At 35.4% G+C, this 63,000-nt stretch overlaps 2 protein-coding genes across 2 annotated transcripts in view; one reads left to right on the top strand and one right to left on the bottom strand.

The window, feature by feature from the left end:
* Nucleotides 1-2,266: 2,266 nt before the first annotated feature.
* On the bottom strand, nucleotides 2,267-21,641 carry CCNC (cyclin C). Its single transcript, XM_012549236.3, has 12 exons — nucleotides 21,380-21,641; nucleotides 18,945-19,051; nucleotides 17,124-17,208; nucleotides 16,839-16,908; nucleotides 14,121-14,172; nucleotides 12,083-12,138; nucleotides 11,026-11,061; nucleotides 10,237-10,328; nucleotides 9,463-9,530; nucleotides 6,265-6,344; nucleotides 5,237-5,355; nucleotides 2,267-3,520 (listed from the first exon to the last, which is right to left on the bottom strand). Exons 1-12 carry the CDS (start codon nucleotides 21,409-21,411, stop codon nucleotides 3,466-3,468), a joined length of 852 nt encoding a protein of 283 aa, XP_012404690.1. The 5' UTR covers nucleotides 21,412-21,641; the 3' UTR covers nucleotides 2,267-3,465.
* Nucleotides 21,642-58,121: 36,480 nt separating this feature from the next.
* Nucleotides 58,122-63,000, top strand: part of PRDM13 (PR/SET domain 13) — a 7,974-nt gene continuing 3,095 nt past the window's right edge. The window contains exons 1-3 of the mRNA XM_031968791.1: nucleotides 58,122-58,262; nucleotides 60,258-60,389; nucleotides 60,550-60,670. Coding sequence (XP_031824651.1) covers nucleotides 58,122-58,262; nucleotides 60,258-60,389; nucleotides 60,550-60,670 — 394 coding nt within the window. The remainder of the gene's footprint in view (nucleotides 58,263-60,257; nucleotides 60,390-60,549; nucleotides 60,671-63,000) is intronic.

Raw genomic sequence — 63,000 nt, 5'->3', positions numbered from 1 at the left:
GAAATTATGAAAGGGATGGCTTCAGAGAAATCTGGGAAGACTCATAGTATTACTGCACAAGAAAATGGAGAAAATGAGAGAAAATGGAGAGTTGATCATTACACAATCTCAGGGTTACTGTGTACAATGTTCTAGTTCTGTTCACTTCACTCAGAATCAGTTCAAGTCTTTCCATGCTTTTCTAGAATCATTCTGCTCATCATTTTTTATAGAATAATATTCCATTACATCACATATCATAACTTATTCAGCTGTTCTCCACTTAATTTGAATTCTTTTAGTTTTTAATTTTTTTGGCACAACCAAAATATTACTACCTTAAATATTTTGCTTTGGTGTCTTTTTTCTCTTTGATCTCTTTAGACTACAGAATTATTAACAAAATTACTGAATTAAAGTATAAGTACAATTTAATCATGTCAGGCACAGTTCCAAATTTTTACAGAATAGGGGGACCAGTTCTACCAAAGAGGCTGAATTTCTAGCTCCTCCAGCAGTTTTTTCCTTTTCCCCGCCTAGCTCTGCCAGTCTGATGGGAAGTTAGGTAGGATACTGTGCTTATTTAATTTTGTGTATTATACATCTAATACATTTCAGTCTCTTATCCAATAAAAAACTGTTTTGATGATTATGACTTTGTAGCATAGAGATATGGTACTGCTAAGTCTTCCTTTTTTTGCATTCAATTTTCATTTATTCCCTTGATATGACCTTTTGTTCTTCCAGATGAATAAACTGTTTCAGTTCTATAAACTTTGGTAGTTTGGCATATCATTGAAAAAGGAAATCTAGGTAGTATTTTAAGATTGGCTTAACTTACCTATGAGCAATCAGTATCTCTCCAATGATTTAGGGGTGAATTTATAGTTTATATAGTTCATGTGTATGTGTGAGATCAGGTAGACTTCCAAGCATTTTATACTATTTACGGTTACTTTAAATGGAATTTTAGTCTTTGCTAGAGTTTATTATTAACATACAGCAATAAACTGATGATTTATATGAATTTTATATATGCATCCTTCCTTGTTTCAATTAATTTTCCAGGTGATTCTCTAGGGTGCCTTATATAAGTAAACTTTATCATCTGCAAAATGAATGCTTCCTTTATTATTCCCTCAATTTCTCTTATTACTACAACTAGCATTTCTAATATTATATTGAATAGGGATGGGATAATGTATAATCTTGCCATATCCTTTATCTTATTTATAAAGGAAAAGCCTCCAGTTTATCACCATCACAAATGATGCTCTTTACTTTTATCACCTTGATAAAAGATGTTTATTCCAGTGTTTTCTAATATTTTTAAACAAAATTTTTAAAAATTATTTTACCTTATCAAAAAAATTTTTTTCTTCTACTGATATAATCATGATCTTTGATTGTTTATGTTAATATGGTCAATTATGCTTATAGTTTTTCTAATGATGAATACACTGTGTTCCAATATAAATTCAACCTGATCATAGTTTAAACTTTGTTATGGTATTATAATATTTTTAACATTTTATTATAAATCTTTGTATCAATATTTAGTAGGGATACTGATTTATAATTTTTTCTCTCTTAGTTTAGGTTATCAAAACCATATTTGTGTAAAAGACGGAATTTGGTAGGGCTCCTTCATTTCCTATTTTTTTCTGACAGTTGAAGACTGGAATTATTCTATGAAGTTTGACGGAATTTACTTGTAAATCTTTCTTGTGGATCTTTTTTCTCCCTAGGAGTTTTTTTAAATGTTTTTTTCTTAGGTAGAGTTAAGTCCATTATTTCTTGTTCAGTTAATGTGAAACCATAACTTAATAATTATGAATAAAGCTTAAATACTTTAGCCACATAATGAGAAAATGAAACTTATTGGCGAAGACCTCAATGTTGGGAAAGACTTGAGGCAAAAGGAAAAAGCAACAGTAGAGGATAAGACTGATTTTTGAGGTCATGGAAATAACAAATAATCCTACCTCAGACACTTAACATTTACTTAGCTACATGACCTGGGCAAGTCACTTAACCCCAATTGCCTCAAAAAAACCAAAACTAAACTAAAACAAAAAACCCAAACATGAATTTGGGCAGACTTGGAGAGATAGTGGAGGATAGAAAGTTCTGACATTCTATGGTCCATGGTGTTAGAGTCGAGTCAGACATGACTAAACAACAATAAGAATAACTGAATAAGAAACATAAAGAAATACAAACAAAACATAAAAATAAAAAATAAATATAAACAAATCTACAAAGAATATAAAACAACACTCACAAAGCAGCTAAAGAACTTGTTTTTATTGTTGCAAATTTACACTAGGAAGTCAACATTTAATTTTATAATCCATTGACCATAAACTGTTTATAAAATGTTAAAATCCTTAAGTTGTACATTAATGTCTTATGTACCACCCTCCTTCAAGTCTGAAGAAAAATATTATTGAATTCCATAGTCAGCAGTCTCACTGACAATTCTTTCTCTAAAGTCTAATATTTAGCTTAGAATTAATAATGGCCAGTATCAAACTGGCTTGAAACCTGATTGTGTTCCTGGCTCAGGAAAACCTGTTCTAAGTAATTTAAATCCTTAGTGAAAAACAAAAAAACAAAGCCTAAAAGTAGATACCTTTTAGATAAAATGAATTCACCTCCCACATAAAGATAAAATGAACTTTTATATATTTTGTCCAGATTATGGTGGGTTTTATCAACTTCTATTTTATTTCCAAAATACCTGATTAAATTATTACTTGCAAGTAATTTACACATAGATTTTTTAAAAGTTTTCCCAACATTTAAAATGGTTAAGGAAATCACATAACATTGAAAATTGTGAAAGTACACTGTACATATTGCACCTTTCTGTAAAATTGGGCAACTATTTCCCATGGCAAGAAACTACTGAATATGTCTTATATGTATAGGTACTTAATTTCCCCTCCCCCGAAAATGTCAATGAAACTAGCAAAATCAGGATTTAATGGATTTCATTCTTTAAGAATTGTTTTTTTAATAATTTAAGAAGAAAATTCTCAGGTATTGAAGAGTTGATGCATATCAAAGATTAAAAAGATTCTTAAATTATGCACCATGTTTCCTGTTTAAGCTTTCCCTCCTTTAATCCCAAATTTAATAACTGTAATTTTAATCTAAATGCAAACAAAGATACCCTCTTCAAATAGCTATTCAATTTGAAGTATCTATTTGTAGCTACCCGTTTGTACTTTAATTTACAGAAATGTCTGCAATTAAAAGGGTCTTAATTTTTTCTAGAGTCAAAGTGAACAAAAAACTTAAAAGTTATTTAACTATTTCGCAAAAATAAAAACACTTCCCAGAATGCTTGACAGAAACAAGCTATCCATTCTCATTTGTGTTCCACTAAAGACATTACTGAAACCGGTTCATTTCTTTAGCACAGCAAAAACACCAATGTTTTTATTCCAAATAGTCCACTCTGAAGGTCTTCGGAATGCTTTAAGACTGGCTGTAGCTAGAATTTTGACTTCCATTTGGACCCTGTTCTCCTTCACTGTTCAAGTAAAAGGAAATAGGTTTTAAAAATTAAAAGTAAAACAATTTGATAAATCCTTTTTTAAAAAGATATTGTTACTATAACCCTACTTGACAATTTAATGCAGAATTATTAAAAAATTCAGGCAGCCAATTTTCAATCTCAGGTTTTTACCTACAGGACAAATTGTGGTCAGATCAAGAAATGAAAATTAATTTTTCATTTCATCATGTTAGGTTTCCATCAAATATAGCATAGATCTGTCCTGGAAAAGGTTTTCTTTAAACTTCATTTCCTTCTATCAAATCTTATTTCCAACAAACCATTACAAAAAACAAGACATGAGTTTCTATATATTGATCAAAGACATGATTAAATCACATTTAATAAGGTAAATTTTAAAATAAATTACCTGAAAACATACTGAAAACTCAAATCTCTCCCAATATTAAAAAATAAAAATATTGCAAATATCAGAAACTGTGGCAGAAGTGATGTTGCTCATCACTTAGGCCCTATTTGTTGAATATCAAAATTTTTTTGTAATAAATGAGCCTAATGGATGATAGTTTAATGACTGCTTTTCTGTACAGCAGCTTGTATGATTTAATTCTTCCTAAAACTTTTAATATTCATATTTGAGATCATTATTAGTAAGAACTTGGAAAATCATCATGTAATGTGACAAAATATCATTTAAATGGTTTCTGATTATGTGACACAAAGCAGGTGTAGTTTCTTTACTTTTTTTTCCTGCTGTTTGATCTTACCTAGCTATACTGGTTCCTAAATTTATTTAGTCCTTTTTTCCCCTGGGACTACACACCAGTTGGCTTGCAACACATTTTTTGCAAGGAGTACTCTTTTACTGAATTTTAATGATTTTACATGGGGGAAAGTTAGAAAGATTGTAAACACATTTAGCCAATTCATCTTGAAGATTCCATTTAATTGATCATGTATTTCATCATCATATAGATGTTGCATTATATCAAGAATCTCGAAGTGTAGGATCATTATCCCAGGCACTTTCTGGCATATCCATAGGTGGGAAAGAAGTTCATGCCTTCAAAGCAACACGTCTTGAACGTTGGCCAACTCCAACCCTCACAGTTTCAGAGAGATAGTCTGTTTCTCTAGTTGGATTTACTAGGATGGCAAGGAATATTGTTAAAGATGAACAGTGTTGTTGATAAAACTAATTTGGTCACATTATGTTTCAAAAGCAGAGGGGAAATCTTTGTATTCAACTGAAAGACTGAAATGGAATTCAATCAGGTAAAAGAGTTGCATTCAAGGAAAAGGAAAATGAACAGAAACATGATACTGGAAGGTATATGAAAAGAACTCCAATTTGGCTAGGATGTATAGGGACAAGATAGTATATAGATCCACTATATCATAAGACCACTAACAAATGTTTTAAACCTAAAATTTAGATAAATCACATTTAGTCCTGGTTTTTAAGTCCCAATTAAGTTCAAAATAATGTGTAACGGATAGCCATTTCTTGAAGGTTACCTACAATATCACTGTCACATCTATAGTGAAATTTCTTTAAAGATTAATGTATTTGCTAAATATAAATCAAGTAGTTTTTAAAAAGCAATTTTTTACTAGTTATTTGTATTGAGGAAACTTGAACTCAACTGCTCAATATAATCTATCATACTTATAATGTTGAATGCAATAGATTATAGAAAATGAAACCACCAATTAAATTCCACAGCCTACCTGTTTGGAGGTGGTTTTGGTTTAGGCATCTTACTAAGGATAGTTGCCATCTCTTTTCTTTCATCAAAATTCTTCCACTGCTCATACAATTTTAAAATAACCCTGATTATTTCCAAAATCTGAAAAAAAAAATTCCAAGATTGATAACTCAGTAGCTACAAACATATATTCAATTGTATGAAGAAAAAAAAAACAACAGCACAAAATCTGTACATTTGTCACAACACAGTAAGAAAAATGAAAAATGAGATGAAGGTCAGCAAACTCTAATACATTTGAAAGGGTTTTTTTTAATCACACTTTTGACAGGTTACTTACTACTCCTTTTCATGCAAAATATATTAGAGCATTTATTTCTTACCTACCTCCACCTACTTAAGTACTGAAACTACAAGAAAAAGCACTGTAGTTTTCTACCGTAGAGACTTCTAGTCCCAAACCATTTAAATGGAAAATAGAGAAAAAACTAAGTAGGATCTGACTTCATTTATTCAGCACTCTCAAAGTTCATCAATCTAAAGCTTCACATTGGTTGTCATTCTTGTCTGAATGACTTTAATCTTTAACATAGCATAATAAATTCCTTTGGTTTTGCTGCTTATTCAAGACTCTAATGGAATAGGCCTAAAAGGGGAGCAGCATGCATTTTAAGCATATGATCTATTTGGGAACTATTCAGTCAAACATAAATATAAACTATGCAAGTATATGTGTGTGTGTGTGTGTGTGTGTGTGTGTGTGTGTGTACACACATACATGTCACACCCAGACACACTAAAGACACAGTGCAAAATAATCTCCAACCAGAAGTACTACTATCCCACCATATTTAGCCCTAAGCCAAAAAAGGGAATTATCACATTATAGAATCAACAATGTTTTGGTGTGGGCTAAATTTCTGTTTTTTAAGTTTTTAGCTAGTAATCTATTTACCAAAGTAGTTTTAAAAATACCTCACTATACTAAGCAAATAAAATCTTAATTTAAAAAAGTTCAAGTTGACAGAGCAAGAGATCACTAAAGTATACCTTCTCCATATCAACAGAAAGCTCAGCAAACCACTGTCGAGCATCCTTCTGTTGTACAACACAGGCTACATGTAGGCAAGCTGGAAAAGAGGGGGGAAATGTTTGTATTTTGTTTTTTAAACTCCACATACAAAAATCGATGGTCTTACAAATCCAAATGAAGTTGTTTTAAATTATACTTTCTAACATAATAATACTTCTCAAAAATTAGTTGCATCTCCTTTTCTCAACAGACATTTACTATTCCATAAGTTTGACTTAATATAAACATCATTACACTATGGATTATTGAGCTGACCTAAGGGAACAGCAAAGATCAGTCTTGCTCCTCACCACTCTGTACTATCTGTAGAGTTTTTGTCACAAGAGGAAGATTGAAGAATGAAATAGAATATAAGGATACTTAACAATCCCAGGGCAATGTAGTATAGATGGCAGGCAGTTGCTATGGGACTCAGAGACTGACTTACTTACTGGTATGACCGTAAGTCTAGTAGGTAAAAAATTAAAATTGCAACCTGTCTGGGATGCATTAATCAGCAAAAATGTTCCCTTTAATTTCTTCTGAGTTATAAAAATCCTCCCAACTTTCTACATAAGCATCACATAATGAACACTAAACATACATGAGTAGAGCAAATAAAAATAAAAAAACCCCAACAAACCTCCCCCCCCCCCAAATCTCCAAGTATCTCATATTTGATTCTCATAACAACCTGGAGGAGGTAGACACTATTATTATTCCTCTTTTCAGATGAGCAAACTAAGGTAAAAAAGAGATTACATGATATGCCCAATGAGATACAACTAGTAAGTGACTTGAGGCTGGATCTGAACTTAGGTCTAGAAAGACTCAACTCCCAATGCACTATTCTTTGCATCTTCAGAGGCGATTCATCCATTGCTTTATACAAATAAACAAAGGAATAGTAAGAAGAACTGGAAGGGTTGGAATAGAAAGATATTTCTCAGGTAATTGAATGGTTAATTAAATGGGACAATGTAATCTTGAATCAAATTTGGTTTAAAGAGTTTGTCCCGTGAAGTGTATCAAGTTTGATCAAAAGTTTAAAACAGTGGTTCTCAAAGTATTGTCTAGCGAATCTTGGGGATTTTTGAAACCCTTTTAGATGGTCTACAAATTCAAAAATAGTTTTTATTTCCAATATGGTAAATGTCTATAAATATAATCCAGATAAACAAAAATGCTTTGGAGAGATCCTCAATAATTTTTAATAAGATAAAGATACTGAAAACAAAAGTTTGAGAACCACTGGTTTAAAATTTAATTAACATCCTCCCTCCCCTCAATAAAGACAATTGCTGGAAGGCAAATAGACAAACCAAGGCACCATTCTTGAGCTATGAAATAGCCCCACTACCCTAGAAAGCGATTTGCAATTATGCCTCAGAAAGTTATTGAATTGTGTATACACCCCTTCTGACCCAATGATACTACTACTAGGTTTATATTCTCCCAAAGAGATCAAAGATTTTTTGAAAGGACTATTATATACAAAAATACTTATAGCAGCTCTTTTTGTTATAGCGAGGAACTGAAAAATAATGACACATTTATAAACTGGAAAATGACTAAAATAAGCTATGGAATACAAATGTAATTGAATTTCAATTGCACTCCAAGAAATAAAGAAAAGGACAGCCGCAAAGAATTAGACTTGTATGAAGTGATACAAAGTGATCAGAATGAGGAGAAAAGTTTCTATAATTGCAACACTGTAAAGAAAAACTTAAGACTCAAAAATTCTGATAACACAATGACTAACCATGATTGCAGAGCACTGATGATGAAGCACTTTTGAAGACTTGATGAACTCAAGATGCAGAATGAAACTTACATATTTGAACAAAACCACTTTGTGAATTTGTTTTGTTCTAAATGTCATGTGTTTCCCCCCCCCCCCACCTTGCCCTCACTACCCATGGGGGGGGGGGAGGGAATTTGAGATGGATGAAAGAGAGGAGATAGTGATGGGGTTATTAAAAGGTCATTGAAAATTTTTTAAAAAATAATTCATCATAGAGATAATAAGTCAAGATAAAAAACTAAGAGGAAACAATACAGTCCAGCTCCCTCCACAACTACTTCAGTAACAATCTAGAATACCAAACTTATTTGCAATTAAAAATCAAAGGAGACATTCCAGTGGGTAATCTTTCTAGCCTAAGACCACTAACACAACCTTACAACAAGTGAATGGGCAGGAACTGATGAACAGATCATATACTCAGTATGCAGAGTTTTGAGCTGGACCTGCAATGTAGGATTGGCCACAGCTGATCTTAGCTTCAGCTTCAGGTCCAGGCAGGGAGTAAAAAGTCTCCCAGAAGAGCCAGATCCACACATTCAGTCCCCTGATCTCCTACTAAACCAGCAACATGGGGCTGACCCTAGTAGGTTAATGGGAAAAGATAAAGAAAATGACACCAGGGATGCCCCGAATTCAAACTCAGAAGAAAATAACTGAAACACTATTAAGTAAAGCCTCAGAGAAAAGAATATGTTGGCCATGAGAAAAAAACAAACAAACCATAATTTCTAGAAGGAAGGATGAAAAAGATTTTTAATTATTTCATGAAACAACAAGAAATAAGAAAATAAAAACTCATTCCCTTCCTTGTGAAGCCTAGACATCACGTTAAGAAATCATGAAAGAAAACTACCCAAATCTTAGAATCAGAGAGCAAACTGCAAACAAAACTTACTGACCACCTTCTGCAACAACCCTTAAAATAAAAACTGCCAGGAATGCTATGGTAAAAAAACAAAACAAAACAAAACAAAACAAAAAAAACAGTTTCTAGGTCTAAAAGGGCTTTTTACAAGGAGGCAGAAAACAGTTCACCACCAAGATCACATATGATTCAGTAGCTATTACTATAAAGAAGTGAAAAAGCACAATATTTCAAAAGGTAAAAAACTTGTATATGATCCCCTACTGCAGAAAAAATAGATCTTAAATGAAACTGAAATTTTTCAAGCATTCCTGACAAAAAATGATAAGACCACTGAGCAGAAAACTATGAATTGAAAACATGGGAATAAAGAAAAACATTAAAAAGCAAATATGAATGAGTAATTATAAAGAACTGAACAAGGATGAATGATTTATATTCTAGTATATGTAATATAAATGGTTCACCACAAAATAAATCAATAAACTTATGTTTACTTACCTAAAGCTATCATGAAAGGAGGATACAGCAGGCAAAGATCCGTTCTGTAGGTATCATTGACTATCCTCCTATACAAATATAAATCATAGTTATTACTGAAAAGAGAAACACAACATATGATTTGTACATTTATTTTTAGAGATGACTTATTTTCATCTCCCTATACACAACTAAGAACTTGTCTAAATGGGTGCTTTGGACATAAAATATGAACATTAAAGTTATAGAAATAAGTTAACAAATGCTATTTCAATTGTATTTTAGTGACTAAATTTAGGTCCAGGTAAAAGGTGTTTTTTTTTTCTTTCCCAAATTCCAAAAATTATAGAATCTTTTAAAATGCACTATATGTATGTGGGTGGGTATGGTTTTCAAAATTTCAAAAATAAAGAAATTAAATAGGGATATTTACAAAGAATTATGACAGTATACTTGAACATGTTTTAGATGTAATTAAAAATGTTTTTCTGATTATTATAGACAATTTTAGTTTTATAGTATTGAAAAGGTAGTTATTTAAACAGGAACAATTAACATATATTAACACACCAGAGATAATTAAAATTACTTCTCTTTTTAGCACATGTAGTTTTTAAATACTAGTGAAATTCAACTCAATATCTTTAATATATCATAATTAAACAATTAGGAATTTTATTCACATAAGAACATTTTGCTAGCTTTGTAAAAAACAAAACACAAAATCTCTACATAGATAGTTAGTCTTTCTAGCTAATAATATGTTACACTATTGATAACTTCTGTTCTAATTACCATGCAAGGGGAAGCAACATGTCTTCTTGGCCCATGTCCTGCACATACTGGAGCAAAGGTCTATAAGGATGATACACTATCAAGCAACAATCCTAGAAACAGTTTGAAAAATATGTGTATGTATAGTCAAATTTATTACAACATAGAAACACACTAAAACCCACTTGAATCCTAAATTTTAAAAAATAATTTGGGATTTCTCTAAGTCATGTTTGCTTCCCTTTTAATTTCAAAAATAAGAATATGTCAATCCTAACTTCTGCTTTAATAGTGAAGGTAGTACTCTCTCTGGAATATACCTTGGTAAATCGGTTGGCAGCCAGTCAGCATCCATTCCCTTAGAGACTCAAAGTGTCACATCTGCAACACACTAAAACCTCTTATTAGCCTATTAAACCATAATTCTCAACTGGAGGAACAGAATTCTGCCAAGACATAATCTATCTTTATATGATACCACACACATACTCAAAATTATGTAAATAATTTCAATGATTTAATGTCTTCACTGGTTTGCTTTTTCATTCTTTTACTGTCAATGATAATAAAAAAATTTTCCTAGCTCATCTAAGACATACAAATGAAGAATATTTTTCAGTCTCTAGAGATGATATGGACTACAGTGCTACCTGGCCACTTATAACTACTCTGCTACCACAAATCATTTGAAGATTTTAGAAAGGCACACCTACACGTATCACTCTCTTAAAGTTCAGGTTCTCTATCACTATGGTTTTAAAGCTTAACTTTTAATTATTCTGTTACTAGGAGGAAAATTTAGGCACTTACCATTAGTTCTAAAAGGTAGAATTCACATTCTAATATCTGTTTAAAAAAATAGGATTTTATCAAATTTTCACAAGATCATAAATTAGGTATTACATGTCTACTTCATCTTTAGTAATATCATATGGACATATTGTATTTTATTGCATGATACTGAAAGAAAATGAAAAGAAACAAAATATTATTTGGATGTGACTTTTTTGATTATACTTAGAAACTGTTCATGAAATGCTTTCTTAAGAAATATATCTGTCCTATAGGTATCTTTATTTTATACTTTATAGATTACATGCAGGACTTTAAAAATATTCCCAATAATCCATGCAATTCAAAGTATTCTGAAATACTATAATGCTTCTTAACTTATTATGAATCTATCAATGTTTCGTTACACTATAAAATTGTAAAAGGAAATACTAAAAATGAAAAGCAACCAGATAACTTAATCCCAAATACCCATGACTTCATCAGTACAGGTATTTCCTACCCTAATGTAAATTACAGCCCATTACAAATCCAGGCAAGACAGTCTCTGAGTAGCTGCAGCCAAAACCTCTCACAAAAACAAACAAAAAACCCCATTACCTGATGGATACTAATTTTCTGGTAATATCTTCATATTTAGCTAGGCTTGTTTTTGGCAACAAACACACATTCTATTGATATGTACTTAAAACTTTTCAAGTTCAGCAGAACCTCTTAGAGCTAATTAATTACATAGCTTTAAAGAACTTAGGGTTAGATACATGTGGCAGGTGAAATCTGTAGAGAATGGGAGAATTTTGCTCGAGGGCTAAAGAGATGGCAAGAAAGATTCATAATAATCCATTGTATCAAGACAATGAATATGGAAATAATTATAAAAGCATTCACAAGATTAACTATTGTCATGAAATTTTTTAATACAATAGAAATTCTACAACTTAAACTCAAGACTTCTATAGTCTTTTCTATAGTTTCACATTTTTAAAAACTGTTGTATGAGAAAGATAGTTATTCCAACACTAGAAGCTTTAATATGATTTGAATATGTGGTCTTATTTTTATATATCATACTTACATGGTTCATCCTATAAGGGAATTCCTTTGGAAAGGCATATGAAAATCTAGTTTTTACTGCAGAAAACAAACAAACACCAACTTAAACTGAGATAGTATTAAATGAAAGTTGAACCAAAAATTCTTTAATTTATTGGAATAGGGAGAGGCATTTCAGAGCAAAAAGAGCTAAGTGGTCCAGTCTACTTGTGACCGTGAGAATTATACTCAATTTTTATATCATGCAAATTTATGAATTTCACAAAATTTGTGAAATTCAAAGACTTGTGATCATTTCCTTTGATTCATGATATTCCCTTTTTGGCTCATAGCAAATTTTATAGAGCTTTCTTATGTAACATTCTACTTGAAATTCATAGTAAATTAAAAGTACTCCAATCTAATTATTATATGGACCTTAGGCATATGGCTTGACTCTTTGGTCACAGTTTTTCCATCTGTGAAACATCAGAATCAAACTAGATGATCTTTGATCTCTAAAATTCCAAAACTAAAATATCGACTGACATCAGAATGAATGAAAATATTCTGAATTTTTATATATTTATTTACCAATAACTATAATATTCCTACTGGTTATCAATCAATTACTAATCATTTACCAAATCAATCAATTGCTAAATATTTCTTATTTAGGCAAAATCATCCATCATTAGCGATTCAGGATCTTTTATATGGCTTTGGGAAGTGAAACTGGGAAACATACACTTCACTATTTTATCATTAAATTATAACAGTTGATAAAAATATTCAAAATAATTATGCAGTATTAATAAATTAGAAGCATTATTTCTCCTTATAAATATAATCTCATCATAAAACCTTCCAATCTTCTTTAATAATGTTACTCAAGAATTTTATAAAGTTCAGTTTTTGCTATTAGAAATACAAACATTACTCATTTCATATCCAAAGGGCTCTACACTAATATTTTAAAAATAGGATTTTTCCAGATCATTAAATACTTTGTTATCTTTGTTAACACATGAAGCAGAAGTTGAATAGCTGAATAGCTAATCCAAAACATCTCAAAATTCTGCAGCTAAACTAAGTAGTTAATCACATTCCCAGTCTTATAATCACATTCACTAGTTTTATAATTTCCATATACTGGTCCTAGTTCTGTCCTTCAGAGACAAGCAGAATAAACCTATTTTCTGATAACAATAATTTTTTGTGTATAAACATACCCACACACACACATACATAGATATATACACACACATTTTAAAATCTGCTAACATTTATGTAGCACCTACCATATACCCTCAGTTTCTTGAAATGATTCTCAGGTGACTTAGTAAATAGTCCCATAATTATTTTGGTTGCCTTCCTCAGAACAAACTCCATGTCACTAATTCTTTCTAAAATGTACCCAGGATACAACAACATATGTGGTCTGACCAATGATCCTAAACTATGGAAATTAGCCTGGCTAGTGGGTCTTTAAAAAAAAAAAAAAAAAAAAAAAAGCCAACTCTCTTTCTGTTTCTCCTTGTGGAGAGCAGAACAGGCAAGAATTCGGACTTCTGATCAAAGGGCCATTGCTAAGTAATTCATAAATTTGATTAACTTTAGTTGACTGACCAATAAGGTACATGGCAACATATGGAAAAATTATTAGTTCTCTAACAAAAAACGATACTATAGTATCTGAAAAAAAAAATGGTATACTATATTCTTAAAGAACAATGCATGATTAGATATAAGGAGGTAATAAAATGTATTTCAGTTAAATAAGATTTATGAAACATGTTTTCACATAAATTAAGTGCATAATTTCTTTGAATTTATTTGTTGGATTTAATGGGAATTCTAATTCTACTTAAAGTATTGTCATTGAGATAATACTAAAGATGGGCTAAGAAAAATTTACTGATGGGTTAAAAACAAAAACACTTCTTTGTAAATGCAGGAAACTTACAGTAACTCATTATCTCCAAACCTTAATGTGTGACAGTGCCCCATAAAATGAAGAATGATTAGATCCTCTAAATCTTTCTTGAGTAGCTTCCTGGTAGATTTTTTTTTGTACTTACATACAGAAGTAGCAGCAGAAATCAACCTTGTATTTGAAACTACTCCAAATTCCTTTAAGAGAAAAAAAATAAAAGAATTAATGAGACCCTTAGTCAAAGTGATCAGCATATGAATATTTCAGGTCTGATATAGACTACTTTCCAATTTTTTTTTTTGGCCAGATTTAGATATACTGTTCTTATTAACTTTTCCTATTTTAAGCTATGAAATGATTATCATGAACTACCATATGGCATTCATTGTTTGAATTTATATTGTTAAATATAATATAAACAAAAACTATACAATACTTAATATTGTCAAAAGACACAATAAAACCATAGTCTCTTACATATAATTGCAATGCTGTTTTAACAACCAGGCTAACAACTTTCTGTGAAAACAATAATTTTTATTTTTCCAAGCTAAAATAGCAATTCTATTTCCTACATCAGGGGTCCTCAAACTTTTTAAATAGGGGGCCAGTTCACTGTCCCTCAGACTGTTGGAGGGCAGGACTATAGTAAATACAAAAACTTTGTTTTGTGGGCCTTTAAATAAAGAAACTTCATAGCCCTGGGCGAGGGGGATAATTGTCCTCAGCTGATGCATCTGGCCCTCAGGCCATAGTTTGAGGACTCCTGTCCTACATAGTTGAAACTCGATCAAGTCATAAAGAATATTACTTTATATATTTAATCTCAAATTACTATCCTCTCTGAACAGATAAAACATGTATAAGTGTCTTTTCCAAGATAACCCAGTTCTATATCCAGAGCTGTCACTGGGCAAATTTTGCTTCCCATTTCTTTGATCTTATTTAAGCTTCATTCTATCTTAAAGAGTCATGTTCTTTAAATGATTTAAGAATAAAACTAAATAGGGGCAGCTAGGTGGCCCGGTGGATAGAGAACCACCCCTGAAGTCAGGAGGACCAGAGTTCAAATTTGACCTCACACTTCCTAGCTGTGGGACCCGGGGAAAGTCACTTAACACCAATTGCCTCAGCAAAAATAAAGTAAAATAAAATAGAATAAATATATAATCCAGATTCAACAAAAACTTAAATACTCCAAATGCTACTTCATCCATTTATTATACTATATATATCATCCAGCTTTTTTCTCAAATGAAAATTAGGAAACTCTAACATTCACTACCTATAATTACCACATTGTAAGTTTCAGAATTTACTAAATATAATGGACAATATACTTGACTCTTAAGATAGAAAGATTTGATCATTCTAATTTCTTTTCTTTTTTTTAATTTAATAGCCTTTTATTTACAGGTTATATGTATGGGTAACTTTACAGCATTAACAATTGCCAAACCTCTTGTTCCAATTTTTCACCTCTTACTCCCTACCCCCTCCCCCAGATGGCAGGATGACCAGTAGATGTTAAATATATTAAAATAGAAATTGGATACACAATAAGTACACATGACCAAACTGTTATTTTGCTGTACAAAAAGAATCAGACTCTGAAATACTGTACAATTAGCTTGTAAAGGAAATAAAAAATGCAGGTGGGCAAAAATATAGGGATTGGGAATTCAATGTAATTGTTTTTAGTCATCTCCCAGAGTTCTTTCTCTGGGCATAGCTGGTTCAGTTCATTACTGCTCCATTGGAAATGATTTGGTTGATCTCATTGCTGAGGATGGCCAGGTCAATCAGAAATGGCCATCATACAGTATTGTTGCTGAAGTATATAATGATCTCCTGGTCCTGCTCATTTCACTCAGCATCAGTTCGTGTAAGTCTCTCCAGGCCTTTCTGAAATCATCCTGTTGGTCGTTTCTTACATAACAATAATATTCCATAATATTCATATACCACAATTTATTCAGCCATTCTCCAACTGATGGGCATCCACTCAGTTTCCAGTTTCTAGCCAGTACAAAGAGGGTTGCCACAAACATTCGTGCACATACATGCCCCTTTCCCTTCTTTATGATCTCTGGGATATAAGCCCAGTAGTAACACTGCTGGATCAAAGGGTATGCACAGTTTGATAACTTTTTGAGCATAGTTCCAAACTGCTCTCCAGAATGGTTGGATTCATTCACAACTCCACCAACAATGCATCAATGTCCCAGTTTTCCCGCATCCCCTCCAACAATCATCATTATTTTTTCCTGTCATCTTAGCCAATCTGACAGGCATGTAGTGGTGATCATTCTAATTTCACAGAAGATTGTACTTATACAACTATCAGAAATTAGACATAATAGTCCTAGGTTTCAAGAAATTATTTTATGGAGTAGAAAAAAAAAGACCAAGTTACTTTTTCCATCATTCTCGCTATAATATGAACATACATCCATAAAGAAAGTCACTTATGATTAAATCTAAAAGACTATATGTGTTTTTGGCTGAATTGTCAAAATGAAAAACGCCCATAAAAGTTATATAACAAAATATATTTAATAAATATAAATAAAAATCCTTAAATGATACTATGAGATGGTACAGAGTTATGAAGAAATTCCTTCATAGTCTTTCACATTGTGCTGGAAGTAAAGTTCCATGTTAGTGAGTTCTGAAGGTCTGGCAAATATCTTTTCTTTTTCACTAAATAACTATGTCAAAAGTCTAGAAATGGCAAGGAGATATACTTTATATAAACATAGGTTTTCCTTGATTTAGTAAACCCAACTACAAAGATATAAAATTCCCAATATTTCTTGTTATATTTCAAATTATTTGCTAACATATAATTAAAATGTCATACCTCTACTTTGGATGCCAAAAATACGCATGTAGGTGCCATTAATACAGGATCTATACTTTTCAAGGAATATCTAAAATATCAATCAGAAATATACATTATTCATTGAAAAATATGCTATAAAACTATACTAGAAAAAAATCAATGGCTTATAGAAATGTAAAATTATTTTATACTAGAATTCAACAGCCTTAGGACTGTCTAAAGGTGATTTTAAAAAACCCTTTAATCTTTGGTTAAAAAAAAAAAAAAGTTCTATCACCACAGTAACAAAATAAATAGTCCTACCTGGCATAGAATCTTTTGAAATAGACTGTAGCAGTAGCAATAACTTGCTGTCTTAATTTAAGATGCTCACCCAATGCTTGAATAACTTTAAGGGGAAAAAAAAAATGGTAATTACATAGGACATTAAAAAAAAGCCTCAAAAGAAGTTTTAAGTTATAACTACAATTGCTTTCAATATCATTAGCATAAAAGATTAAGTATAAAACTTAATAATTTATATAATCTAGGCAAATCAATTATCCTCTAATCCAATAATCCTCTAAGCCAATCTATCCTTGGCTAATATCTTTTTACAATGAAAACAACTCCAAAGACTTGGGGGAAATGTAATATTTTCACAGTTCCAAATGTAATTAATAACGCCTTATATTTAACTTCAAGTTTATAAAGTATTTTCTACAACAAGTGTATTCTGTAACCCTCATTTCATATACCTAAGCTTTGGAGTCAGAAATTGAACCTAAGTCTCCTGATTTCACTGTAACCTCTATGTTATATGAAAAAAACAGAAGAAAACACTATGAAGAATTTGTTTTAAGCTACAAAAAATAAAAATAATTATGTGATTAAAAAAAGAATCCATTCCAAAAATTGTATTTATTTTTGTCTTTTGTGTATTCTGAGAGGGGGAGGGAGACCAAAGGAAACTCTTATGTGTTCTTTAATAAAAATATTTTTCAGCTGGTCAACAAAACACCCTGGTAGCTCTTAGGAATCCTCTAAGTAATACATATATTTGTGTATATGTGTTATATCAATCAAGAGAAAGACAACAAAGAATAAGCAAGCCAAAAATAGGCAGTTGACATTATATATTCTGGGAAGATAAAAAGCCATGTGAGATATGCTGCGCTAATATAGAAGAGGAAGCATGCCAGCAGGGCAGGGCAAAATTTGCCTAATTTGAGTTATTACCTGTGATTGTATTAAGAGGTACTGATAGGTATAAAACCCCAGAGATGGCTGGCTGCCATCTCAGAGGCAAGAAATAGACAAAGAAAAGTCTTAGAACCAGACCAGAATCCTTTTTGACATTTTCAAGTAAGGCTGTTAACTCTATTCCTTCTCCCTACCTCCCATACATATTGCTTTCTTCATCCTCTCTGCCCTCCTCCATCCCTACTTTTTAAAGATAAAAAGATTATGGGTAATTACAGTTAGACTTGGTACCTTTGAAATAGCAAATCAGAGCTCAAATATGGCTTATATCTTTCATTATGGCAGCTAGTAGGAAAGTGAAAGCCAATATTTAGATTATCTAATTATTCCAGAGGTTACCAGTTGTCTCTTTTCTTGTAATCAGTAAAGGATGAGAAAGTAACAGTTTTGATTGGATCATGACAAGTGCTGGACCAAGAATATCAAAGAGCTATATTTTGGATCAGAGAGACAAAATTAATGCTACCCATCTAGTACTGTTCATCAAATGCCATAGCTAAGGATTGGAGACAAAACTTTTGATAATACTTGGCACTTCTTTTTAAAAGCTTTCAAATTAACCCAGTAGGTTTTTAGCATAGGTACAACATAACATTAATTTTAATGAATTTACTGTTCTGGAAAGCTTTTATCTAGGAACAATACCACTTTGCTATCTATATTTGGGAGTCTAGGTAAAATACAAATATAACACAAGATTCTTCTAACAAACACACAGATTTGAGAATTGTCTGACAGGGATAAACCATTTATAGGTTATCTTCGAAGAACTGATTATAAAACAAAACAAACTGTAATTATGGCCTGAAATGGTCATGTAAAGAAATGTTAATTCATATATGATCAACTTTATTATTTAGACAAAAGTGAAAATAGTTTTACCATTTGTAAAAAATATCTGCAGTTTCCAATACTCTTCTTCTGAGAGAAACTTTAAGTCCTTCTGGCGTTCCTTCAACAAATCTTGTTTATCCAAAATCCATTGTAAACTAAAAAAAAAATCAAGACATTAAAATGTGCTATTGAACATCTATTAAGGCAATCAAGATAACATTTTAAAATTACAGGCTGCCAGTATTTTCTGAAACACACTTTGCATGCAAGAAACACTCTTGAGAGAAAATATTTTTTCAACTGTTTTAAAACTTGGACATTTAAAAATATTCTGATCAATAATGGATATATTATTTACTCTTATTAATCTTTATCTTACTCAATGCCCTCAACTACTTATATTTAGCTGAAGTATGATTAAGTCTTTTTCATTACCCTCCGATCCCACTCATCCTCCTTTAAAGATCCTCATCATATTAATAAAGAAAAAGGTTTTTTTAAGCATAGATTTAGAGCTGAAAAGGACCTCAGAAATTATTATGCTAAATCTTTTCATTTTATAAATGAGGAAATGGAAATCACCCATAGTATTGTGATTTATAAAAGACCACACAAGTAACAAGTAGTGGAAGTTGGATTTGAATTTAAGACTTCTAACTCCAACTCTACCACACTGTATTTCAATCAAAGAGTTGGCCCTCTAGGAGGGATATGGCTATAACTATGTACAGAAATGAAACTAACAATGCCTTAACAGCTGTAGCTTGACTTATAATCGCTTTTCATTTAAAAACACACACACACACACACACACACCCATCACTTATTCCTTCATGTCTTTTGTTCAGTCATGACTCTTTGAGACCTCTTTGGAGTTTTCTTGGTAAAGAGAGTGGGTTGCCATTTCCTTTTCCAGCTCATTTTACAGGGTTAAGTGAGTTGCTGAGGATCATACAGCTAGTAAGTTTATCTGAGGCCTCTCTGATGCTAGGCTCTGCAGTCTATCCACTGTGCCTCCTACAACAATACTAACATTAACAACTAGAGACCTAGAATAATTTTTGCTATCCACATTTGGTTGGCTAAGTTACAGAGAAGAAAAAAAATTGCATTCTCTTTCTTCCTAATTAACTACTTTATTATCATTGTATTCTCTTTATCACTGACAAAAACTTATTTTAAAAAAAGAGAAGAAACATAATACATAAGGAATTTCTCTATAATGTAGATTTGTCTCAATGTCTATATGTTGATATATATATATATATTTGTGTATGGGTACATGTACATGTAAAAGTATGCATGCTGGTCTTAAAACAAATTACAGAGATACTTTCGTAAAGGGCACTTGACCATACATAAGAGCTGGTTTTTAATTCTTGCTCTATTATATACTGGATATGTGGTCCTTAGGAAAGTCTTCCAAAGCACCTGAATAAAGAGATAAAGCTTGCCATGAGGGTGGGAGGACCAACCAAAATAATCTTGTAAGGAACACCTAGTGTGGAAACTCCCTCCAGAGAAAGTTAAACTGCCAGTATTCTGTAAGTTGTCAGATTGCCCAGAGTTATTGAGAAACAATTTTCTACACAGCTAAATTGGTCAACGGCAGCACTTGTAAAACCAGCCCTCTATGCTCCATCCCGAGCTACCTCTCAATACTTGTCCATTACAATTCTTCCCTTATCCGGGGGAAGGGGGGAGTTGTGGGACATATACAAATTATATATATGTATATGTAATTTCCTATGTCCCACCCCCACACACACATATGTAAATCCCTTTGTAAAAAGTCAAGGACTACACAAACACCGGGTATACCCCCGCAATCAGGTAGACAAAAGAGTGCGCTCGATGTAGGTTGTCGCAGGAAGCAGTTGTCTCAGTAATAGTTTTCAGGAAGGAACTACAGAGCGAACAGGAACAAGGAGACCCTCCTCCAGACTACTTAATATTCCTCGGGATGGCATATGGATGACAAAAGACCACGACTTCAACCCGAAGAAGAATCCCTCGGCAGGCTGGGCAATGGACCCACCGTATGGCCCTTCATGGAAAGGGTCCCCCCCCCCCCCCCCATCACCCTCCTCTTTCCTAATAAGATCTCAGCCCCGTAGAGGGCATCTGTTTTTAGTACCTCCGCTCGGCTCCCCTCCCTGGCCCGGGTTTCTCCATCACACACCCCTCCACTCTTTCACCTTTTCTGCCCCTCCTCACACCTTCACTTCCCGGGGTCTGGGTGCAGCCACCTCCACCAGTCCTCGCCCGAGGCCTGAGAGAAGCGAAAAGATAGAGGACGAAGGAAAAGTGCTACCCCGTTTCTAGGGTCCGCCACCTCCTTCCTCTCAACCCCGCCTCCTGCTCCAGTCCCTGCCCCGAGGGACGCGGAAGAGACTGGGGGTCCGGCGGCCAAGAGGAGCCGCAGGCCCGTCCCCTCCGCAAAACGGGAGTCCGTCCAGGGAAGGGGAAAAGGGACCACTTACTAGTGGGAGCTCTGCCAGAAGTTCCCTGCCATGGAGAGTGGCTTCCCCGGGGTGAAGAGCACCAGGCGACCGAGCGACCATAGACCCTGCCAGCGCCCGGCCAGCCGGCCCCGCTCCGCTCGGCTCCGCGGCGGCGGCGGCGGGAGCGAAAGGAAGGGGAGAGCACCCGTCCTCCTCGGGGACCGCCCGGCAACACACCGCCGCACAAAGCCGTTCCCACAGACACAAGTTCCGGTCCGGCCGGTAGACACTCGAGCGAGAGCCTAAGAGGGAGAAGGCGAGGGGGCGGAGCCGGTGGGGAAGGTGCCGGAGCTCTCGTGGGCAGAGCCGCGAGGGCAGGTCTCGCGGGAAGCTTGCAAGCGACCGCTGATCTGAAGCCGCCGAAGCTAGCGGCACTGCGCAGGCGTCCCTGTACTAGGTCTTTCCACCTCCTTCCCTTCCCCCCACCCCCCTCGCGCTCACTTTTGCGCGTGCGCGTGCGCACTGCTCACCTCCTTGACTTTGAACGTGTGAAGCGTTTCCAGAGGCGTGGACGGTAGCGACAAATGGGAAGAGAAGGAAGCGGGGTATGGGTCCCCGAAATATGCGGCCTGAAATAGCATTTCTCGGGACCGGATAGAAGAAGGAGAGGGCTCGTACACAGGGACATACAAGAGTAAAAGCCAAAGGACTCTTTTAACAAGTTACCTGATGAAGTTCATAGAGCTAACTCAATGGAAGTTTCTCTTCCATTCTTCGAACTTGGCTCCTCTGACTTCTAATCCAGTCCCACTACTTACTGTGCCACCTTACACTACCGCTCCCTCTCTCAGTTCGCTTCAATTCGACTAGCGCTGTGCCCTCAGGCAAATGAAAAGCACAGAATCCCTCCGCAGGAGCAGGAGGGCCTCTGGACTCGAATCAATCAACAAGCATTTATTGGAGCCCTACTTTACGAGACTGCTTACAGGGACTGGTGATTTAAAAAAAAAAAAAAAAAAAAAAAAAAAAAAAAAAAAAAAAAAAAGGCAAACCACTGGGTCCATCACTCTTGAGTTAAGAGATAACTGCAAATAACCGTATACGTAGAAGATGCATACGACTCGTTTTACGTATGAGGAAACCAATGCGAACAGTGATTTAAGTGGCTTAAATCACTTAACCCAGAAAGTTTGATTTGAACCTAAAAAAATGAGTCTTTCTGACTTCAGGCTATGTAGTCTATCCAGACTACGTGTTACTTAGCTTGCCAAAGTAAAATTGAAGGAATGTCCCTGGTGTAGAATGAGGGGTGTGTATACAGGGGGAAGGAGTTAGTCTTCTGCAGAATGTGGGGTTATGGTGAGTGCCTAAGAAAGCTAGGAAAACCTGGAGGCAGACATAATGGACATGCGCAATAGCCCATGCAAAGAAACACCTAATCGGGAAATATGAAGAACAGCACATAGACCAATGTAGCTGGATCATGGAGTGGCTGGAGAGAGGGTGCAATATGAGAAGACCAGAAAATTAGGAAGGGCTCAAGTTATAAAGTCAAAGAGAGGAGGTTTGTGAGTGGGTGTCCATCAGTTGGAGAATGGCTGAATAAATTGTGGTATATGAATGTTATGGAATATTATTGTTCTGTAAGAAATGAACAACAGGATGATTTCAGAGAGATCTGGAGAGACTTACACGAACTGATGCTGAGTGAAATGAGCAGGACCAGGAGATCATTATATACTTCAACAACAATACTAGATGATGACCAGTTCTGATGGATCAGGCCATCCTCAGCAACGAGATGAACCAAATCATTTCCAGTGGAGCAGTAATGAACTGAACCAGCTATGCCCAGCGAAAGAACTCTGGGAGATGACTAAAAACCATTACATTGAATTCCCAATCCCTATATTTATGCCCACCTGCATTTTTGATTTCCTTCACAAGCTAATTGTGCAATATTTCAGAGTCTGATTCTTTTTGTACAGCAAAATAACGTTTTGGTCATGTATACTTATTGTGTATCTAATTTATATTTTAATGTATTTAACATCTACTGGTCATCCTGCCATCTAGGGGAAGGGGAAGGGGGGTAAGAGGTGAAAAATTGGAACAAGAGGTTTAGCAATTGTTAATGCTGTAAAGTTACCCATGCATACAACCTGTAAATAAAAGGCTATTAAATTAAAAACAAACAAACAAACAAAAAAACAAATAGAGGAGGTTTGTTGAGTAATGAAGTGACGGTCATAAAATCACTTTGGAGGATAAATTGGAGTAGGAAAAAAACCTGAGCCCCGGAGACCAATTAATAGTCTTAAGAGGAAGTAAGAGGTAGGGATAGTCTGTACTAGGGTAGTGGCTGGGTGAGTGGAGACAATGGAACTTAAGAGAAGTTATAAGGTAGAAACTTGGCAAGATTTCACCACTGATGGACTATGGAGTGTATGCTCAATTGAGGAGACCAGAATGACATTGTTGTGACAGGGACACAGATAACACAATTGCCAATTCCTAAGAGTATTAAGAAAAGCACATATAGGGAATTGTCCTTGAGCCAAAGCTTGGATGGAGCCAAAGATTCTAAGGGGCAGATAAGGGAGAAAATTGCAGGACTAATGTGCAGTTTGTGCAGAGGTTTAAAGAAAGGAGTGTTTTATTTGTGGAATAGAGTCTCCTTTGTCTGAATTGTAGTATGTAAAAGGGACTAATGTCTATAAAGTTAGGGTGGAGCCAGAAGGCCTTTATATTCCAGACTTGTATTATAGCTTAAAGCAACAAGGAATTTTGCAGCTTCTTGAATAGTCTATGGGATTGTGATTGAATTATCAATTGGAAAGTAGTGTGGAAGATGGATTAGAGAAGAGAGAAATGATTAATGAGGAAACCAATTAGGAACCTATTGCAAAAGTCCAGATCAAAGGTAATAGGGTGGAAGTAGTATGAAAACAGGGAAGAAAAGCATTATTTGAGAATGTTGTGTAAGTGGAATCAACAAGACTTGGCTTTTGGTTGGATAAGGAAGAGGGGTGAAGGAGATTAAAAAATTAAAGGACTCTGAGTTGTAAACTTCAGAGAATGGAAATCAATAGTAGAAATAGAAAAGAAAGGAAAGCAAGACTGTTTAGGGCAAAAGAGAATGAATTTAGTTTTGGTTATGTTGTTTGAATTCTCTATGGGATATCCAAGTGGAGATATCTAGTAAGTAGCTGGTGATATTCATGGGAATGGAGCTCCAGTTTACCAAACCCAAGGAGGAGAGGGTGTAGAGTTATGAACAATGTCAAAAGATGCAAATAACTCAAGAATGGTGATTGCCAATGATCTTTGGCAAGCTTGGAAAAAGCCATGAATGAAATGCTCCTTATATATTTTAGTTATAATTGCCCTGAAGGACAATTTGAGTTCGATTTAAGATGAGTTTTTAGCCAGCTATGATTTTTAGCAATTCTTCATGGTTCTTGAGACAACAAAATATAATTTTGAAGTAATGCAATGACTTTCTGATTTTATTTCTTCAGTTTCCAAAGTGGTTGGACAGAGGAAGAAACACAAGAAACACATTTGAATTCTCTGCTACTTTCTAAATATGTGGACCTATCAATACCAGGCTTATTATTGTTGTTCTTGATTCAATTAAATTCAACAGGTTTTCTTAAATTGACTTTTTTTTATGTTCTTTTTATGTCTTCATTATTTGAATCCTACATTCTTCCTATCAGTAAGATATTGATTTTAATTTAATATTATAATATAATTTAATATTATATTATGTCTCAGCTTTTTTTTTTTTTGACACAACACCCTATGCTCTCTTGATAACTCCATAATTGTTCAGAGAATAATACCTTCTGGTGGGTGAAGGAAAGGCAGAGGTTGATGTAGCAGTATTTCCTAAATTTAGTTCTACAGAACTTGGAGACACTCAGAAACTATTGGAGTTTATTAAGTAAGTAGTAAAGGGTTACATGGTTAGACCTGTGCTTTAGACAATTTATTTTGGCATCTGAGGAAAGAATAGATTAGATGAGAAATTTGAGGCAGGCAGACCAAAATTTCCAAAGGAAAAAAAAAATTTGTTTCTTCTGAACTTGACACCAAATTAAATGAATGTTTTTATAATTATAATTATAAATAATATATTTATAATTATAAATATGAATATAATAAAAATATGCAAGAGGAATATTGTATATGAAACTGAATTTCTTATGAACAAGTTGTTTTTCTTTTATATAATAATTCCTAAAATATAACATAAATTTCATATGTAATAATTTCAACATATAAGCTGTCCTACTTTTCTGTGAATTCTGTGAGTTTTATAGAAAGCCTTTATGTTGGGCAGCTAGGTGGTACAGTGGATATAGCAATGAGCCTCAAGTTAGGAAGACCTGAATTCATCTCCAGCCTCAGAGACCTACTAGTTGTGTGACTTGGGCAAGTCATTTGACTCTGTTTATCTTAGTTTCTTTATCTGTAAAATGAGCTGGAGAAGGGAATGGCAAACCACTCTAGTGTCTCTGCCAAGAAAACCCTAAATGGAGGCACAGTTGAGTTGGACACCATTGAAAAACAACAAAAGAAATACATCACTACATACAAAGTTGGCTTATTTTTTATTTAAAATGGTCCTTGTTATTGGATTGTAAATTGTTGACACTTTTGTCTTTGTTGTATCTTTGTTCCCCATTGCTAATATAATGCCTTAAAATACTTCACTTAATAAATATTTGTTTAATTAAATTTGATTAGAAAAGGAAAAGATGAAGAATTAAGATGATATTGCTTCTATTTCCCCGATTTTGTTTAAGACCTCATGATTCTTACATCCTAATTCTGAGAGGGGATGTTTAATTGATCATTTGAGCACCTGCTCATTCCTTTTTATTCCTCATTTAGTTATTGAGCACTGAAAGGATTTTTGACAAGCAGAACATTAACAGTTATTACAAGCTGAACACATTTTGCAATCTCATTCTTTAACACTGAAGGTTCTCTTTGGCTTCTTGAAAAATAGGGGACTTACAATATATCTTTGTTCCCCATTGTTAATATAATGCCTTAAAATACTAAGCACTTAATAAAAATTTGTTTAATTACATTTGATTAGAAAGGGAAAAGATGAAGAATCAAGATTATATTGCTTCTATTTCTCCCAGTTTTGTTGTCAGTTGCAGATGTTTTTTGGGATATGATCCCACCATGCCTATTCATCCTAATTCATCCTATTCAGTCTTGTTGACTGAATTGACTTCAACTTTAACCTGTACTTATTTACAACATAAAACCATGGTTCATCTAGCACAACTCTGAAGGGGCTCAATAATGTTTGCTAGATGCACAATCTATTAATTACTTGTTGGTCTGTCTTAACAAAATGAATGTAAAAAATTTTAAAATGCCACTATAAATTTTTTCTTCTGTTGCCTTTTATAAATAATTGGATAAATGTGAAGAAACATTCCCTAAAGCAAGATTCTGAAGATAAAACTTTTGCTACTTAGTTTGAATATCAAATATCAGATATAGAAGAAACATGAGTACGTTATCTCCAGTTTAGGGATAGCTCTAGTGATCTCATTTAGAGTGTATGTTGTGGTATCAAAATTTTAAAAATAGTTCTTTGGTTCTGGCAAATTTATAAAAAACATTTGAAAACTAAACTAAAATGTTTAAAAATGAAAATATAATCAAAGTAATCTTCCCGAATACTGGTCTACATAAATATACCAAAATAAAAATTATGAAATATCTTAGAAGGTAAACTTCTTTATCCAATTTCTACCCCTACTCCTCAGTTTTAAAACATGTACTGATAGTGGACAATTGCATCCTTTTAATGAAATTGTTTGTAATATGATTAGTTTGAGAATAAAATGGATCTTAAATCTATTTTACCAGTCAGCTAAGAGGCATTAAAATTATTTTTAAAAATTTTACTGCAAGTGTGCCACTGAAGTTTTAATTAAAATGAAGGATTCATTTTTGCATCACATTTTTCTAATAAAATCTGATATCCAAGAAATACAGAAAACTAACAGAGCTTTAAGACCAGAAGCCAATTAAATGATATGATTTTACACCAAATGATATGAACAAACAGTTCTAAAAAGAATTTTAAGCTATTAAAAGCAATGCTGAAGGTATCCTCTCTGTCTACTTACTATGCCTTTCTTTGCGACTGTCCATACTGGAGCACCCCATCTTCCCTTTTCATTCACATGTAGCTACTTGGTGCTCTGGGACAGCTATACTTGAGGCTGATCCCCCACGAACAACGGTAACTTACCTAAATTCATTCCTTAATAACATACTTCTACCCTGTCATACTTATGCCCATCCCAGTGATTCTGAACCCCCAGATGTCATTGGCCAAACATCATTCTTCATCTCCCACTGATCCACTATTTTATTCATATCTCTTTCAAATTCTTCCTATACCCGTGGCTCCCCCCCCCCAAATCACCTACTCTAAAGTTTCCCAAACCTTTTATTGTAATCTCTGCAATGTTTCCTCCATGGGCAACAAATTAGATTTTATCCTAAATCTATTCTTTTCTTGTTCCTATCTTCTTCCAAATGATAAGACCTGGCTTTTTCCCCAATGACACAACTTCCCTGGCTACCCTCTCCAGCAATAACTGAACTTTTTACTCATATTCCCTAATTCACTGGCTATGATAGGGGGATTGGATTACTTCTTATTTCCCACTGTTACTTCCAGCCTCTCCCTTTATCACTATTTTTTGACATCCTTATCTCCTTTGAGATCTATTTAATTTATCTTTATCACACAGTAAGCAATTTATCTAGAGATCTCCTGGACATCTCCTTCTCTTCCACAACTACTGCACTCAGACTAGGGACTTCAAAATATTATTGATATTCCTTCAAAACCTATTCTTCAATTCTTCAACCTATTTATTTCCCAAGACCTACTTTACATAATTTTTTTCCCACTATAGACTGAGATGGTTATGCTCTTGATTTTGCCCATCACTCATAAGTAATGTTTATGAATTCAGAAATTCTTCTATCTGATCATAATCTAAAGCCATTCATTCCACTACTCCCAACACCTTGCAACTCCAAACCCTGTTCTTTGTGAACACTGCAACCGCCAATCCTTCTACCTCTTCATTTCTTTTCCAGGCCATCACTACTTTCCTATCAATGTTATACTGTTCTCTTGAGTCTCATGACTGTTATCCTATCAAAGACCTTGCCCTATCAAACCCCAGCCTAAGATTATTTCCACCATCCATTGCCTTTATTCCTACTCAGATGGTGCTGAACCAAGCTAGAGAAAATCATGAACTATGATGAAAACTGGGGGCCCTTGTTGAACTGGTTCCCTCTAGTGTTATATAATCTGAATTGAGATTTCACTGTAGCCAATGTTTACACCTCTCCAATTGACTCACTATGAGATCATGAAAAATTGGACACAAAAAAACGCTGATTCTCAGATCTAATATCCAATTTTAACCTATTTCTTTACCTCTAGTTTTGCATCTCCAACTGCTTGTTGTATATTTTGAATTAGATATCCTGTAGATATTTCAATTCTACTTGACCAAAATTGAATACCTTACCTTTTCCTCAAATCTATTCCTAACTTCCTTATTTTAGAAAATATTTTAATTTACTATTCAATTGGCTTGTTGTTGTACAGTCATTTCAGTCATGTCTGATTCTTTGTGACACCATTTGGGGTTTTCTTGGCAAAGATATGGCAATGGTTTGCCATTTTTCAGTTCATTTTATATATATGAGGAACTGTGGCAAAACAGGGTTAAGTGGCTTGCCTAAGGTCCCACAGCTAGTGTCTCAGGCCAAATTTGAACCCAGGAAGTTGAGTCTTCCGCATTCTAAGCCCAGTACTTTTAACTGTGCTGGTTAGCTGTCTTTGACTTCTTTCTTAATGTGATCACTCAAGCTCAGAATCTACATGTCATCTACCCCTTAATCTCTCTCCTTTCCTGCCTCCCTCTCCTTCTCTCCCATTCTCTCTCTTTCTGTTTCTGAGTCCTACCCAATTCATAGTCAAATCCTGTTGTTTCTACCATTACATCATCTCTTATATATACCTTTTTTTATTGAGCTTTGACATTTAATGTCTGACTACAGCAATAACCTGCCACAGTCTCTCTTCTCCAAGTCTTTTCACACTTTAGTGTATCAGTTGTTAAATCAATCTTCCTTAAACACCAGTCTGGTTAGGTCATCTCTCTTTTTAATAAACTGTAGTAGCTCCAGGATCAGATATAAAATGCTTTGTTTGGATTTTTAAATTCTTTAAAACCTTATCCCATTCTACCTCTCTCCTCATCAGTCTAGTGATTCTGACTTCCTTCCAGGGGAGTTGGAATCATGAAGACTTGAATTCAAATTCTTTTTTAGACACTTATTAGCTATTTGAATCAATTAGTTTTATTTTCTTCATTTGTAAAATGGGGAAAATAGTATCTACTCTGAAGAGTTGTTGTGAAGATCATAATGACATGAGATAACATATAAAGCACTTTGGGAATTAAAAAATTCTATGGGGCACCTTGGTGGTGTGATGGATAGAACCTAGCCTGGAGCCAGGAGGGATAGCCTTTGTGAGTTCAGATCTGGCCTCAGATACTTAGTACCTATGTAATCTTGGGCTAGTCATTTCACCCTTTTTTGCCTCAGTTTCCTCATCTGTAAAATGATCTAGAGAAGGAAATGGAAAACTGCTCCAATATCTTTGCCAAGAAAACCCCAAATGGGACTCATGAACAGTCAGCCATGACTGAAAAGTCAACTGAGCAGGGAACATATTAATGTTAGCTATTACTATAATGATCAGTATTGGTTCCAAAGAAGATATGAGAAAAAATATTTTCCTGCTTCTTTACAGAACTTGTGTGTGGCAGACTCTATATGGTATCAGATTTTTGTTGTGTTGATTAATTTTGCTGAATTGCTTTCTTTCCCCCTCTTTTTTTTATCCCTTATTAGAAGAGATGGCTTTCTAGAAGGAAGTATACGTTGAGAAATGTAGGTGATATCAATAAAAATTTTATTTAAAAAAATAAGATTAATGGCTCCACCACTTCAAAGAAATTGAGAGTCACTAGTCTGAAAGATTCAGGAACTCCCTACAAACAGAGGATTCAGCTTTTCTTAGATTGTTTCTGAAGATTTTTATGAGTCTCATCATCATAAAGAGATGATTGGATTTTCCTGCCATAATTTTGCTTTTTCTTTGTATCGCTATTAACAAAGAGAAAATGTCTTATAATTTCTTTCTCTATAACATCCTTTGCAGATGTCCCCTTCTATTCTCATAATCACTATTGCAATACAAATCCTCATCACTTCTTAACTAATTGGACTTGCTACGTCAAGTATCCACTCCATCTTCTAAGTAACTGCCAAAGTGATTTTTCTATGGCACAGGTCTGCTCATATCACTTCCCCTTCTCAATAAACTTAAATGACTCCTTGTTACCTCTAGGATCAAAAATTGCTCTGTCATTTAAAGCTCTTCACAACCTAGCACTTTGTCTTTCAATATATTACTCTCCTTTACTCTTTCTGTGGGCCATTCATAAGTCTAATTGCTACCTTTCACACATGATGCTCCATCTCCTTTGTTCAAATTTTTGGATTAGCTGTTCCCCATGATTAGAATACTCCCCCTCCCTTCATCTCTGAGAATTCCTGGTTTCCTTAAAGACTCAAGTCAAGGCCTCTTCCAGCAAGTCTGTCTTGATCCCCCAAACCACTTCCAAAGTTACTTTCATCTTTTGCATATGTCCATTTACATATGTTATCTCCCCCATTAGAATATAATCTCCTTAGGGGCAGCTAGATGGTGCAGTGGTTAGAGCACCATTGTCCTTGAAGTCAGGAAGACCTGTGTTCAAATATGACCACAGATACTTAACACTTACTAGTTGTGTCACAACCCCAATTGCCTGGCAAAGGAAATATATAATCTCCTTGATAGCATATATATATATTTTTTTAGTATCCCTAGTGTTTAGCACAGTTCCTGACATATATTAAGTGCTTTCTTAATGTTTATTGATTAATTATTTAAGCCTAAACTGATATTGAAACAATATCGGAGAGTTTCCAGCCTGATAGAAGTTCCTTTCTTCTTTTCCTTCCTTTCTCTTCCATTCTTTTCCCTTCCTATTCTTTCTTTCTCTTCTTTTTTCTTCTCCTTTCTTTCCTCTTACTTTTTTGTCTTTCTTCTCTTGTCTTCAGTCATGTTCTGTAGCAATCATGTTTATATATGTTAAGGATTGGGGGTATATGTAATTGGCTGTTGGTTTACAATTCCCTTTCTGGTAAAATCCATCTGGGGACAGTACCCAAGAGTACAGGCTGTGTCCATTAAAAATCATGGAGCCAGAACCCTGAGTTGTTCCTAAAATCTAAGGACTACTTGAAGTAAGAGGGACTGCATGTGTAGATATGTCTGTATAGATGACCTTTTAAAATTTTGTTCTATCCCCATCTGTGCTAATGTATTAGAAAATTTAACTTCTGTGGAAATTATCCTTTATGAAGATGGAATGTTCACTTGGGTACATACTCATGCAGAAAACAGATTGATGGGCCCTCACTTTGGGATTTAGTAAAGAAAAGAACATTCAGAATTGCTTTCTCTTATCCTAAGGTGCAGGAACAGCTGCATGGAGGTTTCAGTGGGAGCTTCCCCTTCAGGCATCCTTTTTACTTAATCATCCTCCCCTTCACTCCCCACTCCAGGCTTCAGGCTCCAGGATGCCTCCTGATCAACAGGCCTGCTGTAGCTGACTGTCTCAGAGGCATGGATCTGGTAGGACTCCTCTGTGGACAGTCATGCTGGAGAGTCTTCCAAGGGGCCTGATTCTTGGAAAGTAGCCTTCTGTGCCATGTACTATTAAGCATACTGACCTGGGAGGCAGGCATCTTGGGATTTAGCTCTGGCTCTGTTACTTGTCTTGTGCCCCTAAATAAATCTTTTAAATTTCTTTGGGAAAATGGAGGTAATAATGCTTTATCTGCCTGTAGACTTTATGAGATTATCTCTGGAAGAATTCCTTCTTAGATCTATGATTGTATGATTTACCATACAATACATTCAAGAGAGCTCTAGTCCTGTTTATCACAGGATACTTTCCAGAGAGCCAAGTTCCACCATTCTCTACTTGTGGGACAGTGGAGAAGTCACAAATTCAATTCAGGCCTCCATTTCTCCACAAGTAACAGCCAGCTTATTTGGTCCCTGTCTATCTCATAAGTCTGACTTAAACACCTTGGAAACCAGAAAGAAATAACTAAAATAAGGAAAACATAGTCATTCCAGATTCATCATTAGCAAATGCTTATTGTGTAGTTCCTGGCAATTGTTATGTGTTCCTTTGCTATAGAGATGCTCCTCTAGGGCTATACAAACTTCCTAGGTAGCTTTTGGGGGAAGTAGGAAAGGGGATGGAGCATGTCTCTTTACCATGGTCTCTTATTTACATAGGTAGAAAGCGCATTCTTGAGCCCTATATAATAGAACATTCCAAACAATATGCTCTTACCGAATCTTCTCAAATTTAACTTGCAGTAGAAAAACTTGATGGGGGAGGCAAAGAAATGATTCTTGTGTTGAATCGCAGGTTCTCCTACTTAATATTTTAGAGCTGAATCCCCAGAGGCTATCTAATCCAAACTTTTAATTTTTCAGGAAGGAGGCTCAGCGAGAAGTGACTTGCCCACAAATCCCAGACCTCACTCAAAGCGCAAAGAAGATGAAATGTATTTATAGAGTCACAATTTGTTTACAACATTCTGCCAAGAATGGCAATAAACAGAGGAAATTCTCCAACCTGTCCATCTACCATGGAAAAAGTTGACGCCACGGCTCATAGATTTACAAAACACAAATGTTTTCTATAACTTTAACCATAGTCCCTAACTAAAGCAATATGATGTGTTGTGATGATCACTGTTTGTTAACACTAAGCCATCACACCAGGAATCCTGAGAGACTGAGCAGCAAACTCAGAGGGGAGACAGGTAACGGTTCAAAGACTAGTGTCTTACTACCAATATTATTTGATTTGCTCATATGTACCATCACTTGTGTTTTATTTCAAGTTGTTCTGCCAATCCAGGGGTAGGCAACCAGAGGAGAAACTATGTACCTTATTGTGTTGCTAAAAACTCATTGGAATCACAAAATTTCTTATCTAGTCTTTGATCCTTTAATTTTTCTGTTTTGCCCATGGTTTTGGGATTGGATACTTCTACCAGTGTATCTCACAGAGGATTAGAAAAAAATAATGGCAAAAGTGGAAGGGAGAGGCTGGATAATTTAGTAGTATAACAACAAACTCTCTTGAGACTGATATTTGGAAACATGGCATGGAAAATCAACACTGGAAACTGAAAAAAAGTAGTGTCTCTAGAATCTTTTATCATTTGGTATGAATTCTGTCAGACATAAATTAAAGATTTGATGAAGTTGCTATGGCAGCTACCCCTTTGTTATTAATGTCTTTCTTAGGACCAGATTTTTCTACAGCTTGGAGGAATGTTCATAGAGTAATGGTGCAATTGAAGCAAAGAAATTTTACTATAGGTAAAAATTATATTTTGTCAGATTGATAGATTGGAATTTTCTGCTACATGGCTTGTACCTTAAAAAATAACATTCCCTACATTTATTGCCCAGTAAATTTATGGAAAATCAATATATTATTTTGTGCAAATATAACTCTAGGATTCACAACTAGAAAACATTTTATTCTTGTTTTAGGTTGTTCACATGGCTATTCCCAAATATATGTAATTCCCAGGCTTTTTCAGTTCTGTTTTCAGCTGCATATTCAAACAGAAAAACACACTTTTCACACTCTTATTTCACATTCATTCCCAATTATTTAACTTATAAAATAGGTTTTTTTCTGCATTTTTCTCTTTAGGGAAGTGCATTAAAGCTACGGATATTAATATATAAAATTAACTGAAATTACATTTGGCTCAGAGAAGGAAACTAGAAACTGTCAGGGAAGTATAAGAGTTGTTTAAATAAGCCTCATTGCTTTAATTTATGGTCTGTCCCTTTTAAAGTCTCTTTTAAAAGTATTTCAGTAAATTAATATGAGAGTCTATTTAGAGTACTGGGAATGGATGAGAGGTATAAAAATGAAGGGGAATGAATGGAAACTTTGTCTTTTCCTGTGTGTTGGATGTAGAAAGCACAGATCAAGGAAGTAAATAGTGTACACAATACTTATGGGAATATTAATTTTATTTTCATTATTATCATAGGAGAATGTAAGCTCCTTGAGAGTAGGGACTATTTCAATTTCGTCTGTTCATCACCTACCTCAGAGCCTGCTATTTAGTTAGTTCTTAAATACTTGTTGTTTGATCGATCATCCTTATAATTAAGAAAAATAATTTGAATAAAATCCTATGTGGGTCTTCCTATTTTTAAAAGATTTCAGGAATTAAGAACTAATTTTGAGGATGTTGAGTGGAGCATCAGGAACATTCTGAGGATGAAGTCCATATGTTACTATTGAAGTTTCTAATTTTTCTCTTTAGAGACTCAATACCCCAATCAGTGTGTTTTCAGTCTTCACCTTTGGCATGCCCTAGTTTTTGGGTAGTCTATCTTAACTTCTCTAGTGAAAGAAAACCAACAGGAGAACTCACTTTCACTTTGGATAAGAGAGAAAGAAGGCTCTATAATGTGGTATATTGAAACAAGAGACAGAAGGTGCAGGTTATAGCACTTAGGACATTTCAAATTCCAAGTTTCTATAATTACTCATGACTCAATTATTTTGTCTAGGACAGAAAGAGTGATTATTTCTCTTTCTGTAAAAATACAGTTTGACATAAAAATCACCGTGTCAATGCTAGAAGGGCCCTTTAGACTAACTCAATTAAGTAAGAATTTCCCCTTAGCAAAGTTCTTAAACTTACACCTTTATTTTCACTAATGATGGAAATTTAACATTTCCCTTGATTGTGAATTTAGGCAACAAACATTATTCTTAAAAGGGTTTCACAGGTTTTTATCCACTGCCAAAGGGATATGACACAAAAAGATTAAGAACTTTTGGCTCCCTGACAACTAGTCATTTACAGATTACTGATGGTTACTCCATTTGCTATTACTATTTATATCCGGTGTGTATAAAATTCCTCAAACTTGAGTAATTATCAGTATATTTATTTCTAGAAGATAAGAACGTCTTTGAAAGGGAACCCTCAGCGGAATGAAACTTAATTTTAGGAGGATAGGGAAAATTAAAGAACTTGCTCACTTTCTTCCACTTTATTGTTTTCCTATTCAGATCCTGGAGCTGGGGAAAAAGATTCCCCAACTGACTGAAAGCTCTTTGTCTCTTGGGATTATGGAGAAGGCTAAGCAAACTCCTCCTAGCTCTGTACCCTGCTTTAGCCTAACTACAGATTGCTTTTGGATCAGAGCTTCCTGCTGATGGAGAAAAAGGGCTGCTGAGTTGGAGTCTATAGGAAGGAGGCTGCACAAAGGCCCAGGATCTAAGGGCACAGGGAGGAGACATGTCTTCGAGACGGTGGAGTAGCAATTGTCTGCTTAGGTAAGCAGGATAGGTGTGATAATTCTCATGGTCATGAATGTTCAGCAATATCTTATTGTATAGCATAAGGATAATAGGATAGAATTTCCTGGAGAAAATAAAGAATGGGAATTATTATGGGAGTTTCTTTTTTTCTTGGAACCTGTAGACAATGAACCAGAAGACCAATTTCTTTTGTCATATGTTGTGGTTGCTCTTTTTGTATGGAGGTAAGGCCATGAGACTCTTGTTTACTGAGGAATCCCCTGACTTCTAAAAGAGCTATTCTTTCTAGAGTCATAAACTCCCATCCCCCTAATCTAGAGTTTTATCTATTGGAATTGGAAATGTATTTTAAAGGAAAATGGTTTTTTGCTTCTTTTTCTTGCCTTCAATCCTATATTCCTTGTTTTGGGATCTGCTTCTCTTTGGGTTTCTCTTTCATTTGGAGCAGGAAAGCCCCAAAGAAAAATCTCCTAGTGCCCCAAAAGGTCGGAAGTGATATTTCAGGAAATTTTTGTGGAGGATGAAAAAGAAGCTAATACCCCATGCTTTGTCTCTTCCCCTTTATCACTTATTGGTCAGGCTTTAAAACTCCTTATGTCTACTTTGATGATATTAAATAAAATCATGAGCAATGAGCAACCATTTCTTGCCTGAATTTACTCATTTATCAGTGGAAAGCTAAACAAAGTACAATCATCTAAAATAGGCATGTGTTTTATCATTAAGAAATTGTTTCATTTGTGATGCTATTTAGAATAAAAATAGCTCTCAAATACTTATATAGACCTTTCCAAAGTACAGAAAGTACTTTATGCTAATTGCTAACAATTATGTAGTTCTGGGCATTGTATTATTTTGTTCCAGGTACTGTGCTAAGTGCAATTTCATTATTTCATTTGGTCCTTATAATAACCCAGAAAGGAAAGGAAAGTATATATATATATATAGTATTATCCCCATTTTATAGATGAAAAAACTGAAACTTTGAAGAATTAGTAGTGCTTCAGTTCACAAGACCTGCCATCTAGAACTCTCAATCAATTATATTTATTAAGCATCTGCTATGTACCAAGCACTGTACTAATCTCTAGGGATAAAGAAAGGCAAAACTTGATGGATAAATTTATTTTCTGAAGTATTTAATGGATAATTTCTTTTTTTGGAGGGAAAGGATCTTTCCATCAATCACATTTACTGAAAGTCTACTACATGAACGCATTTTTAAAAATTGTAACTTTTTATTGACAGAACATATGCATCAGTAATTTTTTACAACATTATCCCTTGCACTCATTTCTGTTCCAAATTTTTCCTTCCCTTCCTCTACCCCCCTCCCCCAGATGTCAGGCAGTCTTACACATGTTAAATATGTTATAGTATATCCTAGATACAATATATGTGTGCAGGACCATATAGTTTGCTTGTTGCAGAAGAATTGGATTCAGAAGGTAAAAATAAACTAGGAAGAAAAACAAAAATGCAAGTAGTCCACATTCATTTCCCAGTGTTCTTTCTCTGGGTGTAGCTGGTTCTGTCCATCATTGATCAATTGAAACTGAGTTAGAGCTTCTCTTTGTCAAAGAAATCCACTCCCATCAGAATACATCCTCGTACAGTATCGTTGTTGAAGTGTATAATAATCTTCTGGTTCTGCTCATTTCACTCAGCATCAGTTCATGTAAGTCTCTCCAAGCCTCTCTGTATTCATCCTGCTGGTCATTTCTTACAGAACAATAATATTCCATAACATTCATATACCACAATTTACCTAACCATTCTCCAATTGAGGGGCATCCATTCATTTTCCAGTTTCTAGCCACTACAAACAGGGCTGCCACAAACATTTTGGCACATACAGGTCCCTTTCCCTTCTTTAGTATCTCCTTGGGATATAAGCCCAGTAGCAGCACTGCTGGATCAAAGGGTATGCACAGTTTGATAACTTTTTGGGCATAATTCCAGATTGCTCTCCAGAATGGTTGAATTCATTCACAACTCCACCAACAATGCATCAGTGTCCCAGTTTTCCCTCAACCTCTCCAATATTCATCATTATCTTTTCCTGTCATTTTATACATTAAAGCATTTTAACTAGGTGTGAAGAACAGGCTTTAGAGTCAAGGATCTTCAAATTGTATCTGCATGAATTTGTAAGGAAAGAAAGTAGTTTAGGTTTCTAATACTACGCCAGATTGATAATAGGATTATTGTCCAATCAGAAAAGGCTGCTGGGTGTGTTGGAGATAAAGTAGTAGATAATAAAGAAAATATCTCATAGTTAAAGGCTTGTAATTTAAGCATCCTCCTGGGAGAAATACTTGCCAGAGACTCATTTGACAAAATCATTAGTTTCTCACTTTTTTCTATCCTTTGTTTCTCTCATTTTCCCTTGAGTCTCCATTTTTCTTTCCTTCTGCAAATTGTGTAAGCAGAAGAAACAAGAAAGCCCCACCTCAAATACTTTGCCTTAAGAGCTGAAATAATTTCAGTAAACTTAAGTTTTTTTGATGAAATATTTATTGCTTCATAACATTTAGAGCTAGAAGGGACCTTAGAAACTATGTGGTTCTCCTACCTCTCACCTACTCCACTAGTTCCCAGAATATACAGGGATCAGAAGAAAGTCTGTAATTTATCCAATATCATTAGCAACTAGGAAGTAGAACAGAGTTTTATATCTAGAGCCTTGGCATTGAATACCAGATTACAATTCAGATAATTAAATAATTTGGTTTTTGGATATATAATGGCTATAATAACTTCAGGGTCCCTGGAATTTAAGAAGACTGACAGGAACTTCCTTTTCACTGATCTTTATAAAAAATGAAAATATAGGCTCCTAGCACAGAGTAGAAAAACCTTACAAAATTACAAAACCTTAGAGCTGAGTCAATGCACTGGATACACACACTTATTTGACTATATTGAATGATTGTTGTACTCAAGAGTTAAGAACTCATGATGGAAGCTGAGGACACTCTGGTATTGACATGCCTTGTCACTGCTGGAATTTCTTCCCAATTTTTCCAGACACCTCCCATCTAGTTAACTAAAGGCCTTCCTCCTCCATTTGCTGTTTTTCCTTTTCTACATGACTAGCCCAGATTCATCAAGCATATCTTTCCTCAGTGATGTTGTGTCTCATTACTTCTTTTGTTTAAATACTTTATGCCTAGCAATAAGCTACAGTCTCCAAGCATCTTTCCCTTGCCTTTTGAGTTGTTCTTTATTACAATTCTTTTGCAAAAAATACACAAAAGCCCCTTCACTTTTAAATTCTTCCCCAAAGATAATAATGCATTGTTGGTAGAGTTGTGAACTGATCTAATCATTCTTGAGAGCAATCTGGAATTATGCCCAAAGGACTACAAAACTGTGCATATCTTTTGATTTAGCAATACCACTACTAGATCTGTATCGTAAAGAGATTTTTGTAAAAAGGGAAAAAGACCTACATGTACAAAAATATTTATAGCAGCTCTTTTTGTGATGTTAAAGAATTGGAAATTGAAGGAATGCCCATGAATTGGAGAATGGTTGAACAAGTTGTGGTATAATATAATGAAACATCATTGTTCTATAAGAAATGATGAGCAGGTGGATTTCAGAAAAACATGGATTTACATGAACTGATATTGAGTAAAGTGAGCAGTACCAGGAAAACATTGTACACACTAACAGTAACACTATGTGATGATCAATTATGATTGATTTAGTTATTCTCAACAATACAATTATTCAAGACATTCCAAAAGATTCCTGTTGGAAAATGCGATCTACATCCAGAGAAAAAACTATGGAGTCTGAATGCAGATCAAAGAGTACTGTTTTAACTTTTTTTTTCTTTCTCATTTTTTTCCCTTTTGTTCTGATTTTTCTTTCACAACATGACTAATGTGAAGAAATATTTTTTATTTAAAAAAATTCTTTTGTGGAAATATTTTTAACAATATTGCACCTGTATCATATTGCTTGTTGTCTTGGGGGAAGAGAGGGAGGGAGAGAGAGAGAGAGAGAGAGAGAGAGAGAGAGAGAGAGAGAGAGAGAGAGAGAAATTTGGAACTCAAAAATCTTAACAAAAATGAATGTTGATAACTATCTTTACATGTAATTAGAAAAAATAAAATACTACTTTTAAAAAAGAACAATTTATGTGAACCTTCTCAGTAAAAGGCCCATACCATTAAAAATATGAAAGGAAGGAGCATCTATAGTCTGCCTAATGTTTGTGAGAAACCTGGAAAATGCCAAGCATTATCTTAAGGTAGATAGACTCTTTAAAAAGATGCCTTTTTGTCCATACCATCTCATTATACTCTGGCTATTAGAAATCTGACTGCGAAAATATAATGACTACAAAGTAAATAAAGAAAAGAACCTTTCCCTCTTCTGTGAAAAAAAAATTCATCCCCACAGCTGCCAACAGCTAGAATTTAAAAAAACTGAGGTGTGCTTACTCAGAAACTTTTAATCAAACATGATAATTCATGATTCTAAGTATTCTTTATATTTGGGGCTTCTTTTGTTTTCCAGATTCAGAAATTTATTTTCTTTCCCTGGTGTCCTCTGACTTATCTTCTATTTTAATAATTAAAGAATATTTGAATAACATTTTTCTATAGGTTACAGAGATGAGTAGCATGGGAGGAAATGACAGAGAATGCATTTATTGTTCAGTATCTAATTACCATTCAGATTTCATCTTAACATGGAAATTAATTTTTCCTGTGTTTCCAAAAGAGAAATTAATTTAATTTGCTTACTTCTGGGTATTCTATTCATTATGATGTAGCCATTGAAAAAAGTTAAAAGTTCAATTGACTTTTGGATTTACTTGGCCCAAGATTCTAAAGTAAAAAATTAGTATGTTGTTTTCCTCATTTTTTAAAAATAGGAAATTTAGGAAGCTACATATTTTTTAAAAATGGACAGATAAGTTACCAGCAGTGTCCTGTCACCTTATTATCATCAATATTGTCCCAACCCCAATTATGATACTAACATTGCTTATTGGGTTTGTGGCCAAAGTTTTGTTGTTTCTCCCCTTCCCATATCTATTCTTTAAGTGGTAGCCTTCTGATACTTGAAGAGTATTGGCATATTGGTATAAAAAGAATGTTTTGGTTTCTTTTCTCAAAAATGCATCTGTTCTTCCGATGACATGATTTCAAGAGCCTTTATCATTATTGAACCTTCTCTGCACTCTTTTTTTGGGGGGGGATATTTTCTCTTTTTGAAATAATACTTTATTTCCCCCCAATTACATATAAAACAAATTTTACGATTCTTTTTTTTTAAGTTTTGAATTCCAAATTCTATCCTTTTCTTCTCCCTCAGTGAGCTAGTAAGCAATCTGATATAGGTTATATATGTGCAATCATATAAAACATATTTCCTTATTAGTCATTTTGTGTGTCTGGGAAAACTCAAACAAACAAAAAAGAAAGTGAAAAATAGTGTGCTTTGGTCTGTATTAACATACCATCAGTTTTTTCCTCTGGAGTGTGAATGCATTTTTTGTAATGAATCCTTTGGGACTGTCTTAGATCATGGTATTGCTGAATATAATTAAGTCATTCACAGTTGTTCATTTGTACAATATTGCTATTAACTGTGTACAATGTTTTACTGGTTCTGTTCACTTCATTATATCAATTCATATAAATCTTTCCAGATTTTGCTGAAATCATCCTGTTTGTCATTTCATAATAATAATCCATTATAATCATATATTATACTTTCTTCAACCATTCTCCAAATGATGGGCATTCCCTCAGTCTCCAATTCATGCCACTACAAAAAAGAGCTGCTATAGTTTTGTACAAATAGGTCCTTCTCCCCCTTTTTAATCTCTTTGGGATACAGATCTAATAGTGATATTTTTGAGTCAAAGAGTATGCACGGTTTTATGGCTTTTTGGGAACAGTTCCAAACTGCTTTCCAGAAAGTATGGATGAGTTCACAACTCCACCAATAGCTCCTGTGGTTTTTTTTTTAATTTTCTGCTTTTATTCTCAGCTTTTCCTCATCTTCAAGCCAGAAATAATAATACCACCTGCCACACAAAGTTGTTATGTGTCAAATAGGAAGATGTGGAAAGTGCTTTGGTTTTTTTTTTTAAATAACTTTTTATTGACAGAACATATGCATGGGTAATTTTTTACAACATTATCCCTTGCACTCACTTCTGTTTCAACTTTTCCCCTCCCTCCTTCCACCCCCTCCCCTAGATGTCAAGCAGTCTTATACATGTTAAATATGTTATAGTATATCCTAGATATAATATATGTGTGCAGAACCAAACAGTTCTCTTGTTGCACAGGAAGAATTGGATTCAGAAGGTAAAAATAACCTGGGAAGAAAAAACAAAAATGCAAGTAGTCCATATTCATTTCCCAGTGTTCTTTCTCTGGGTGTAGCTGGTTCTGTCCATCATTGATCAATTGAAACTGAGTTAGATCTTTTCTTTGTCAAAGAAATCCACTTCCATCAGAATACATCCTCATACAGTATTGTTGTTGAAGTGTATAATGATCTCCTGTTTCTGCTCATTTCACTTAGCATCAGTTCATGTAAGTCTCTCCAAGGCTCTCTGTATTCATCTTGTCGGTCATTTCTTACAGAACAATAATATTCCATAACATTCATATACCATAATTTATTCAGTCATTCTCCAATTGATGGACATCCATTCATTTTCCAGTTTCTAGCCACCACAAAAAGGGCTGCCACAAACATTTTTGCACATGTGGGTCCCTTTCCTTTCTTTAGTATCGTTTTGGCATGTAAGCCCAGTAGTAACACTGCTGGATCAAAGGGTATGCACAGTTTGATAACTTTTTGGGCATAATTCCAGATTGCTCTCCAGAATGGTTGAATCCATTCACAATTCCCCCAACAATGCATCAGTGTCCCAGTTTTCCCTCAACCCCTCCAACATTCATCATTATCTTTTCCAGTCACCTTAGCCAATCTGACAGGTGTGTAGTGGTAACTCAGAGTTATCTTAATTTGCATTTCTCTGATCAATAGTGATTTGGAACACTTTCATATGAGTGGAAATAGTTTCAATTTCATCATCTGATAATTGTCTGTTTATATTCTTTGACTATTTATCAACTGGAGAATCTCTGCTTTTTTCAACAGCTCTTTTAAAATGTAGCATTTAGAACTAGACGTAATTCTTAAGATGTGATCTGAATAGTACAAAGTATATTTTGGAACCATTATATTCCTTCAGATCTTTGTGTCTATTAAAATAAATTAAGGGGGCATTACCTTTTTCTCTTCTCTCCTTCCATTCCTCCTTCCTTTCTTCCCTCCCTTCTCTCCCTTTTCCCTCTTTCCCTTTCTCCTCCTTTCCCTTCCTCCCTGCCTTCCTCCCTTCCTCCTTTCTTTCTTTCCTTTTTTTCCTTCCCTCCTTTCCTCCCCTTCTTCTCTTCCTCCCCTTCCTCTCTCCCTCTTGAAAAGACAAAAAAGGAAAAGAAAGGAAAGGAAAATAAAGGAAGAGAGTTCTACTTTATACATAACATAATGTGATCATGAGTTTTTGTTGCTTATTCTGGTATATAATAAGGTATATCATAGGTAAGGTATATAATATATAATAAGGTATATCATAAGATATATAAGGTATAAGGTATAATATGGTATATCAATAAAGTTGTTCTGAGGGGTAGTGAAGATCCCTACATAAGGGGAAAACAAACAACATCCTAAGAAAATATGGAGATAAGTTTCATGGTGCATAATAGCTATACAACATGCTTATCCAATGGAAGAAATCCATAATAATGAGAAAAGAAATTTCTTAAAAACTAAATATTCTTCTTTATCCAGACATAAAAAACTCAAATCCAGAACTGTATAATTCTGTGTGCACTATATATATATATATATATATATATATATATACCCAATATTTTTGAAGTTCAGAAACTGACATCAAGCCATTGTTAAACAAGACTCAGCAAAGATTCCTTCACTTTGTTAACTCAATTAAATATTTATTCTTATTGAGAAGTCAGGCTTCAGTCTTGCCAAAATTTATATTTCTTCAGTTTTCAGTATCACAGATTGGCAAATTTTATCTCTCTTTTCTCTTATTATTTCTATTTTCCTCATCTTTATCACTCAAAATAGGCAACTAAAATTAAATTAGGTTTTAGATTGTTACCTTAGAGACTCTCTTTTTTTTCCTTCTGTTAAACTGAGCAACACCCACCCACCTACAGATCTATACACATCAACTCTGTATAATCTTGTAGCATATTTTGTACTTCTTTGAACAATCTAAAATACTGCATAGACTTTATGCTGGTTGTTCTCACAATATTTCTTGGAAGGGATATGGGGTTTCATAGAAATAAAAATGTTTTTTCATTTAAAAAATTAGGCAACTGAAATACAGAGGAGACCTCTCAAGGTTTAATGGGAGGCCACTGCTTGAACTGTATCACGATCTTTGATCTAAATATGATAGTCTATTGCCCCTTAAATACATAAAAATATTATCATAATGTTTTGAGTTTTATTCATAAGTTTCCATTCACAGAAGATGGGCAATTCTTTCAAGTTGAAAGACACAGAAAGATAAAATTGGAAAAAATTAAGAAACTAACAAATGAGTAAGATATATAAAATGGTTTTGATTGGTAAATGGAAGAAAATGTAGAGGGTTCTACTCAATGTAATGAATTTAGACTATGTAAAAATTGGCAGTAGATCTTTTAAAAAAATTTCTAGTGACAATATAATGCTTGGCACATGGTAGGTATATAATAAATACTGATTGATTGATTAGTTATATATTTTTTTACTTATTAAGGTAATACAAGGTAAGACACAAAAGGGACCAATAGGCTATCTTTTCTCTGAACATCAAACACCAAGACTTAGTGCTGTGAGGGACTGAATAATACATATGGTATTATTACAATTACATTATTACTTCCAAGTATGGACAAATTAGTAAAAAAATTTGGATAGTTTAGTCAGTCATTCATAATCAAATTATAAAAAGCCTCACAGAAGCTTGGTCATAAAACAATATTAAGAACTAATCTAGGGGATGATTGATGGCAAATATTGATGTTACTGGTCAGATGAACCAGGCAATGGAACGGACAACAAAACCAACCCCAAATCTGCATTTGCCTTTTGTTTTCTCTTTTGGGAAATTCATGTCTCATCTGTTTCTTCCTCTACTTCCCTCCTTCCACAGCCATGCTTCCACCTCTTCATACATGATATACAAATGTTGTGGTCTTAGGAAATTTCCATGGCTTTCAAGTTTCAGGAAATGGGATATCTTTGTTTAAGGGAGAGACCTTGGCTAGGCCTCTGATTTCTCTTCTTTCCTACAATAGGCCCATTAGATCCTGAAGCCTGTTAGTCCCTTGGCTGCTTTTAATCTTTTCTCCCTAATTCATCTTTTCTTGGCTGGACATTCTCAGAGAATACAGGACTCTTTGAGCCTATTGGCATAAGCCAGTACAAGAGCTACATGGGTCTAACCCCTGAGGGAGAAACTCATTTCATGTTCAAGAGTAACATCACAGGAGACACTAGAAATTCAAATGATATATTCCAGATCCTGAAAGTCAGTAACAAAGATTTCCAGAAATAGCATCAGAAGGGGGAGAGAAGTTGGGATGGAGGAAGATGGGTCTAAGTGGAAAAATACTAGATTCAGTAAAATTCTATCTCTTTTTTGAGACAATTGGAGTTAAGTGACTTGCACAGAGTCACATATTAAGTGTGTTAAATGTCTGAGGTAGGATTTGAACTCATCAGGGTTGGTGCTCAATCCATTGGACCATCTAGTTGCTCCAATCCAATTTTTTTTTTTAAGTTTTGGGTTCAATTCTACCAAACCACTTATAGAGCTATGTAACTTGGGGAAATCACTTTCTTTTCAGAATCTTAGAATCCTTATCAGTAAACTGAAGTTCTGGTACTTTTATTCTTTTCTCAAAGCATTGTGGTGAGGAAAATATTCTGTAAACCTTAAAGCTTTTCATGTGTGGGCTAATAATAATAGTAATAATATCTAGCATTTATATACTACTTTGAGGTTTTTAAAAGAATTCTACAAATATTATGTTATTCAATTATAGCAATGACTTTGAGAGATAGATGCTATTATAATACCCATTTTAAGATAGAGGGAACTGAGATGGAGATTAAGTGACTTGTCACAGAGCTGGTGTATTTCTGAGGTAAAATTTGAATTTAGCTTTTTCTGACTCTAGATTACTATTATCTCTTTATTTTCCTGTCTTTTTTATGCCTACTGATTTGATAGCAAAAGTGTCAGTGGTCTAATTGTCAAGAACAGGTTACAAAGATACGGTAAGCCACTTATCTGACCTTACTTATGAGTCTGGGTGTTAGAAACCACATACAATTCATGGTATATGATTCCTGGCACATGGCTAGACTCTACAGTCAATGCTAATGATAATTATTACCACTCTGCTTACTTACCAAAAGAAAGAAATTAACATTTGTGACAATTTAAAGATTTCACAGAGACTTAGAAAAATACAAAAAAATTCAGCAAATGCTTCTATTATAAAAATGAATAACATTATCATAAGTTGATTTTTTTTAGTGCTCAGAAGATTAAGTAGTTAATCCCTGCTATAAAATACAAAAGTAAAATCTTGCCACATGTCAAAATCATTCAATATTCTTTGAAAAATGTAACAATAGAAATAACTTTGATGATTATCTGATTACTTATATCAAGTTAGGTATAAAATAGGGTAATATCTATTCTCCAACTGTATTTGCTATTATCATGAAGGCTATTCATTGAGAAGGACAAAGGGAAATGAGCTTTCCTAAAGATGATTTTCCCATTGTCCTTGTTTATAGATGACTTTGTATTAATTGTCTGAGGTCAAATTTGAACTCAGGTTCTCCTGATTCTAGGGCCAGTGCTCTATGCAGTGAGCTAACGAGCTGCTGCCCAAAACCCCCTCAAAATCCTCATTTACACATAAATACTAGACAATAGCTTTAATACAGGCAAAAATGCTAATTAATATTTCATTGTTGTTGTTGAGTTTCAGTTATATCTAACTTTCTGTGATCCCATTTGGTGTTTTCTTGGCAAAGATATTGAAGTGCGTTGTTATTTCTTTTTTCAGCTTAATTGAAGCAAACAAGGTTAAGTGACTTGCCCAGGGTCACATAGCTAGTAAGTATCTGAAATGGGATTTTAATTTAAGTCCTGGTTTCAGAGCTGATCATTTCACCACCTGACTACCCTCTTAATTTAGATAATATCAGCAAAAGAAGTTTAAACAGTCCCCATTTAATAAACTTGCTATTTATTCCTCCATAGTGCTTGACATTAATTAATTTAAAAAAAATTTTTAGATGCCTCATATAATGAAGACATTTTAATAGCTGAATTCCCATTTTCACCCATGAAGATCATATTATTAAATAACCATAGTGAGTATCACAATGCTTTAGATTCTTTGAAGTCTTTCTATAGGTTTTCCCCCTCCCCTCCATCCATTAATCAATTTAAAAAAGTATTTATTAAGGTCCTGGCACTGTATTAGGCACAGTGAATAAGAAATAGTTACTGCCCTGGAGAAGTTTCCATTTTATTGGGGAAGACATGTCCTTAAATATATGCAAAATAAATACATTTTTTTTCTTGGAATAAGCCTACATTCCTGTGGATCTGAAAAGTCTCAAGCAGAAAGTGGCACTCAAACTGAGCTTTGAAGGATACTAGGGATTCTAAGAGGTCAAGGTGAAGAGAAGAAGTGGGAGACAGCCTGTCCAGGATGATAGAGTCTGGAGCTAGAGTGCTCTATGCTCTATGTGAACAAGAAGGTCAATTTGTCTGGACCACAGAGTTTGTAAAGGGGAGTATTACATACTAAGGTTAGAAAGTAGGTTGTAATACCAAATAGAAGTGTTTATATTTGATCTTAAAACAAAGAGGAAGCCAACATTCTTTTGCATAAGAGAGAATGTCTATTTTGTTTTATTCTAAGATGGAAAAAAAAGTGCCCTATAGACCAGGAGGCTTTTTGGACAAATTTGAAAGGCTTTAAGTAGGGAATAGTAATCTTATTTTCTATTGGTAGTTGGTCACATACATTTTTACATTGCCAATATGGGATTTATTTTGCTTGATTATGTACATTTCTTCTTATTTAACTATAATCACAAAGATTTGCATTCTTCTGTTGCTTGAAAAAGTCACATATATTCCAGGCCTTTATAAGTTATATTCCTAAACTAGACACCAATGTACCTGGTGTGAGATAAGAATCCTTCCCTTTTGGTAAGAAGATGAGATGGTATCTATACTTGTAAAATTCAGGAAATTTTGGCATTATTGATAGGGACAGGATTGGCCTGCCTTGTGGGTGGTCTTGAGGAGTGTGCCATATTTCTCATGCATTTTATATACAGCAAATATATAAATATCAGTTATCTAAAACTTCTTTTCTTTATTATGATTTTCATTGAGCAAGAAAGAATTTTTTGTAATGAGCAAGTAATGTTTTTTAATGAACATTACATTTGTAATGAACATTACAATTTTCCTTTCCCTAATTGCACCTTCTGTGGACCCATTTCAAGAATCCATGGGTTGGGTTCTAAGAACCATTCTATTCCATCTTACTGTTTGATTTCCTGTGCCAATTTTACCATTTCTATGACATAAACTATGGAATTTTTAAATTTTCATGTCCAGTGTTGAATGATGCCTTAATCTCAGAGTGTGTTATCAGGTTCTTACTGAAGGGCTATACAAAAGGATCCCATTTATCATTTACCTCTACTGTATTTTGTTCCCTCAGTGCCAATTGTTGATTGGATAGGTAACTCATTTCTTTTAATATGTTGCCTTCTGTGACTTTGTGACTATTTGAGTTTTTATTTGCATAATCTTACTAAATTGCTCCCCAGGTAGTAGAAAACTGTCTCATAGATGTAAGTACTTATAGTTGTTAGTACCATGTCTTCTACCAGATAGCAGATATGTTCTTTGGGTTGAGAGAATAAGGGCAAAGGCAGGGGTGTGATGAAATTAGCTTGAAGCAGCTCATAAGAATTAATTGTTAAATTTTCAGTGTTAACATTTAATTCTTGGAAATTAGCAAATGCTACAAGTTAGGATTTGATTTATTGTTATTTTGATTATCTGGTTTTAATAATGTAATAGGGATTATATTACTAATGCAGATTAAACCTAAAAAAAAATGTATTATGTATAAGGGAAATACCCCTTGGAGATGTGGTTGTTAAACAGTTAACAACAAAAGTATCCTTGGTGGGTTGGGTGCATTCTGCTAGAGATATTCTAGTATAGATATTCTATTCTAGAGATATTCTTGTCTAGAGACATTCTACTTAGCAATCATTTCAAAAGTCAACCTCTTGGTGTAAAATGGGGTTGAACTCATTAGTCAGTAATTCATACCCTAATTGGCATAAGCATTAGTGTATCAGAAGGGTTGGCATCTATTAGATTAATGACATAGCAACCATTTTTCATGAATGTACATCATTTAATATGGAGACTATTTCATGAGCTCTGACATATTCTTCTTGCATGATCTGGCACTAGTTTTTTCCTGATCTTTCTTTATTAGATCTTTTGTGAGGGCTTCAATCTATCCCCTTAATAGTCACCTGCAATTTGAAGTAACTCGTCCCTCTTCCCACCTCTCCTAATTCCTACGTCTTGAATAGGAATGTCTTATTTGATGTAAAAATTCTAAAGACACACAGCATGATATCAATGTGATCACTCTTTATTCTCCAAAGAGGATTTAATGCAAGGAGCAGAGCTGCAACTGTACTTTCTGTTCATAGAGAAATATATAAATATATATATATATTTATATAGCGATATATAGATCTATATAAAATATAGAGAAATATATACAACTTTTATAGAAGTCAAGAAGTAACAGAGGCAAAGTGGTTTATTGTCTGTTATTTTATATTTTGTTCTTAACATTAGTAGGGTGCTATTTCTGAACCTTGCTTTTTGATTTCTGCCTTAAACTTTGTGGTGTTTTAATTGATAAAGAGGCAGTGTTATTCCTCTTCCCCACTTCTGGATCTTTGAGATTTTTTCAGGCTTTTAATTAGTCTTAACCTCACTTGTGGGGTGAACCCTTTGGTTTATATGAATATAAAATCATAGGATCATAGATTTAGAGCTAGAAGTGACCTTAAAAGTCATATATATTGTGATCCCCTCATTTTTCAGTAGAAAAAAATCAAGACTAAGAAAGATTGAGTAACTTACCTAAGATCACACAGATAGTAAGTGGTATGATTCTGTATATCCCTGGCAAAATTTCTTATCTTAATAAGATGAAACCGTTTTTAGGATTGTACCAAGTGTGTTGTCAACCAAATCATAGTTTTACAGATAAATACTTCATCCAAATGTATTATTTTATTTGTGGTTTGGGAGAGAAGGAAGAATCTCCCAAATTGGTATTTTCCTTTATCATACCTCAACCATAACAACTTATATTGTATGGTAGAGTGGAGGATTTATAAAAACAAATATTTAGAGGAGTACTGATGGGTATTTCTTGAAGGGAATGTTCATCTGCTATTACAGATAAGTTATCCAAACCTCCATGACCAAGAGTTAGTCTAATCAGTCATTAAGTGACCACATAATAACCACATTTATTGAGAGGTCTGATTGAAGAAGATGAAGAGGGCTAAGGTTTAAGTAGAGCCTTTGATAGAAGGAAGAAAACACAGTAAGCAAAATGTAATAAGTGCTTAATTAATTGATTAGGAAGGGTTCAGAGTCCATCCCCTTATTTTACTGATAAGGAAACTGAGGCCTATTAAAGCAAAGTGATTTGAGCCAAATCAACTCCCCTGACATTGGTCATCTGGTCTTAGACTTCAAGTGAAGAGAAATCCAATAAATCTTAAAACAGCCAATTCCATTTTTGGAAATTCCAGTTTTAACTATTAGGAAGCTTTTATTTACATCAAGCCTAAACTAAACATTATTAAAATAATAATAAAATGTTATTATTAAACTAAACTAAACATGCCTATGCTGTGCTAGATACTGTGTTAAGTTGTGGGGATAAAAGTTAAAATAACAACAACCCCTGACCTCAAAGATCTCAAATCTCATTTGCAAACATGAAAACAACTATAAAGGAACAAAATATATTGATATCTATTTCTATGTCTCTATATGATAATCTCAGAGGAAAGCTATTACCATTAAGAGAAATTAGAAGGGGCTTCTTGACAGAAAATAGAATTTTAACCAATAGTTGAAGGATACCAGAGAAGTTAGGAAGCAGAGACAAGGTCCAGAATCTAGTTCATGGTATACTAAGACTACAAAAGAGCCTTATGTTGACATTAGAAAAGTTGAATGTTTTGATCAGTCACTTTCACCTTGAAAATACATACTGGAATATGAAGCTGTACTCTTCCTAGTGTGAAAATAGCAATGTGTCTTTGATTTTGCTTTAATAAACAATATAAGAGTACCTGTTTCACAGCCAACTGACCCTGACAAGGATGAAATATGGCTCTCTTTGAATTGGATTAAATTACGTAAGAAGTTATTTTAAAAAAAAGTTATTTTTAGGCTCTGTCATAGATATTTTAAATGACAATTGTTCTATGAATGAATGAATGATGAGTAAATACTGCTAAATGAAATTTCATCTAAATTTTATAACTTATAAATGACTTAAAATTTTGTGAAATTTTTCTTGGTGTAGGACTATAAATTGTAATTTTAAAATAATTTTTTTTTTTTTTTAAACAAAGCTATCTACAGACACAGGGAATTCTGCTTCTTGTACCATTCTTTCTGGGAGAAGAAATGTAAAGAATTGAAATAGTTCAATTGACAAAACTACTACCATGGGTCATATGAGAAGTAGTCAGAAGGTAACGTGAAATATGATTGCTATAAATCCTTCAGAGAAACTAAGTCAGAGGAGTTGCCAAAGCCTGTGTGGAACTGGTTGCAAAAATCAGGCATTGTCTGTTGGTGACCAATAATGTTTTCCCTCTTTCCTTTTATTTTTCTCTTCTTCCAACTTTTTGTGAATTCGTTGCATAGAAACATCCAAATAGTTTCATATATAGATATTGTTCTCTGTTTAAAAATATTTAAATATCTATATAATTTATTGTCCATTATTAGTATGCCATCTTTCCCCTTTATTTCTTTATGGATTAAATTAGACTGTCATCATATTAAATTTTAAACAAGGGCCATGGTCTAGTTTTACTGTCCTTTAGTTTTTAGTTCTTGTCAACTAGGATTACCTTTTCATTTATATGCTACCTATCACTTCTGTGTGAAGATTTTGGGAGAGGCTATTATTTACATATACAGAGCAAGGGACAGTGCATGTTCTCTGTTATCTATTATTTTAACATATTTCATACTTTCCCCACATTTATATCCTAGATCTCCATCCTTTTTGTAGGGTGTGAAATTTTCTATATTCAAAAAAAGAGAGGGAAAGAAGTAGAGAATTAGGCTTTATCTTTATGGAGTATTTGGACAGTTTAAGTACCAAATTGTTACAATACCTAGTGCTGAGCTGAGATTGGGATACATTCTTGGGGCACATTCTTTGAATACAAGGAGATTTAAAAAAACCAAACACCCAAAGGCTTAAAAACGAGAAAATCTGGGAATCCGAGAACATCTTTATTTCAATTATTTTTTTTTTTAACCTTAGGGAGTTTGTTCCAAAAGAGCTCAGACTTGTTCCCCCCACCAGAATTCAATTATTCCCTAGCATCTTTCTTTCTAATAATCCTTTCTCAGAAGCTGTCATGACCACTTGCTGTCCTGCAGTCCCACAGAGACACATTAGCCCGCTTATTTTCCATTCCTCTTTTCTTTCCTCAGTTTCTCTCAGAAATCTTTATAAATCTCTTTTCTGGGAGGAGTGTCCAAACGGGTGGAAGTCTGAATACAATGAAACCTGAGAATTTCTGTCACTCTCTGCATATGGTCCTAAGTGCTTTAATCCCAATTAGGGGCGGCTGACACACGGTCCTATTCATCCCAATCAGCCCTTGAATACATTTGCCTAGAAATGAACTTCACAAATAGAGTCTTGGCTAAATGTGCCCAGCAGCAAGGAAAATCGAATTGAGTGAGGGGCTCATTCTGAGGCGATCCGGGGAGAAAAGGTATGAATTTATAAGGTACACCGAAACATTTCAATTCAGCGACAAGCTCACTGACTTTTATTTGCATCATGTCAACCGAAAGAACCAAGAAATACGTTGAGGGAATCCGGTTAAAAGGCAACTTTATAGAGGCTCTGAATACTTTATAGAGCCGCTTCCAATGGACGCCTCTCTCCCCTTTTAAAACCTAGTCTGGGATATGCCCGGGTCCTCCTCTACTTCTTCCGCCTCTCTCCGCTCCTCCCCCCCCCCCCCCCCCCCCCCCCCCCCCCCCCCCCCCAATTCTAGCCGTCAGCTCACGAAGGAGTCTTGCAATTAAGAATAAAATGTCCAAATTGAGGTGTTGTCATCTGGTGGGATTCCCATAGAAGCGGCGTGGCTATTCAGAAACAGCCTTAATAACCCACCCACATCTCGTCTGAGCCGCGCAGCTGGTCGGGGAAAGCCCGGACCCTTGGAGCCGGACTGGGCTCGGGTTCCAGGACAATCCACACCCGGGCAGCTCAGAAGAGTCAGGTTCCAAGAAAAGTGACACTCCGTGAGGAAAAGGTTACTTTCCGCTTCTAAACTTACTGAGTTCAGGCCATTTTAGAGTCCGTCCCAAATATGTTATGGAAACGAAGCTTCAGAACAGATCGTCTAGCAAAACCATTGCCCTTTCCGAATGGAAAGACTCTACAGGCCCGCGGTCCTCACCATCTGCCTTCTTTCTTTCCAGTTCGAAGCCTGGAAAAGGGCCTGAAAGCTCGGGGGGAATGATGGCTTCCCCTCCAAGTGACTCAGAGACTATCTGGATTACCCAACGACTTTTTGGTCATTTGCTCAATAACAAGTAGAGCCCATTGTCTTTGGAGGGAGCTTCAGGTGGGAGGGTGGGTAGCTCGATGATTCTATCCCCAAAGAAGTAAAAATCGTTCCAAAGGAAGCCTCCTCTGTTTGAGGCACTTCGACCTGAAAGATCCCTTGAAGCTTTTGGGTCTTTTTTTTTTTTTTTTTTTTTAAACCTCCTCAGAGGATCCTAAGGTCAGGCGTGAGAGTTACCGAGTTCGCTCTAGTGCGTGGATCTAGCTTGGTGAAACGCCTAGAGGCCGGCCGCGTTTTGTTCCTGCGCTTCTCCCGGGCACAATGCAGTTGGCCCTGTCTACAGGCATTCATGCTGATTTGAATGTAATGTTGAACCTTCTCGGGGCTGGAGCAGTTTGAGGAGCTGAATGGAGCTCCCTGGTGGGACATTGCTCCCTGCAACTGTGCCTCTTTGGATGACTGTTGTTCCTTAACATTCATGCCTCATTATGGGGCAACCTGTTAAATCAAAAAGAACACTGTGCCAGAGTGTTCCTCCGGGGCATGGGCAGTTCAACGCTGGGCATAAATAAGGGCTGGCTTGTAAAATATCTTTCATCGAAGCTGAGCCGCAAAAGTGATTTCGCTTTAATGGTACTTCGGGAAGCCCAGCTTAAGTCTATAAAAAGCGATAGTGGAATGTTTTGATTGAGTCTAAACATTGTCTTTGAATAAGGCTGAAACCATGTAATTAATGTGTCTTTTTAATAAGGGACAATACGGTCGTTCAAGCTATTTAATTTCATTTAATTTTCCATCCCATTTGCTCCACAGACTGCTTTTACTTTTAACACCCAGCCTTTCATGCCGCATCTTGCTCCAGTGGGCACATTAGATTGGTTTCACCCTTGCTTTTTAGGGAAGGAAAAATAAAAGAAAATGTGTTCCTTTCCTCTTTTGTGGGCAATTTATTTCACTTGGAGAACTTCAACTTTGAGCCACAGGACAGAATAAAAATTGGCGAGCTGGTGTGAATGCTTCTAGAGCAGGGCCTTTCTTTTCTCGGGGGATGGGAACCAGCCACAATTGGCTATATTAATAAATAACTTTCCTCACAGTCGGCCTTTACATGGTCCTATTGATAAAATTGTTCGCGTGTCGTTCACGCTTTTTGACTCATTAAGGAGGGGATAGGGAGACTCCCCAAACCAAGCAGTAGGGTCTCTCTCCCCCTTCCTTCAGCCGCTCTGGTAATTTAAACTGGGTGTCATCCTAGAGTCGCCAGGCCAGAGGTTATAGGGACATGTTCATGGCTTAAATTTATTGCTCTCTACTTCTTGGTTCTTCCCTCCCTCCCCACCCCCACCCCTTTTTCTTTTACCATTCATGAGTTTGATCAAAGGAGCCATCTTCCTCCCCCACAGCAGTCCAGCCAAGACTGACCAGAACAGTAGAGTTTGGGGGTGAAAAAATTATTTTTAATCCCATTGATGATGACCAAGAAATAGAATCATTTGTTGACATAGTCCCTAAATCAGGTGTGGGTTCTGTACTGATGCTGTGGTTAGAGCAAAAGTAACTGGGCTGTGCCGGGCCACCTGTATTCTCCATCTTCTTCCCTCTACATCTCCCTCCTGCTACCCTTCAATTTGCCAAGAAGACTTTTCCCAAGCAAAGTAGGTGCAGTTTTGCGTTCAGCTTTACCGGCTGTAGTCCATCTCTAGGCGGTGGGCCACAGAGATTTAGGCAGCTCCAAAGAACTTTAATGAAAGTAACAAGCAGGACAGTCTGGTTCTTGACCCATAGCACTGGAGAATCGGTAAAGACATTTGCCCAAGTGACCGTATCTTGCCCAAATAGGTTCAAATGTCATATTCCATAATCTTTGTATCTTCAGAATACTACACTGGTCATTTTAATCTAATGACAACTAGCTTGATGAATAGATCTAAGAAGGTAGGAAAAACTCCAGAAGTTTAGCACAAGTCATTATCAATAGACATTTACCTACAGATTTATCAATTTGTAGATGCTGAAGATATGGTACTTTTAATTCTAAAAAAGAGAAAACCATTGATGCCTTTTAGTCTCCTCCTCTCCTTTTTTTTTGTCAAAGAATGACAAAGAACATCATCCTTGGTGTTATATCACTCACAAAGAACCCACAGCCTAACAACTATCAACACTGGTAGAAAAAAGTCCTAAACTCTCTTCGGAAAAATGCCCCTTTTCTACCAACCGTCTTTCTTTGGAAGATGAATCCTAATGAGATATACCTGATCCCATACAGAGCAATCAATCTTCCAAAGCTGGTGTTTCTAGAAGCAATGACTCAAGTTGCCTCGGCCTGCGAGGCAGAGTGTGTGGACCCTGGAAGAAAAGAGATAAGGGCAAGAGAGAGAGGACGCGCAAAATGGAGGCAAGACAAATCCATCTGATCAAGCCTCATTTTAATGGGTGCAATAGTACAGATATATATAGCGGTAGAAAAGAAGGCAGGGTTGTTCAAACGCAGTACAGGGTGGGGGTCCTAGACAAAGGGTTGGTATCCCGCCCAAGGATGAGCTGCTCAGATGTTTCTGGTGGCAGGAAGCTCTATGATGTGATTAGGGGATGCCTAGATATCTGCCTATTCAAAGTTAGGATGTGATTAGGAGATTCCTATTCAGGAAGTCTTTGGTATAATGTGATTAGGAGATTCAACCTATTCAAGGTTGGCCTTATGTGGCTGTAGATTAGTGCCGGCTCCCCACATCAAGTAAATAATAGAAGTAGGGAAGTAGAGGGACTACATTTACTCTCCCCAAAAATTTTCAGAACATCTGAGGAAATGGTCTTCAGGCAATTAAGTTTTTAAATTTTAAATGAAGGCTGGATTCAAGAGAGAAAATAGAAGACATCTAAGAATTACTTTTTAGATGCGATATATTTTTTTTATCCAGTCTTTAACTAGAACAATTGGTTATCAAAATGGCTTTCCTTGTGCTATTGATCAATATTTACTATCTCTCTTCCTGCTTATGACAAATTCGATTTTAGTAAAAATCGGTTTATATCAGGGCAATCTAGATTTATTGATGGACTTCTATTTTAAAGTATTTCTATAAATACAGGAATTCGGGTGGATTGGCATCTGAGGGAAGGTGTTTTGGGCAAGAACTATAACTAGATCCACAAATTTTACTTTCTGGGACTCCACTGGGTCCTGGACCCCGAATTATCCCGTAGCCTGGGAGGTTTGTTTATCTAGTACTCTATGTGACTCTCCAGCTGGGTTTCCCACTAAGCCAAATAAAGTCATACCCTCTGTGTTCAGAAGTGCAATGATGTATAGCTAACCTCTTGTCTTTTAAAAGGCCTCCAAATGCTTCATATTTTGGGCAAAATGGGAGCAGAAGGAAGAATAAAGCGGTTATAAATAGATTACTGGCCTGAAACCAATCTACTGAAATGGTAATATGGTCGTTATTTAAAAAGTGTAGGTATTTTCTGGTGTTTTCCCATCAAGTACCTGCCCAATTTCTGTATGGCACACGCCAGGAATCAATAGAAGTTAACAAGTCCTCAAAACATTCTCCATCTCTTTGTTTAATCTCCTTTACAATAAAGCCAAGGGAAGAGAATTAAAAATCTTTGAAGTATACTCAGCCTCAAAAGAATCAGCCAAGTAGACTTAAAGTAGTCACTTATTTTCCAAAACTGGTTTGTCGGGGAACAATAAAAGGAAGTAAAATTTATGGAGAAATTATACAGTGGATTTGTCACTTAAAATATCGTAACTGTCTCGGGGACAATACCCCATGCTGAGGATTAATGGTCCCGCCAGACCTTTGATTCACCAGCGCCTTTTCTTTGCCCTTGACAAATTGGATTTTTAGGAATGGGAAGGTCGCCTGGACCATTGTTTGTTAGCCATTCAGAGGACTTGATTATGCAGGGGGGTGAGGGAAAGACTCCATGTGACCCTCTTGGATGGAACTCTGCAGCTGCTCTAAGAGCTCAACTCTCTCACCAAACTCTGCGCCCTAGAGCCTCAGCGTGCCAAAAGGGGAGCTCCTGGTCCAATTGAAAAGCCGGCGTGCATCCACAAGCCGCGTCACTCTGCGGGCGGAGATACGCCTGGGTTCATCCTTCTCCCTGGCTTGTTTCTGTCACTCCAACCCTGTTAAGTAGTTTGGGCTCCTGATTGCTTGTACCCAGAGGCAGCGATGCACACAAACAGGGCTGCCGCCATCAGCGTGAGCGCAGAGAGCTGCATCCCAGCCGGGCTGCGCTTGGGTCCTGTGCCCGGCATCTTCAAACTGGGCAAATACTTGTCAGACCGCAGGGAGCCAGGACCCAAGAAAAAGGTATTTTCTGTCCTCTGCCCCCTTCTTCTGCCTCTGCCCCGACAACCTTCTCCTTTCCTAGTTGCACACAATTCTCCCATCCCGGGGCGGGGATGAGGAAGGGAGGAAAGCTAAAGAGAGGAAGAGAGTTTATTTTTTCCCTGGGTGCTCTTTTAGGAGAAATTCCATTCTCGAGCCAATCTAATTAAAGGAAAGCAGGAGTGGAGAGGTGGGCTGGTGTTGTAGGAGGGGGTGGGTGGCATAAGGCTGAACAGTAGCAGGAAGTTGGGATTCTAGTTGACCTTTAGAAAGTGTTCTCCGAACCCAGGTCCCAAACTTCCCTTTTTAGATTGCCTTAGTGCTGAACCTTATAGGTCACTCGGGTTGTGGTTTGGGGTGGTGGTGATGGCATTTGGCTAGGTGAACGAATCTCCTTGTTCCCTGATGGAAGAGAAAGGAAGTCCCGGGGCTAGTGTGGGGGGCCGATCCCACATCGGGGCAGCAAACAATACTCCTGTCACTTTTTACTCCTCCGCGAACTCTAGTAGGGCAATGAAATGAAAGAAAGTACTATAACACTATACCTTTCCGAGCTGAGGGATGTATTGGTCTGTAATCATTGTGAAAATATCCTATTTGGAAGTTTAAAAAAATTATATTGTTTCAGGTACCACCGCGTATCCCCAGTTCATTAGATAACAATAATAATTTTTTTTAAGTGAAGGGTAAAACAATAATGAATGGGAAAGGGGGAGGGAGGGAGAGAGGGAAAGAGAGAGAGAGAGAGAGAGAGAGAGAGAGAGAGAGAGAGAGAGAGAGAGAGACTACTTCCATTGTAGGGGTCAAAATGACACCGTCCATCAAAGTCTTGTCCTAGATGCTGCTTGAGTGAGCAGTGAACTATCTTAGGGTGGGTCATTGATTCCCATCGAAGTCCCAGCTTTAGAGAAATCGTCAGTTCTGGAGCTCAGTGCAGAGACCGGAGGAACTGATGAATATCCTAGTGATGGAGCACTGTATATGACAAGCCCACCCAGGAATAAGAGGTTGGAGGGTTAGGAAAATCGTTAGCATCTGGGAGAACATTTCAAACTTAATGCAGGCACACCTGACCAATAGAGTCCAACAATGGAGAGTACCTTTAAAAAAAGGATACAATGTCACCCTAGAAGAGCAAGGGTCTAGGAGAAAGGTCCTCTTTAGATGTCCAAAGAACATTTGATGAAATTGGAAGAGTTTAAAACCGGGAAGAAGGGGAAACAATTTGTGAATCTTCTTCAGCAATTGCCATAATCGCATCCTCTCAATTTTACTTCTTCAGTTTGTCTCTAACATAATACTCTCTACTCTCCAGCCAAAGGCAAAACAGAATTCACACCATGCTTTTCCTTGGAAAATGCCTTTTAATTACCTTTAAACGTCCTACCAGGCCTCTCAAATTCAGTTCTCATCTGGAGCTATTGGCGTCTCTCTTTAGGCTGCTTTGTTTGAATGACTTTTATTGCACCATCCTTAAACGATCTGATACCTCTTTCTCTTTGTAAGGATGAAATAGATTAAGATATGGGAGATTCAGGGGTCTGGGAGGAAGCCTTATTCTCCCCACAGGAGAAATCTAGATCCGTAAAGGGCTCTGACGCAGCCAATGCTTTTCTTCAGTGTAGTCCAAAACTCAAAAGTTAAGCAAAACTAGGTGCGAGGTGCGGGGAGGTGGGAATGGGTGAAAAAAAAAAAGCAACCCATACTCTCCAGAGAGAATTCTGCTGCAGAAACTTAATCAAATTGTTGAAATGAACAACTATATTCTCCAAGGTTAGACGTGCCCTAAGAATTCTGACATCATTTTTTCCTTTCTCTACTACTCTTTTATGATCCTCTTCCTCCCCAAACCCGTAGAAGTTAAACGATTAAGAAACTCATTCGCTTTTTAGAATGCAGGTGGGATGGAAACAAGATGTTAATTTTCTTTGGCTTTGGCTTTCATAGTGAGAGGAAATGACTATTTCTTGTTGGCAGGTGCGAATGGTGAGAGGAGAGTTAGTAGATGAATCTGGAGGATCCCCTCTGGAGTGGATAGGGTTAATCCGAGCGGCCAGAAACACTCAAGAACAGACTCTGGAAGCTATTGCGGATTTACCAGGAGGACAAGTATGTGGTCTCACCTCTTTCCTCGGACAAACTCCCTTCAACCCTCTCATTCTGCAAACTTTCTTTGAAAGCTCAGCCACTTTTTTTTTTTTTTAAATCTTAGTTATGTTTTCATTAATTGCACGTAAAATGACGCTGTTTAAAATCCCTTCTCTAACAGATCTTCTATAGGGCACTTCGAGATGTCCAGCCAGGTGAGGAGCTGACAGTGTGGTATTCTAACTCCTTGGCTCAATGGTTCGACATCCCCACCACAGCAACTCCTACGCATGATGAGAAAGGTACTAACTACTTGGGTGGGGGAGGCAGTAGGGGGCCGATGATAGCAATCAAGGAATAGGGTTTATAGTCACCTGTTTATGGCCCACTCACTTTCTCTAAGATTGAGGAGGAAAAAATATTGCAGTTTTTCCAGATACTTATAAAAGGATAAATTAGTTTTTAAAATCACTGTCTGCAATGTTATTAGATTCCACTGGCGGCAGAGGACTACGACTTAATTTGTCATCTAGAAATTACTGTCCAGCATTCCACTTCCTCACATTCAGATAGGCTGTCAGGAGATCTGATTTCTGAAAGTCTTGCCTCTGCCAATACCTAGGTATGAGATTTGGTGGAAGCCATGTTATCCCTCCAGCCTCAGTTTCTACAGCTGTAAAAGCGAGATTGGCTTAGGTTTACCTTTAACGCAAATTTCCCATCTGCAAATTTTTATTAATAATTCTAATGATTCACCTTGGGAGAAAATTATTCTTGATCTTTTTTTTTTAACTCACTAACAAGTATAGAAAACACTATAAAGAAAATATAACACAGTAATTAGGCCTCGAATTAGGAGTATGACAAAAACAGAGATCCTTCTAATTGACGGAAATATACTACTGCAGCACAGAGATGGGTAATTCAGCTCTACTCCATTTTAGGAACATTACGGTAGTTTCCACTCGGCTAGTTGGCGGCTCCTTCAGGTTCCCCCACACTTAAACTGTATTTATTCATTCTTCCTCCTCCCTATTTAAATTGAATTTGGGACTTTTCCCAGTTTCTACTTAGATTTATTTGACCCCTTCCAAAACCAACAGCCTATTTATGCAAATTAGGATGCAGTAACTAAAGACGAAACGGTTTTCACTTCACTAGAAGAAAAGTGAAGAATACTTCCTCAGTGAAGGAGGAATTGAGGAGTGGAGTGGAGTCGGACTCTTTAAGTCACTAGGCCGCACCATCAATACCCCAAGGTTCCATCGATTTTCTATATATGTCAGTTGCTTTGGGCTATTTGAAATCAGTAAGAAACATAAAAACGCATATTAAAAAGTAGGAGGGATGTTATTAAATCAGGATAGACAACTATATTTCTTTTTAGCATATCATCTCAGTCATTTCATTTCTGAAAGTAGATCTTAAAGATTTGAAGAAATTAATACAAATTTGGGACTATGTGTTGAAAATGAGGCAGCAGAATGAATGCTCCTGCCTAAACTTGCCTAATACTGTACTTGCTCATTTCACTACTTTTTTTTTTCTGCCTATGTGTACAAACTCTCCTTTTGACACATTAATCTAAAAACCTCAGACTCTTTTTTCTAGGGATAATCAGTGGTCACAGGAACAAATTTTAGAATAGTGATCTTAATGTATTCTGTCTCCTTTCACTGACTGAGCATCTGAGAATAAGGGGAAAATAGCAGTCACAATTTTCAATAATCTTTTTGAGGAACTGAAAATCTTAAGTAGTCATTGATATTTTATTCAGAATACCAACTTTTCCCTGTTACAGAGAAACCTTTACAGTATAAGGGACCCAGAAAGAAAACAAGACAAAAATCACATGTTAAGTACATTTATTATATTTTGCCCATGGGTAAGCTCTCAGGAAACTATTCTAAGGCATTTGAGGTAATGGCAGAGGAGTCTTTTTCAGCATTAAACATGTTATTTTCGATATTCAAAATTGAAAATAAAACATTGACATCAGGCTGAATAGATCATAGAAGGAAAACCTTTCATTGTTATGCATTTTGTTAATTTGGGCAGGATTCAAAACAACAGTGAGACAATATAATTTTGACTTTCTGTGAAAACAATGCTAAGTTTGGGACTTGCTAAGTTGTTGAATTATTTAACAAAGACTTTAAAATATCCTCACTTGAAAAAAAATTCTAAATCTAGGAAGTGTCAGGCAATTTCATATCAAAATATTAGGTTAACAAAGCCCAGATCATTTTCTGATATACTTACCTACACACACATATGTATATCTATACTTATATCTGTTTCACTTAGTTTACCTGGGTGTGGAATGTGTCAGGAAGATTAGTTTGAGCTGCTCTAGAACAAAGTTATTTGGGCATTTCCTTTTAGGCCCCTCTAATTCTTCCACCCAGATGGAATAAATCCTGGCCCTGCATTTTGGCTTTAATCTAGGTTATCCATCACCACCTGTTTAAATCAGTGATGCCTATGACAGAGGATGGTACCTTTCAATATTTTTGGAAGTAGTATTTGCTTTGAGGATGACATTTGGAATGCTACAACTGAATATATATATATATGAATATTTGGATTTTTAAAAATAAAATGTAAGGATAACAACTTTTTTTTTTTTTTT

This window comes from Sarcophilus harrisii, chromosome 4 (assembly GCF_902635505.1).
Source record: "Sarcophilus harrisii chromosome 4, mSarHar1.11, whole genome shotgun sequence".
Classification (NCBI taxonomy): Eukaryota; Metazoa; Chordata; class Mammalia; order Dasyuromorphia; family Dasyuridae; genus Sarcophilus; species Sarcophilus harrisii.
The sequence above is the reverse complement of the archived record's forward strand: the minus strand, read 5'-3'. Positions and strand labels throughout refer to the sequence as shown.

Coding starts and splice junctions, on each gene's coding strand:
- CCNC (XM_012549236.3), bottom strand. CDS start 21,411: ATGGCAGGGAACTTCTGGCAGAGCTCCCACTA. Junction 19,052..21,379: donor TTCTGGCAGAGCTCCCACTA/GTAAGTGGTCCC, acceptor TTTTTTTTTTAG/TTTACAATGGATTTTGGATA. Junction 9,531..10,236: donor ATGTTGCTTCCCCTTGCATG/GTAATTAGAACA, acceptor ATATTTGTATAG/GAGGATAGTCAATGATACCT.